At 42.5% G+C, this 71,276-nt stretch overlaps 8 protein-coding genes across 8 annotated transcripts; 5 read left to right on the top strand and 3 right to left on the bottom strand.

Moving 5' to 3' along the window:
- Nucleotides 1-2,754: 2,754 nt before the first annotated feature.
- On the bottom strand, nucleotides 2,755-3,654 carry LOC115457214 (olfactory receptor 11L1-like). Its single transcript, XM_030186639.1, has one exon. It carries the CDS (start codon nucleotides 3,652-3,654, stop codon nucleotides 2,755-2,757), a length of 900 nt encoding a protein of 299 aa, XP_030042499.1.
- Nucleotides 3,655-7,509: 3,855 nt separating this feature from the next.
- On the bottom strand, nucleotides 7,510-8,460 carry LOC115457213 (olfactory receptor 6F1-like). The gene has a single exon (XM_030186638.1). The coding sequence runs from the start codon at nucleotides 8,458-8,460 to the stop codon at nucleotides 7,510-7,512; it is 951 nt and encodes a 316-aa protein (XP_030042498.1).
- Nucleotides 8,461-18,515: 10,055 nt separating this feature from the next.
- On the bottom strand, nucleotides 18,516-19,442 carry LOC115457211 (olfactory receptor 11L1-like). The gene has a single exon (XM_030186637.1). It carries the CDS (start codon nucleotides 19,440-19,442, stop codon nucleotides 18,516-18,518), a length of 927 nt encoding a protein of 308 aa, XP_030042497.1.
- A 6,415-nt stretch (nucleotides 19,443-25,857) lies between these two features.
- LOC115457210 (olfactory receptor 6Y1-like) lies at nucleotides 25,858-26,802 on the top strand. Its single transcript, XM_030186636.1, has one exon. It carries the CDS (start codon nucleotides 25,858-25,860, stop codon nucleotides 26,800-26,802), a length of 945 nt encoding a protein of 314 aa, XP_030042496.1.
- A 6,877-nt stretch (nucleotides 26,803-33,679) lies between these two features.
- LOC115457209 (olfactory receptor 11H4-like) lies at nucleotides 33,680-34,639 on the top strand. The gene has a single exon (XM_030186635.1). The coding sequence runs from the start codon at nucleotides 33,680-33,682 to the stop codon at nucleotides 34,637-34,639; it is 960 nt and encodes a 319-aa protein (XP_030042495.1).
- A 10,527-nt stretch (nucleotides 34,640-45,166) lies between these two features.
- Nucleotides 45,167-46,120, top strand: LOC115457208 (olfactory receptor 6M1-like). The gene has a single exon (XM_030186634.1). The coding sequence runs from the start codon at nucleotides 45,167-45,169 to the stop codon at nucleotides 46,118-46,120; it is 954 nt and encodes a 317-aa protein (XP_030042494.1).
- Nucleotides 46,121-55,572: 9,452 nt separating this feature from the next.
- On the top strand, nucleotides 55,573-57,029 carry LOC115457831 (olfactory receptor 6B1-like). Its single transcript, XM_030187469.1, has 2 exons — nucleotides 55,573-56,482; nucleotides 56,998-57,029. Exons 1-2 carry the CDS (start codon nucleotides 55,573-55,575, stop codon nucleotides 57,027-57,029), a joined length of 942 nt encoding a protein of 313 aa, XP_030043329.1.
- Nucleotides 57,030-65,377: 8,348 nt separating this feature from the next.
- On the top strand, nucleotides 65,378-66,313 carry LOC115457207 (olfactory receptor 6-like). Its single transcript, XM_030186632.1, has one exon. It carries the CDS (start codon nucleotides 65,378-65,380, stop codon nucleotides 66,311-66,313), a length of 936 nt encoding a protein of 311 aa, XP_030042492.1.
- Nucleotides 66,314-71,276: the final 4,963 nt, after the last annotated feature.

The raw sequence follows: 71,276 nt of genomic DNA, 5'->3' as shown, positions 1-71,276 counted from the left end.
GGATGCTGGGCTCGATGGACCTTTGGTCTTTTCCCAGTGTGGCATTACTTATGTACTTATGTACTTATATTCTGGAAGGAGTGAGTTTGGATTTTCACATCTGTGAAGGCAGCTACCAGAGCCAGTCATGTTTTTCTGATTGTGTATTTTTATTTACATTACCTTTTCATTTCCATTTCCATTTTTTTGTCTTTCAACTATCTTCAGGTCTTCCATTCTTTGGTCTAGTTAGTGTTGGGCTTGCTGCATTAGTGTTCAGAGTTAGGGTAAGGAAGCAATGGTGACATTTATAGGTCTTTTACTACGGCACGCCTAAAGGTGGCCTGTGCTCTTGAAGGCAGGGGCGTAGCCAGACTTCGGCGGGAGGGGGGTCCAGAGCCTGAGGTGAGGGGGCACATTTTAGCCCCCCCTGGTGCTGCCGACCCCCCCAGCCATTATTGACCCGCCGCTGCCGAACCCCGCCGCTGACCCTCTCAACCCCCCTCCCGCTGCCAACCCTCCCCCGCCATCGCTTACCTTTGCTGGCGGGGGACCCCTAGTTGCAAGGCTTCGTTCTGTTTCTGTGAGTCTGACGTCCTGCACGTATAACGTGTAGGACGCCAGAAACAGAATGACACCTTCGGGGGAAGAAGAGGACCTCCTGGGCTGGCGGGGATTGGGGACCCCCGCCAGCAAAGGTAGCTCACGGCGGGGGAGGGTTGGTGGCGGGAGGGGGGTCAAGAGGGTCGTCGGCAAGGGGGTCCAAGGCCAAATCTATGGGGGCCCCCTGGCCCCACGTAGCTACACCACTGGTTGTAGGCGTGTGTTTTGGATGCGTGCAAGGCCATTTGCTCATCGTGCTTGGAAAGAAGGCATTTTCTTTGTGCCAGAAAATGGACATGCAGCAAAATTAAAACCAGCGCGCATTCATTTGCGGGCTAAGACCTTACTGCCACCCATTGACTTAGCAGTAAGGTCTCTCACACTAACCAGGTGGTATGCACTCAGCATGTGTAAACTGACAATTACCACCGGGTAAGCGCCACGTGGTAGAAAATAGAAAATATTTTCTACCGCATGTTTTGGGCGCACGTCCAAAATGGAATTACCACCCAGGGCAAGCAGTAGCTGGGTGGTAGTGCCAGTTTGACACACATTGGACACATGTAGGTGCCTAGCAGGCTTATTTTTGAAAGAGATGGATATCCAAAAAGTGACATAAATTGGCACTTGGACGTCCATCTCACAGAGACGACCAAATTGGTATAATCCTAACCCGATTTTGGACATCTTTCTCAGAAGTCCGTCACAAGGACATCCAAATTTCAAGGGGGTGTATCGGAGGTGTGGTCGAGGAGGGAGTTGGGTGTTCCTAAGACTTGGACGTCTTTGAGCCATAATGGGAAAAAGCAAAGCCGTCCAGTACTAAAACTCGGACGTTTTCACCCAGACCAGTGTTTATTATGAATAAGGCACAAAAAGGTGCCCAAGATGACCTGATGACCACTGGAGGGAATCGGGGATGACCTCCCGTTACTCCCCCAGTGGTCACTAACCCCCTCCAACCCTCAAAAAGCATGATTAAAAATATTACTTGCCAGCCTCTATGCCAGCCTGAGATGTCATACTCAGGTCCATGACAGAGCATGCAGGTCCCTGGAGTAGTTCAGGAGTAGGTGCAGTGCACTTCAGACAGGTGGACCCAGGCCCACACTCCCCCACCTGCTACATCTGTGGAGGAAACAGCCAGCTCCCCAAAACCCACCAGAAACCCTCTGTACCCACATATAGGTGCCCCCTTCACCCATAAGGGCTAAGATAGTGGTGTACAGTTGAGGGTAGTGGGTTTTGGGGGGTCTGGGGGGGCTCAACACACAAGGTAAGGGAGCTGTGTATCTGGGAGAAGTTTATGAAGTCCACTGCAGTGCCCCCTAGGGTGCCCGATTGCTGTCCTAGCATGCCAGTGGGACCAGTGTACTAAAACTCCTGGCTCCCCCCACGCCGAAACGGCTTGAATTTGGACGTTTTAGACTTGAACGTCTTTGGTTTCAAATACGGCCAAAAATCAAAGAAGTCCAAATCCAAGGACGTCCAAGGTATTTTTGAACACAAAGATGGACGTCCACCTTTTTTTTGAAAATGACCTTTTCCACGCCTCTGAATTTGGACGTTCTACAAAGACGTCCAAATTCCAACTTAGACGTTTCTTTCGAAAGTGCCCCTCTATGTTCCTTTGTAAAAGGGCCACAGTGAGCAGATTAAAGATCTGGAAGGTGCTCTGATGCCTGACCCCCCAACCAAGGACTAACAGAGCAATGAAGATGCATTCTATGTATATTGTTGATTCATAAGCAATTAGTATTTGGGCTGAAACATTTTTGATTGATTTGCAACAGAAGGGTGGTGTATTAAATATTATAAAATACTAAGATACTTAGGTGAGAACCAATTGTCATTTAGCTGCAGATGAAGCCTCACATAACTGGCCTGATTAGGAGTCCTTGATTGCGGGGTTTTGGAAGGAGCTCTGATGTGTGTTCCCCAGCAATGAAGATGAGTTAGGAACATAGCTCTGGGATTCCAATCCTGGTTTTGATTGACTTGGAAAATCATAGAAGCTTCCAAAACTGTATGGTAAAATGCTTATCTCATTAGAAAAAGCAGTTTGAAATAATTCTGTATTTACCATACTAATACAACATTATTCCAATAATAAATGAGAGATTTATTTCACTATTATTCTTTCAAGTCCTTTCAGTTTAATCACTGTCCTTTTCATTGAGCTCTCATCTCCTGGTTCCTCAGACTGTAGATGATGGGGTTCAGCAGTGGGGTAACCACAACGTAAAAAACAGACACTACTTTGTTCATATAAAGTGACTCACGGACTGTAGGACAGACATATATGAAAATCACAGTCCCGTAATAAATGAAGACCACTGTGAGATGTGAGGCGCAGGTGGTGAAGGCATTGTGTCTCCCCGAGGTAGAGGGCATCTTCATAATGGTCGAAATGATAAAAATGTAAGACACCATAATCATTACGAAGCAACCCATAATTATAAAACGAGCTATAAAACTGAAGGAGATTTCACTGACGGAGTTTCTTGTGCAAGATAGCTCCATCACTGGAGAAAAGTCACAGAAGACGTGATCTATTTCGCGAGGTCCACAAAAGGACAGCTGAGACAAGGACACTGCAGGCAGCAGTGGGGCAAGGAAACTCATAAACCAGGCACCACCAACCAGCTGAGTGCACACTCTGTCATTCATAACAACCGGATAGCGCAGGGGGTAGCAGATGGCAATGAATCTGTCGAGGGACATCACGGCCAGCAGATAGTTCTCCATGGCACCAAAGAAGCAGAAAAAATAGAACTGGAGGATGCATGCTTTGTGAGAAATGGATCTTTTCTTGCTCAGAAAGTCAGCCAGCATTTTAGGGACAGTGACAGAAGTATACCAGATTTCTAAGAAGGAGAAGTTGCTGAGGAAGAAGTACATGGGCTTGTGAAGGCGTCTATTCACTCTCACCAGAGTGATAATCAGGATATTTGATGAGATGGTTAAGAAGTAGAAGGTGAAGAAGATGATGAAGACTACGACCCCCTGTTCCCAAGTCATGTTGAACCCTATTAACAAAAATTCAGGTTCAGTGGTGTCATTATCAGCCATCAATGTTCGGCTTTAAGTCTGTTGGACAAAAATAGAGAATTAACAGCTTAATTGAAACTTCTTATTTCATTAAGGAACTCGAAGGTCAACAAAGATGTTGTACGTATACTCTTTGTGTTCAGTTAACAAGACATTTGTGAGTTGAGACTGAATGAACAGTGGATGATGGTGATGCATGAATATATAACTAATTACAGGTAGCATTAAACTAGTGGTATGCTGTATTTATTTTTGAAGGTTGCATTTATAGATTTACAGAGGTGAAGAATGCTGAGGGAGCGAAAGAGCTAAAGTTACTAAAATGCTCTACCATGTTAGTGTGCATTATTAATGCATAAGCCTTCATTGAATAAAATCAGGTCAGTGGTAAATAATGGACATTAATGCACGTTAATATGTAGTTCTACATACGAACATAAGAATAGCCATACTAGTCAGACCAATGGCTCATCCAGCCCAGTATCTTTTCAACAGTAGCCAATTCAGGTCACAAGAACCTGGCAGAAACCCAAAGAGTATCAACATTCCAGAACCTCAAAGAGTAACAAGATTCCGGAATCCCAAAGAATAGCAAGATTTCATGCAGAACCTTAAAGAGTAGCAACACTGTACCTGGCAGAAACCAAAATAGTAACAGCATTCCATGCTATTGATCGTAGGAGTGCATTGGAAAGTGTGGGGGTTTCACATGGGTTTGAAAATCAACAAAATATCAGCAAAAAAGTTGCTTCTATAGTGACTAGCCGTTAAGCCCGTAACAACGGGCTAGTTTTTTGTTTTCCTATGGCCTCCCCCCCGTCCACCAACCCTGCTCTCTCCCCTGCCCTCCCCCCAGCGTCTGTTTCCCTCCGTTCCGCCCCCTCCTTCCCTTCCTGCTCCCTCCTCCTCTGATTTCCACGCCCATGTCCAAGCCCTCCTCCCTATTGGGCTGTACTGCTGGTGGAGGCGGGGCTTGGCCTTCTACACTCTCAGCGTTCTGACTCTACTGTGCATTTGCAGGTGAGTCGGTCACTTGCCGTTTATATGTTTGATTATCTTCTTGTGAAAACCACAGCTTAGCAATGGACTTTCCAATGGACTCCTCATGAAGACGACAGTGCTAAAACACAGCCCCTTCTAATTACTTTATCGTGTGGTAATTTATTTTTGGTCCCAATAAAGGACTTCATAAATACAATCACCCAGGTCTGTCTGTTTGGTCATTCCCAGCATTATTTCTGCAATGTGTAAGGATGGTCACCTTTGGTGGATCACTGTCATTCCTGAGTGGGGTTTCCATCTCGTAACCTGTTGGTGGTGTTTCTGGGTAGCTGAATAGTTTTGCATGAAATCTGTTCTACTTGTGAGTTTGTAGTACTTGGCTGTGGTCATCTCATCTTGCCTTTCTCATGTTGCGCTGTCTGAGGGTCAGCACGAAGTAGCAAGTGGTGATGGCTGAAAGGAGGCATGAGAAAGTTCAGAGTAGAATTTTGGAATCCTCTTTTGAGTCACTGAAAACTGTATTAGATATAGTTTATAGTTTATTTTAATTTGCTATACCGCCTTTGCTAACTTGCAGATCAAGGTGGTTTATGATCTAAAATCTTTAGATAAAAGGAAAAGAACTGCAAAATTTGAAAAAGAGAGATCATTTCATTTACGCAGTCAATAAGGCGTCATACGAGAGAAAGATCTTAAGAAGGAGTAGGTGCAGTACAGTGTAAGTAGGGGGATAAGGTTGGGGATGCGAAAAAGTTAAGGGGAAAGAGGAAGAGAACGAAAAAGAAAGAAGAAGACACAGTGCCAAGAAACTGAAACAAGCCTAAGTGGAATCATAAGCTTGGTGGAAAAGGCAAATTTTTAAGGTGGACTTAAATTTTTTAAGGGATAATTCGGCTCATATGGGAAGGAGCAAATAGTCCCACAAGAAAGGTGCAGTGAAAAAGAAAGCATGATGTCTGGTTGATTCTAGTTAGGCGTGCTTAGGACCAGGTATGTCTAAATGATGGACGTTAATAGATCGAAGTGAGTGGACTGGGGAGTATGGGATCTTGAAAGCTGATGAAGTAACTTGAAGGTAAGTGTGAGAATTTTGAAGACTATACATCAACCGGGAGCCAGTGATGCCTTTGAAGCAAAGGAGAAACATAATCATATCGTTGGGCATGGCAAAGAAGTCTAATGGCTGTATTCTGGAGAGACTGTAATTTTATTTAGATGACTATGAGAATAACCCAGATAGACTATGTTGCAATAATCTAACCTGGTGATCAATAGGAAGAGAACCAGGGAGTGGACGTTATCATGTTCGAAGTACCGCCAGACTGAGTACAATTGTCAGAGAATAAAGAAACTGGTCTTACATAAATTAGAGATTTGTGTGGAGAATGTAAGTCGGGACTCAAGTATGACTCCTTGATTACAGATCAACCAATGATATCAGGAGACACAGGACTATAAAATGTGTTATTTTATTACAGGGCACCTAAGTGAAAAATCCGAAAAGTCTATTTTATAAAGATGCTTTATTAAAGATAGAAAGAGACATGCGTTCCTGAATATAGTGGAAAGAGTGGTACTGAATGGGGGTAGTTCCCTTGATACAGCTTGAATGGTGAAAACAAATTCATGCCAGGTTCCTGTTTCTTGCCGAAATTAAATATTTTGAATGCAGTTAGAATAATGAGAATGGCTACAGCCTGTTTGCTTCTTGTAAACTGAAAATGGCTACAATTTCTGGGGTAAAAAGGGACCTCCGCACATGTCAAAAACACGCACCAATGCCAGCGCAGCTTCGTAAAAGGACCCCTTAATCAGGCTAAATGTTTGCAGGGGTTTCTACAACGCCTGAACCTTTAGCCTTCTTCAGAAGGTTGCATTCCCAGACTTGTGTTTAGCTCAAGGGAATAAATATGTTTCCCAAATCTAAATGAATCATTTTCCATCAAAAAACTGAATTGCAGGAAAAGCAGCTGCAAAAGTCGGCAAGTGCTTTGCATTTTAAACTGATGAAAGACCATGGGTGAAAAGCAGCTTGGGGAATTTGATAATTTTCCCAGTGCAGACAGCACTCAGCACAGGAAACACGGTTCATTGAAAGCTAAATGGAATGCAGAAAGACTACTGTTCAATTTAAAGACAGCAAAATTATTTAATAAGAAATATCCCAATTTACAGCTTAACCATAGACAATTTGTTTTGCTTTTAGGAGTCCTGCAGCACGTAGGAACCTAAGCACATTCTGTCAGAGACACAAAAATGTATCTTGAATTAACTTTTTATTATAATCTGGCAGCAAGACACTATCAGAAGACTGAAATCCTATGAGATACCATTTGAACACTTACAGGTCTCACAAAGTTGTTGATGCTTCTAGATATTTTCATGCTGAAAAGGAGACCACACTCTCAAAATCATCTTCTCTTGTTGACCCTACATGTGACTTTATCCTCTCTTTCCTTTAGCCCTCCTCCCTGTCTCTTTCGTCTTCTCTGTCCCTCATTGCTCTTCAGCAGAGTTGAAAGTGCTTCCTGTGCCCCAAAATATGTCTTCCTTGGAGTCACATGTTTCCTGAAGCTTTCATAGAGGCCTTTAAGGGATACGATTATAAGGCAGTTATATTTATGCTTATGATAAACTCCTTCAGGGCATTCAGCCAGTCATTAGCCTAAAATCCCTCCCTTCCCACATTAAGTGGGCAGATAGATGATTCTTCCCTGGGTAATTTTCCTTCTGAACTCAAGTTCTTGGCCGTGCATAAACTTTTTCTGCAATAGAATTAGATTTTTTCTTCCATCTCATTTGAAAAAAGCAGTTTGAAACAATTCTGTATTTTACCAAACTAATACAACATTATTCCAATAATAAACGAGAGATTTAATTCACTATTATTCTTTGAAGTCCTTTCAGTTTAATCGCTGTCCTTTTCATTGCTGCTCTCACCTCCTGGTTCCTCAGACTGTAGATGATGGGGTTCAGCAGTGGGGTAACCACAGCATAAAAAACAGACACCACTTTGTTCCTATAAAGTGACTCACGGATTGATGGGAGCACATATATAAAAATCACAGTCCCATAATAAATGAAGACCACTGTGAGGTGTGAGGCGCAGGTGGTGAAGGCATTGTGTCTCCCCGAGGTAGAGGGCATCTTCACAATGGTCGAAATGATAAAAATGTAAGACACCATAATCATTATGAAGCAACCCATAATGATAAAACGAGCTATAAAACTGAAGGAGATTTCACTGACGGAGTTTCTTGTACAAGATAGCTCCATCAGTGGAGAAAAGTCACAGAAGAAGTGATCTATTATGCGTGGTCCACAAAAGGACAGCTGAGACAAGGACACTGTAGGCAGCAGTGAGGCAAGGAAACTAATAAACCAGGCACCACCAGCCAGCTGAGCGCACACTCTGTCATTCATAACAACCGGATAGCGCAGGGGGTAGCAGATGGCAATGAATCTGTCGAGGGACATCACGGCCAGCAGATTGTTCTCCATGGCACCAAAGAAGAAGAAAAAATAGAACTGGAGGACGCATGCTTTGTGAGAAATGGATCTTTTCTTGCTCAGAATGTCAGCCAGCATTTTAGGGACAGTGACAGTAGTATAACAGATTTCTAAGAAGGAGAAGTTGCTGAGGAAGAAGTACATGGGCTTGTGCAGGAGTCTATTCACTCTCACCAGAGTGATAATCAGGATATTTGATGAGATGGTTAAGAAGTAGAAGGTGAAGAAGATGATGAAGACTACGACCCCCAGCTCCCAAGTCATGTTGAACCCTATTAACAAAAATTCAGGTTCAGCGGTGTCATTATCAGCCATCAATGTTTCGGCTTTAAGTCTGTTGGACAAAAATAGAGAATTAACGGCTTAATTCAAACCTCTTATTTCATCAAGGAACTCGAAGGTCAACAAAGATGTTGTACGTATACTCTTTGTGTTCAGTTAACAAGACATTTGTGAGTTGAGACTGAATGAACAGTGGATGATGGTGATGCATGAATATATAACTAATTACAGGTAGCGTTAAAATGGTGGTGTGCTGTGTCTGTTTTTGAAGGTTGACCTTATAGATTTACAGAGGTGAAGAATGCTGAGGGAGAGAAATAGTAGAGCATTCTAGTAACTGTAGCTCATAGTTATCTGGTATCTATAAATTTTGCTATGTTAGTGTGCATTATTAATGCATAAGCATCCATTGAATAAAATCAGTCAAAGGTAAATAATGGACATTAATGCACGTTAATATGTAGCTCTACATATGAACATAAGAATAGCCATACTAGTCAGACCAATGGCTCATCCAGCCCAGTATCTTTTCAACAGTGGCCAATTCAGGTCACAAGTACCTGGCAGAAACCCAAAGAGTATCAACATTCCAGAACCTCAAAGGGGGGGCAGTATGCAGGTCCCTGGGGGGGGGGGGGGGGAGGTATGTTTGTGTCAGCGGAGGCATAACGAAGGTGTGGACGTCCTTCTTTCAAATATTTTGGACGTCCTGAACTGCCCCCCACAGGAATGGCCAAATTTCAAGGGATTAGAGTAGAGTGGAGGAGTGGCAGAGTGGCCTAGTGGTTAGAGCACTGGTCTTGCAATCTAGAGGTGGCTGGTTCAAATCCAACTGCAGGAAATCGTGTGCAAATGAGCTAACAGCGAGCAGCTCATTTGCATGCAATTTCCTTCATGCATGCTCGTTCCTTTCCGGATGGGTAAGGGAAGGGCTTTTTCCATTCAGTTAGTGGGACCAGTGCACTACGAATGCTGGCTCCTCCCACAACCAAATGGCTTGGATTTGGTCATTTCTGAGATGGGCGTCCTCACTTTCCATTATCGCTGAAAACCGGGGACAACCGTCTCTAAGGTCCACCTAAATTTCATGATTTGGGCATCCCCGACCGTATTATCGAAACGAAAGATGGGCACCCCCGTTCAATTATTCCCCTCCACGTGAAAAGTCCAAAAAACCTATTTTATAATTTTATTTATTTATTAGGATTTATTTACCGCCTTTTTTAAAGGAATTCGCTGAGTGTGTCTTTTACTAAGGCGCGCTCACGTTTTTAGCACACTCTCAAATTGTGGGCATGCTAAACGTTGGAGATGCCAATAGGAATGCATTGGCATGTCTAACGTTTAGCGTGCCGATAATTTTAGCGCGCGCCCAAAACGTGAGCGTGCCTTAGTAAAAGACCCTCTGAGCACTGTAAGAATAGGTCAAACATGAGCAATAGACAATTACAGCAGTACAAAATACTCAAAAAACAATACAAAGTATGGCATGGTGTACTACTTACAATGTCAACAAAGATGCTTTATTAAAGATTGCATTCCTGAATAAAGTGGAAAGAGTGGAACTGAACGGGGCAATTCCCTTGATACAACCTGAACAGTGAAACACGAATTCATGTCAGCTTCCTGGTTCTTGCCAAAATTACATATTTTGAATGCAGTTGGACTAATGATGATGGCTACGGCCTCTTTGCTTCTTGCAAAATGAACGTGGCTACAATTTCTGATGGTCCGATATAAATAATTAAGAATGTTTGGCTGAGAGCAATTTTTTGATGTAGATATGTATCAGCTAATTTGGTGGTCTATGCTCATACAACAACCCCAGTAGTATGCAAATAGACAAGCATAAACACAGAAGATGACAGCAGGTGAAGACCATACGTTTTTCAGTCTACCCATCCATACCAGCTGTTAATCTCTACATTTCCTTCCTTTCCCTCAGTGACCTTTTGCCATTGTCCCATGCTTTCTTGGATTCAGAAACACTTCTCATCTCCATATCCTCCACAGGGATGCTGTTCCACATATGCTCTGCCCTTTCTGTAAAGAAGCATTTGCTTATATTACTCCTAAGTCTGTCCCTTTTCACCCTCATCTTGTGCCTCCTCATTCCAGAGCTTTTATGTCATGGATGTATTTAAATGCTTCTGTCATGTCTCCAGTCCTTCTTACAAAGTATACATAATATTCAGATTTATTTTTTCATCTTCATGATGTAGACCACTGACCATTTTAGAAACTGCCCTCTGAACCTACTCAATCCTATGTATGTATTTTTGAAAGTGTCGTTTCCAGGATTTTACACGGTACAGCAAATGAAGTATCAACAAAGACTTCTTAGGGACTCTATCACCTCCTTTTTTCTGCTGGCTATTCCTCTCCCGAAGCGCTCAAGCATCTTTCTGGCTTCACCATCACCTTTTCTACCCCAGCTCTTCCCAAACCACACACCAAGGAATGCCTATGAATGGCATGAATATAAGTACACACGATCTTGTTGAGATACGTACTGATACCTCGTATATTCGTTTGTACAATTTTGTAAAAGCCATTTTCCACCTGAAAATATGCTTTGCATGCTGAAAATACTTTAAGGCACCCCTGAAAGAAAGCAGGGTTCAAAAGCTATTTGCTGTATAAGGTAAAATGGCTGCTTTAGCATCATTCACATGGGTCCTTTTACAAAACAGAGGTCAGCCCAATGTGGGCTCGCTAAAAGGGAAGTACCAGTGGGCTACCACAACAGCCCAGATGTAGTTCCAACCCGCAGCATGCGTCATATCCAGTGCTACAAAAATTATTTATTTTTGTAGCGCCGGTGTGCAGGCGTTGGTAATCGGGCAGTGCGTGCGCTGCCCGGTTACCATCGGGTTAGCGCGAGAGCCCTTACCACCACCTGAAAAAAACAAAGACCTGCCTTTTACCCGCTGTGGTAAAAGGTGGCCTCAACACACGTTAAAAACTTGCTCCGAAGCCAGCGCAGACCCCCTTTTTTCCGCAGCTTCGTAAACGGACCCCTTAATCAGGTTAAATGTATGCAGGGGTTTCTATAACACGGGCACCTTTAGCCTTCTTCAGAAGGATACATTCCCAGGCATGTGTTCGGCTCAAGGGACTAAATATGTTTCCCGAATCTAAATGGATCATTTTCTACCAAGAAAGGAAATGCAGGAAAAGCAGCTGCAGAAGTCGGCAGGTGCTTTGCATTTTAAACTGATGAAAGACCGTGGGTGAAAAGCAGCTTGTGGAATTTGATAATTGTCCCTGTGAAGACAGCAGTCAGCACAGGAAACACGGTACACTGAAAGCTAAGTGGGATGCAGAAAGACTACTGTTCAATTTGAAGACAGCAAAATCATTTAATAAGAAAGATCCCAATTTACAGCTTAAGAATAGACAATTCTTTTTGCTTTTAGGGGTCCTGCAGCACGTAGGAACCTGTGTATATTCTGTCAGAGACACAAAAATGTATCTTTAACTAACTTTTTATTATAATCTGGCAGCAAGATGCTATCAGAATACTGAAATCCTATGAGATACTAAATGAACACTTACAGGTCTCACAAAGTTGTTGATGCTTCTAGATCTTTTCATGCTGAAAAGGAGACCACACTCTCAAAATCATCTTTTCTCATTGACCCTACATGTGACTTTATCCTCTCTTTCCTTTAGCCCTCCTCCCTGTCTCTTTCGTCTTCTCTGTCCCTCATTGCCCTTCAGCAGAGTCGGAAGTGCTTCCTGTGCCCCAAAATATATCTTCCTTGGAGTCACATGTTTCCTGAACCTTTCATAGAGGCCTTTAAGGGATACAATTATAAAGCAGTTATATTTATGTTTATGATAAACTCCTTCAGGGCATTCAGCCAGTCATTAGCTGAAAATCCTTCCCTTCCCTCATTAAGTGGGCAGATAGATGATTCCTCCCTGGGTAATTTTCCTTCTGAACTTAAGTTCTTGGGCGTGCATAAACCTTTTCTATAATAGAATTTGGGGGCTATTTTACTAAGTCACGTAAGCATCTATGCATGCCCAACATGCGCCAAAATGGAGTTACCAAGCTTCTACTGCATGGCTCTTGCGGTAATTTCATTTTTGGCATGCATCCACCACACGCGCCCAAAAATATATTTTATTTTCTGGCGTACGTCAGCTACGCATGCCAAGTAGCATTTGGCGCGTGAAGGTCATTACTGCCCGGATACTGCGTGAGTCTTTACCGCTAGGTCAATGGCTGTCGGTAAAGTCTCAGACCCAAAATGGATGCGCGGCAATTTTGATTTTGCCGCACGTCCATTTTTGGCAAAAATTTAAAAAAGGTCTTTTTACAGGCACGCTTGAAAATGGATTGGCGTGCGCCCAAAACCTGCGCCTACACTACTGCAAGCCATTTTTCAGCGTACCTTAGTAAAAGGACCCCTTGATTTTTTTCTTCTATCTCTTTATATTGGGCCACAGCCTCTGGAGTTCTGCATAAGACCCGTGTAGAAGCAAAACTCAGAGAGTATGAAGATGAGCAGCTCAAAGGTAACTGCTTGCCCTGGAATTTGTAGTATGGAATGTTGCTACTCTTTGAGATTCTGCTTGGAATCTTGCCACTCTTCAGGATTCCAGAATCTTGCTATTCTTTGGGGTTCTACATGGAATGTTGCAACTCTTTGAGATTCTGCATGGAATCTTGTCACTCTTTAGGATTCCAGAATCTTGCTATTCTTTGGGGTTCTACATGGAATGTTGCTACTCTTTGAGATTCTGCTTGGAATCTTGTCACTCTTTAGGATTCCAGAATCTTGATATTCTTTGGGGTTCTACATGGAATGTTGCTGCTCTTTGAGATTCTACATGGAATCTTATCACTCTTTACAATTCCAGAATCTTGCTATTCTTTGGGGTTCTACATGGAATGTTGACATGATTTGGGTTTCTGCCAAGTACTTGTGATCTGGCTTGGCCACTGTTTGGAAAACAGGATACTGAGCTAGATGGACCATTGGTCTGACCCAGTATGGCTACTCTTATGTTCTAAGGTAGAAAACTCTTTTCTTCCACAAGAAAAACAAAAGCGCTTCTGCAGTATAGTTCCAAATTGTTGTATTTGTCATCAGTTTTTCCCAATATATATTTTTTATCACAGTCCATAGCTGCAGTTTACTCCTGATGAAGGCTGAAAAAGCTGAAACATGACCTGCGTTGAGTGTACAAATGCATCTGGGACTGTTTTCATCACTTTGGATCATCTTGGTACTCTATTTCTACCACTTCTCTGAGGTTTGTTTTCACATTCGAGTGGAAGTATTGGTTTTCTTTCTGACGTTAAGACCCATGTAGAAGAATCTCTGCGAGATACACGCTGGAGGATATACGACAGCAGCCTTTGCAGGAAGACTTTCCATCTGCCCTGAGGTTTGAGCTCCTATCTCATTCTTAATCCTATCTGTCAGGTGGATCCAGCACAATAAAGATGCCAAACTGAGATATGATTAAGAATGAGACAGTGGAATATATTATAAGAAATATGCACATTTATTCCCTTAAAAAACACCAGGAAAATAGGACCCCATTGAGTTTGAAAAATCAAGATAAGTGTGGAGTTTTTTCACTTTGAATACCATTGTACATATATACGTTATCACTGATCAACTTTCGGAAATCACTGAAGACTTATCTCTTCAATAGAACATACCACGATGACCCATTACCTGAACTTTAGTGCATTACAACTTTAACTGTCATTTTATTATTGATCCTGTTATAACTAATGCTTTATCTCATTTGTTACATATATTCTTCCGTAATTATTAATTGTATCTTCACTCTGCTATGGCAATAACCAGAGCGGAACATTGTAAGCCACATTGAGCCTGCAAATAGGTGGGAAAATGTGGGATACAAATGCTATAAATAAATCACTTATATGAAAATTCAGAAAAATGTATAAAAGTATAAAACGTTGGAGGTTTTGGCCAATGATGAGCTGCAACCAAAGTGGATGCCTTGTGCAGAAGAAAAAGTGACACCACTGGCTTTCTTGACGTCTTTTTCCTCCATTGTTATTTTTGAGATAATTATTTTTTGTGACGAACACTTATTAACAATTTGATATTATCCACTATTTGTTTTGAGATTCTTTCTTTAGGAATGACAATACTATAGGGTGCCAAAGTTTGCTTGTGTCGTTTGTGTGATCGTAAAAGGCACACCACGACCTGGGGAAAAAAAATAAAACAAAACAGAAGTGGAGTCCTTGCCTGCACCCTTCTCCTCCACTGCTAACTCCAGACTCCGTTCCTTTTATCTTGCTGCACCATATGCCTGGAATAGACTTCCTAAGCCGGTCCGTCAAGCTCCATCTCTGGCTGTCTTCAAATCTAACCTAAAAGCCCACCTTTTTGATGCTGCTTTTAACGCCAAAGCCTTATTCACTTGTTCAGAACCCTTATTTCATCATCCTCACTTTAATATTCCCTTATCTCTTGTTTGTCCTGTTTGTCTGTCCTAATTAGATTGTAAGCTCTGTCGAGCAGGGGCTGTCTCTTCATGTTCAAGTGTACAGCGCTGTGTACGTCCAGTAGCGCTTTAGAAATGATAAGTAGTAGTAGTAAGTAGTTACTAAGGTGTGCTGAAAAGTGGCCTGCGCTGGTGTAGATGCGTGTATATTGGACGTGCGCAGATTCATTTTTCAGTGCACCTGCAAAAAAGGCCTTTTTTGCAGGCTGAAAATGGACGTGTGGCAAAATGAAAATTGGCACATGTCCATTGTGGGCCTGAGACATTACCGCCACCCGCTGACTTAGCGGTAAGGTCTCACACATTAACTGGGCGGTAATCGTCTGCACATGTACACCACCGATTACTGTCTGGGTAGAGTCATGTAGTAGAAAAATATTTTTGTATGTGTGTATCGGATGCTTGTAAAAAAATGGAATCACCGCCCGGGGCTCACGGTAGCTGGGCATTAGTTCCCAATTGACGTGTATTGGATGCACGTAGGTACCTACGTGCCTTAGTAAAAAGACCCCAAAGAGAATGAAATGTGGGTGAAAATCCAATGCACTGACACCACAGTGCATCCAGAGGCACTATGAAGTAGCATTTTGAAACCAAAAAGAAGTCAAAGGACAAGAAATGAGAAAGTTTGCGGGATGGAGACTAACCTGCTTATTTTTGAAGGAGATGGCCGGCGATCTTCCGACACAAATCGGGAGATGGCCGGCGATCCCCTAAACCCGGCTAAATTGGTATAATCGAAAGACGACTTTGGCCGGCTCCAACTGCTTTCCGTCGCAGGGCCGGCCAAAGTTAAAGGGGGCGTTTCAGAAGGGCACGGAAGGTGGGATGGGGGCGTTGTTACGAGAAGGCCGGCTTCGGCCGATAATGGAAAAAAGAAGGCCGTCTCTGATGAGCACTTCGCCGGCTTCACTTGGTCCATTTATTTTTAGGACCAACCCTCAAAAAAGGGGCCTAATTGACCAGATGACCACCGGAGGGAATCGGGGTTCACCTCCCCTTACTCCCCCAGTGGTCACCAACCCCCTCCCATAAAAAAAAACAAATTTAAAAACATTTTTTGCCAGCCTCTATGCCAGCCTCAAATGTCATACCCAGCTCCCTGACAGCAGTATGCAGGTCCCTGGAGCAGTTTTTTGTCGGTGCAGTGCACTTCAGGCAGGTGGGCCCAGGCCCATCCCCCCTACCTGTTACACTTGTGGTGGTAAATGGGAGCCCTCTAAACCCCCCCAAAACCCACTGTACCCACATGTAGGTGCCCCCCTTCATCTCTTAGGGCTATGGTAGTGGTGTACAGTTGTGGAGAGTGGGTTTTGGGGGGGATTTGGGGGGCTCAGCACCCAAGGTAAGGGAGCTATGCACCTGGGAGCAATTTTTGAAGTCCACTGCAGTGCCCCCTAGGGTGCCCAGTTGGTATCCTGGCATCTGAGGGGGACCAGTGCACTACAAATGCTGGCCCCTCCCATGACCAAATGCCTTGGATTTGGCCGGGTTTGAGATCGACGGCATTAGTTTCCATTATCGCTGGAAACCAATGCCGGCCATCTAAAAAGCCGGCCCAAATGCTGAGATTTGGCCGGCTCCAACCGTATTATCGAATCGAAAGATAGCCGGCTATCTTATTACGATAATACGGTTGGGCTGCCGCTTGGCCGGCGCCGTTCGATTATGCCCCGCCAAGAGGCAGTTCTAGGAAATAGAGGCTGATTCTGGCCTGGCAAGATCTATTGGAAATAAAGCATAAAGACACAAGCTAAGATCAACAGAGAAAACAATAGCCAGGAAACAGAGATTTTTGCTATTCAATTCCATTGTTTTAAGAGTCCATATTTCTAATGAAAATGTTAAAATCTTATTTGCATGTTATTAATTTAAAAAGACTTTGAAATATACAACAGCCATAACTTATTCAAACATGCGTGGGATAAACATAAAGGAATCCTGTTCAGAAGGACTGGATCCTCAGGAGCTTAGCCGAGATTGGGTGGCAGAGCTGGTGGCGGGAGGCGGGGATAGTGCTGGGCAGACTTATACGGTCTGTGCCAGAGCCGGTGGTGGGAGGCGGGGCTGGTGTTTGGGAGGCGGGGATAGTGCTGGGCAGACTTATACGGTCTGTGCCAGAGCCGGTGGTGGGAGACGGGGCTGGTGGTTGGGAGGCGGGGATAGTGCTGGGCAGACTTATACGGTCTGTGCCCTGAAGAGGACAGGTACAAATCAAGGTAGGGTATACACAAAAAGTAGCACATATGAGTTTATCTTGTTGGGCAGACTGGATGGACCGTGCAGGTCTTCTTCTGCCGTCTTCTACTATGTTACTATGTTATAACCTTTTGTATTAAACAGAACGCAATGTGAAGCCGTGAGATGGAATTATGCTGTTTTAGGGTTCTCGTATTATGTGTTAGTTATTTTCTGATGAGTTTTTGTTCTCAATGATCCTTCCATTGTGGAGATGTTGCTATTCCTGTCTCAAGCTGTAACCAGATGAAAAGTTCTATATGTTAAATAAAACCCTGTTGATTTTTTTTTAAATATTTTTATTAGTTTTCAATACAGTACAAACAACTGTGCAAGAAAGATTATACACGGTGCATAAGGCAATAGAAGAAAAAAAGTAAGGGAGAGGAAAAGGAAAAAAAAAATCCATGCACATGCCAAATCCAGTAAAAGAACAGCAGCTAGTGATATAAAGCACAGCGTGGTACATTTTGAAAATAAGAAACAAGGGGAGACCATTTTTCCACATTCAAGGTTATCAATAGAAATCAAACAAATTAAAACATGGAAAAGAAAATAAGATGATACCTTTTTTATTGGACATAACTTAATACATTTCTTGATGTCCAATAAAAAAGGTATCATCTTATTTTCTTTTCCATGTTTTTGTTTGATTTCTATTGATAACCTTAAGAGTGGACTAACACGGCTACCACACTCCTCCACATTCAAGGCAAACTTAAGTGATTTTTTTTTGCAAGATATGTTTCAGACTTATAAGTTTGGGACAACAAATTCCACCATTCCTGATATGTGACCTGGTTCCGAGATTTCCAATGTAAACAAAAAATAAAAATAAAACCCTGTTGAAGACTCTGGCTACATTCTTTTCTTGAATACATTGGAACAAGCTCACAGACTTAGTAACAAAATGCTCAGGGACCCTTTTAATAAGTTGTGTAGGCGCCTACATGAATCGATTTTGAACTACGGTCCGGCTACCGTGTAGCCCGGGAGGTAATTTCATTTTTTACGTGCGTCCACTATGAGCGCCGGAAACTGTATTTTATTTTCCGGCGTGCGGGCAGTAATTGACATTGGATGTGTGTTGACAATTACTGCCCGGTTATCGAGCAAGACCTTACCACTAGGTGAATGGGTGGTGGTAAGGTCTCAGACCCAAAATGGATGCGCGCCAATTTTCATTTTGCCACACGTCCATTTTTGGCCCCCCCCCCCAGGCATTTTTTACAGATGAGTTGAAAAATGGATCTGGGTGCATTCAAAACACCCGCCTACACTAATGCAGACCATTTTTCAGTGCACCTTAGTAAAAGGACCCCTCAATTGCTCTCTCTTCAAAGTCATTTGAGTTTAATAATCATCCTCCTCAAGGCTGTCTTTACTTCTTTGTTTCGGAGACTGTAGATGATGGGGTTCAGAAGTGGGGTCACTGCACAATAGAAAACCGACACTACTTTGTCCAGATTGTAAGATTCATGAGCTGATGGCCGGACATACATGAAAATCACTGTCCCGTAATAAATGAAAACCACCAGCAGGTGTGATGCGCAGGTGGTGAAGGCATGTTTCCTTCCTGCAGCGGAGGGCATCTTAATGACGGTTAGGATGATGAAACTGTAAGACACCATGATCGAGGTGAAGCAGCCTAGAATCACAGCCCAGGCAATGAGGAGAAAAGACATTTCACTGATAGAGTTTCTCTTGCAAGATAGCTTTAGCAAAGGTGAAAAGTCACAGAAGATGTGATCAATCACAAAAGGTCTACAAAAAGGTAACTGTGACAAAGGAATGGCAGGCATCAAGATGACGAGAAAGCTTATAATCCAGGAAGCAAGAGCCAAATTTGAGCACATTTTATCATTCATGACGGCTGGATAGCGCAAGGGATAACAGATGGCTACAAACCTGTCCAGGGACATCACAGCCAGCAGGAAGTTCTCAGTGGCACCTAGGAAGAAAAGGAAATAGAACTGTGTAATGCATCCATTCCGAGAAATGGATCTGCTCTTGCTCAGGAAGTCGGCCAACATTCTGGGGACGGTGACGGAGGTGTACCAGATTTCCAAGAAGGAGAAGTTGCTGAGGAAGAAATACATGGGCTTGTGGAGGTGTCGGTCCGTCCTCACTACAGTGATTATGAGGATATTGGTCGAGGTGCTTAAAATGTAAATCAATAGGAAGAAAAGGAAGAGTATGGATCCCTGAGTCTGAGTCAGCTGAAACCCCACTATTTCAAAGTTGGTCCCTGTGATATTGCCTTCTGTCATCGGTGTATTTTGCCTGAGGTCTTCTAAACAGGAAGTGGGAAGAAAATCCCAAGAATAATTCAGAACTTCTATTATGGAAAGAAGGTTACAATAGTATTAATGAAAATTCAAAGTTTGGGTGCTATAAAGATTTTTGCATGACTGACGTTTTTATACTGTGGCATCTGAGAGAAAGCAACACCTGCTGAGCTTGCCCATCGCTAGATGACACAAGAATGGTGAAAGATTTCACAGAGTATAGTGAAGAAACTCAAGTGTACATGGTATAGAGACCCAAGAAGAAGAAGGAAACTTTGAACTATGTGAATCATATCTATCTATCTATCTATCTATCTATCTATCTATCTATCTATCTATCTATCTATCTATCAAGAGGTATAGACATCTATCTGTCAACATATCTATCTATCTATCTATCTATCTATCTATCTATCTATCTATCTATCTATCTATCTATCTATACACACCGGCCAATATTCTGCTTGTGTTTATCAGCGTCTTTTTGGCTGCTGCTAGCTTTATTCCTGGATATTCAAGGCTGGGCAACTGCTCTAATAATAATAATAATCATAATAATAAAACTTTATTTCTAACCGCTATATCTCAAGCAATAACAAAAGACATCCATCATAAAATTCAACTCGACAAACAATAAATAATAATAAAACAACAACATCATACATGATTACAATTACTAACGAATACAAACTTATCCAGCACTATAACACAAAACAGTATTCATATGATAGTCCATGTGCTCAAGTAAACAAATAGGTCTTTAGGTCTTTCTTAAATCGAAGGCATGTATAAATACAGAGGGCAGTAATGGAAATATTTCCATGGGTAAAACCCCTTTTTAATTTTCCAGAATAGGGCTTCTGGATAATTGACTAGTCTCTACATTGGAAAAAATGTTGACATATATTCTAATCCGTGCATGTGTATCTATTTTCTCTCTTAAGTTATTTCTATTACAGGGTTTTTTTTTCCTGTTTTTGAACTTGTGAGTCCGATGTGCTTTTTATAGAACTATTCAATTAAAAAATAATATATTTTTTCCCTATACAAGCATTCACTGTTGACATGTCCCGTTGCACATTGTATTCAATCACTTATATTAATTGTACAAAGGCAAATATTTTTCTTTTTTATTTGTTGGTAAAATGTTCCAGCAGTGTGCAGTCTGGCAAAGACGAGATAAAAGGTTTATAACCCAACAGCAAGTGGATCGCTTGGAGGTGGAAACTCTTTAGTATATGATAATACTTACATTTCTTTCTAGGCTCTTCTGGGTTTTCGTATTATAAAAACGGAGGCACTCATTTTATTACCATGAAAAGTGTTTTAGCCATATGCAGTGTTTTTCTTCCACTGACTCTGTGTGACAATGAAAAAAGTACGTAAGTAAAAAAAAAATCACCTTCTCTCTCTGTGGTTGTGTCTGTTTATATTCCTCGACACGATCGCAGCAAACAGAACACCCTATGATATTTTTACCTGCTATGCGCCATGTAATCCCCCTTTGGGCATTCCTATTTCTGGCAGATTGTCTAGAGACTCTAGAGAGCTAATCTCCAACGTGGCAATCAGAAATTTCTTCTTTCAGTAGCTGGGTTTTTTTGAGTCTAGTTTTGCACATCAGGACCTGATCCCTGCAGACAGGCAGGGGAATTTCTCTCCCTGGGATGTTTCCTTTTCTAATTGAAATTACCTGTAGTGCTCTGCTTAGCAACCACTTATGTCATACACACACAAAAAAAATTTGGACTTCTTAAAGTACAGGGTCTGGAAATCCATGCGGGCACCCACCCTGCATAATTTTCAGCTACCCTACAGAGGTAATTTGGGAGGCACAGGTCCCATACACAAACTCCCGGATTCTGTATAGGGCTACTTGAGCTGTGCGTGCAAATCCGGTCATATTCTGATTTGTGCGCACAATTTAATTAGCTTAACAAGCCAATCAGCACCAATAATTGAACTTAACAAGCAATTATTTATTTATTTGTTGCATTTATATCCCACATTTTCCCACCTATTTGCAGGCTCAATGTGGCTTACAAGGTTCCATCATGACATTCGTCATTAAAGTAAAAGGTACAATTGGTATTACATAAAGAACATGGATAACATAATAGAATGAAGCAATCAGGTACAGAGGGGAAACATTCAGAATATTAGGTAAGTGGTGATGCGTTGCAGTTCCTATTATGGATCGTTGTGGTATGCCTTGTTGAAGAGATAAGTCTTCAGCGATTTGCGAAAGTTGATTAGGTCGTAAATTGTTTTCAGATCAACTGGCAATGCATTCCACAGCTGCGTGCTCATGTAGGAAAAGCTGGACGCATGTGTTAATCTGTATTTTAGTCCTTTACAGCTGGGGAAGTGAAGATTTAGGAATGTGTGTGCTGATCTTTTAGCATTCCTGGGTGGCAAGTCAATAAGGTCTAGCATGTAGGCCGGGGCATCTCCATGAATGATTTCATGAACCAGAGTGCAGACCTTGAATGCAATACGTTCTTTAAGTGGGAGCCAGTGTAGCTTTTCTCTTAGGGGTTTGGCACTTTCGTATTTTGTTTTTCCAAATATGAGTCTGGCTGCAGTGTTTTGGGCTGTTTGAAGTTTCTTGATGATTTGCCCTTTACAGCCAACATAAAGTGCATTACAGTAGTCTAGATGACTTAGCGCCATTGATTGTGCCAGGTTGCGAAAAATATCCCTTGGGAAGAAAGGCTTCATTCTTTTGAGTTTCCACATTGAATGGAACATCTTCCTTGTTGTATTATTGATGCTAATTGGCATTAATTAGAATTTACACCCACAAATGTCTAAGCAGATTCTATAAGGTGATGCGCGTAAATTCTAAGACGCCAATCTAAAAAGGGGGCCTGGCCATTGGTAAGTGATTGGCAGCTCATGCTAGAATTTACACACACTGTTATAGAATATGCCCGTTTCATGCGTAATTTAGCAGCGGCTTTTGCACCAGGTTTTCATTGGTGTAAATGGCCGTGACTAAACATAGCCACAGAAAATGAGTGTTGGGTGTATTCTATAAACTACGCCTAGATTTAAGCATATTCTATAAACCGTACCTAAATTTAGGCAGGTTTTATAGAATACGCAAAGGTGTATTTTTGTTTTGCAGTGCTGATACAAAATGAGTAAAAATGAAACGTAAAATGTATAGAAAAATAAAGTCACCAAAAACATAAGGTGGGATTTGTTGGTGTTAGAATTATTGATATGAGTGACTGGACATGAATTTTCTTTATCACAAGGGTAAGTTAGTATCCTAGCTCAGAGGGGGTAATTCTACAAGGGGGGGGGCACCAACATTTAGGGACCAAGAATGCACATAAATGACCTGAACATTGGCTTATTTATTCATTGCATTTGTACCCCACATTTTCCCACCTATTTGCAGGCTCAATGTGGCTTACATAGTACCGTCAAGGCGTTTGCCCAGTCGGTTGATAACAGATACAAGGTTGTATAGTGATCGTATGAGTTATAAGTGGAGGGTCGCAAGGGATGAAGATTACGTGTTGTCCAGTACAATTATAGTCATGCTGTGTTGCTGGGTGAAGAGGTTTACATGGGGTCGTTGGGGTAGGCCGTTTTGAAGAGGTTGGTTTTTAGTGATTTCCTGAAGTTCAGGTGGTCGTGCATTGTTTTCACAGCTTTTGGGAGGCCATTCCATAGTTTTGCGCTTATGTAGGAGAAGCCGGATGCGTAAGTTGTTTTGCATTTCAGTCCTTTGCAATTTGGGTAGTGTAGGTTTAGGTAGGATCTTGACGATTTGACTTTGTTTCTTATTGGCAGATCTATAAGGTCTGTCATGTAACCTGGGACTATGCCATATATGATTATACTCCCTGAGATGGCTTCGTACTATGACATGGTGTCTAAATGCAATGGTAGTTTGAGGGTGGGCTTACCCAGGGGTGGAGTCTTGATAGATTGTGGGTGGGGTGAACAATCATAAGTATAAATTATGAAATACTGTCATTTAAGAGTGTGCTTGAACCATCTCAACACAAGCAATTTTATCAGCTCTATGGCTCAATGTGCTGTCGTTGACTGCCATACTTGAGTGGGCTTCGGAATTCTTCAGTAGTGGGACTTAGAGATCCCCTCCAGGTCAGATAATTTATATTTTCATTTTGGTGTTGGGGTGGGGAGAGGAAAGAGGAGAAAGGCATAGAAATTGGAGTGCGTAGTGCCCACCTATGCTGACCATTCTCCCTCACAAATCTTGGTTTTGGCTAAACTAATGACACAAGTCAGAGTCGTAGGGAGAAAAAAAAATAAACAATGTTTTCAGTCTGATTTCATTCAAGTTGGCCTTGAGTTGTGAATCATGTTATAGAGTGCAAACGTGATTGACCTGGAGAATAAAACTTCAGAGACAATGATCAGTCTTTGCAAATGATAAGTACCCAAGGAAGAAATGCTCTGATGTGCTGAAGGTAGAAAGAATACATGATCTTTGCATTCTGCCACAGTGCAGAAAGAGCAGGAGCAAGGGAGAGATAGAGAATGAGAGAGAGAGCCAGGCATTGAAAGTAATTTAGCCAAGATCGTCCCCAGGATCAGTGGGAGAACAGGGATTTGAATGTGACGCAGGATTACTGGGCAACATGCAAAAAGGTCACACAAGAGATTTGGTGGCAAAGGAAAAGCTTGCAGTAATGTTCTTTGTCTGGACCAAATATTTAATATTTAAAGAGATGGAAGGATTAGCAGATTTCTAAGACGTAAATATTCAAATAATCTGTATTAGATTTTATTGATTTGATTAGTATTGAAGACTGATATAATTGTATAGCCAATTAATCTCTCTTGATTCACAATCTTTGAAGAATCAATTTTTTAATGAAAAATCCTCAGTGAATCTTGTATTTTTTGGTTTATATGGACTTAATAGAACAATCAGAAAATGCTTTGCAAATAAACAGAAAAATGCATGAATGCAATAACAACAACTCTAAATTAAAAAAAAACCTCACGAAGAGGAGAAAAGGACCTGAGATATAAAACCTGATTGAAAACCGACCAATAGGCACGCGACTATCGTTCATCAGTCCGAAACACTCCTCCAGAGTTTTAATGTTTCATAATATCTCACAATGCAAAAACAATATGCTTCAAATCATTTACAGCAAATAAAGCAGCAATAAAACCAAACGGAGTCAGCAGAGGTTCCAGAGGACTGGAAAAGGGTGGATGTGGTCCCTCTCCACAGAAGTGGAAGCAAAGAAGAGGTTGAGAAGTACAAGCTGGCTATTCTGACTGATGTGGTAAGTAAATTGATGGAAGTGTTGGAAAACAGAGGATAGCGCAATTTCTGGAATCGAATGGCCTGCAGGATCCAAAGCAGCATGGTTTAACTAGAGGTAGGTCTGGTAAAGTTTGTCTTTTTACAGTTAATAACATAATTTGCAATGGAGTTGATGCCCTGGAAGAGGTGAATAACAGGAAAGGGATTTGGCAGGGAAGGATAGTTTAGAATGTGGCAGCTAAGGTTTATTGCTAAAAAATGCAGGGTTGTGGATTTGGGATGCAAAAAAATCAAGGGAGCTGTACAGTATAGGGGGGCGAAGTACTTCCGTATGTGAAAGATAAATGGACCTAGGGATGATCGTATCTGATGATCTCAAGGTGGCCAAGCAATTAGAAAAGGTGATGGTGAAAGCCAAAAGGATGCTTGGCTGCATAGAGAGATGACTGTACCTCTAATAAGTCTTTGCTGAGACCTCATTTGGAGTACACGTGGAATTCTGGACACTGCACCTTCAAAAATATGCAGACAGGATGGAGTTGGTCCAGAAGTTGTCTACTAAAATGGTCAGCGGTTTTCATCATAAAGCTTATGGGGACAGACCACTGCAACCTAGTTACTTTGGTGACAATACTCAAAATAAATTGGTTGAATGGCTCCCTCAATCAACTTCCCCTCTTAAGGCAGAAGTCCAGCACCTATATTCTTTCTATTGGGGTTAATACATCAATACCACAGTTTCAGTCACAAGGGGCTGGCAGGTCGTTTGTGAATCTGAGATATTGCTGCACAACCCCTGATGGTAGGAACATGGGTGCTGGACTCCTGTGCCCCTTAGAGGGAGCATTTGTCTTGATCACTCTGCAGGCAGAAGCAACTGCCATCGGTGACTAGAAAGCATTCAATTTTTTTTCCTTGGAGTAGTCTGGCATAGTTCTGTCTGCAAAGAGTGATTTAGAAGAACTAACAATCACCCCAAATAATGGATAAATGAAACCCTAATTTATCGGGAAGGGTTACACAGTTATGTTTTGCAATTTCATAATAAATCTAGCTTCCTGGTTGCAATGCAATGAATATCTGAAGTGTTTGTTTCTTTCCTTTTTTAGTTGCTTTTAAGTGGAATTAATAATGGCAGAGAATGACACGACTGGGGCTGATTTTCTGCTGGTTGGGTTCCTCATGTCTCAAAAGCAAGGGGTCATAGCCTTCACCATCTTCCTATTTATTTACACTGTTACTATAATGGCCAATATTCTGATAATCGTGCTGGTAAGGATGGATCAAAGTCTTCACAAGCCCATGTACTTCTTCCTCAGTAACTTTTCCTTCTTGGAAATCTGGTATATCACTACAATAGTCCCCAAAATGCTGGCTGATATTCTAAGCAAGAGAAGATTAATCTCTCACAATGGATGTATCACCCAGTTGTACTTCTTCTTTGTCTTTGGTGCCATGGAGAACCTTCTACTGGGCGTGATGGCCCTTGACAGATTCTTGGCCATCTGCTACCCACTACATTATCCAATTTTCATGAATGATAGAACATTTGTCCAATTGACCGGTGGCTGTTGGGTGTTCAGCTGTGTGTCTCTGTTACTGCCTGCAGTTTCCATGTATCAATTGTCCTTCTGTGGACCTCTTGTAATAGATCATGTCTTTTGTGATTTTTCTCCTTTGATGAAATTGTCTTGCAAGAGAAATTCCTTAAGTGAAGTCTCTTTTACTATCATATCTTGGATTGTGATTCTGTGCTGCTTTTTCCTGATAATGATGTCTTATATTTTCATTATTGTGACCATCCTGAGGATGTCGTCTACTGCAAGAAGACAGAATGCCTTCGCCACCTGTGCTTCTCACTTGATGGTAGTTCTCATTTATTATGGGTCTGCAATGTTCATATACATCCGACCACCAGGTCATGAATCATTTCCTTTTGATAAAGTGTTGTTTGTTTTCTGCGTTGTGGCAACCCCACTGATGAACCCTATTATCTACAGCCTGAGGAACCAGGAGGTGAAGACAGCCATGAAGAGGATGATAGCCAGGCTCAAAGTATTGAGAAGCCCAGTTTAGATAGGTTGAAGATATTGGAACTGAGACGTCCAGGTGGGGTTATGTGCCATACCCTTTGAATTTTACAAAAGGCTCGGCTGAACATGGAACCTTTTGTAAAATATGTATCAGGACCTGCATAAGTGTATGTGTATTAGGCCCAAAAGAGAGGCAAAAGAAATTTGGGCTTGGATGCTAGATTTGCACACAAGAAACAATTATTGACATTAATTGGCACTAATTAAGACTTATGCTTTGATTTTCCAATACACTATCCTATAAAATTGTGCACCAAAGGGGGCCTGGCCAAGGGAAGGGCATGGGTGGGTCAGGAGCCTTCCCAAAATTTAGGCGCAGTGTTATAGAATCATTTAGGCGCCCGACTGCCATTGGTTGCACACCAGCGTTTACACCAGTTTTTAGAAGGTGTAAGTCCTTACCCAAGGTGACAAAGAGCTACAGTGGGATTTGAACCATCTTGTCCCTAGTTCTCAGCCTGCTGCTCCAATCATTAAGTGACATCTTCACTGCTTTCTAAAGGACTTCTCTAGTGACCTGGAAATTTTAAAGTAAGGCACTTATATGGATGGCACTCACTGCTGATTGTAGAAATGTTGTTGAATATTGAACCCAAGGACTACATGGGGAGGAGGTGGAGAGGGTGGAAGGAAAGATACTTTCCTTCTATGTGTTGTGGACATGTCTATCTGCATGTAAGATTTACATACAGATAGACACATCCACAACAATGATTCTTCAAGGCCTATCACCTGAATACCTCACAACACTAATAGATCTTCCCCTGAGGAACACCATAGTAGACACTCGCAACTTTCTGACTCTCCATCACCTATATCACAAAGGAATTTGATACACATCTATATACTCCTCCTGTTTTTCATATATTTCAACCAAAATCTGGAATACCCTACCATCTAAGGTCAGAAATATCACCTACTTCCTAATCTTTCAGAAAATGCTAACAGAGAATCTGTTCAGTCAATTTCATCAATGACTCAGAAAAATAATATCAAAATTCACAACTGTTTCCCTTTCTGAACCTCCTCCCCACCCTACCGGACTTCAGATTCCCACATCGCTTCTCTAAGTTCACTCTTGTCACCCATCATTCCTCTTACTGGATGACACATGTGAAATTCAACCTAATGCCCCAGAATTGTCCCTTACCCTCCTCCATTTACCATCCCCCTCTAAAGTTTTTCAACTGTTACTCTTACCCCTATCTGCGGAATGTTGTAAAACGTTTACAAGTATGTGCAAAGTTGCAAGGTTCGATTTTCATGTCTTCTAGATGATAATTTGTAAAATATCAGCCAATGTTATGTGTACGTTTACACACACTGTTTATCGGTTATATGTAAGCAACTATTTACTCTTGTTCTGTGTAAGCCACATTGAACCAAACATGCTTTGGGATAATGCGGGATATAAAAATAAATAAATGAAATGAAAATTTACCACAGCAAAGCACAGTTGGGGAAGATGGATTTTTATTTCATCTAGCCACTTGATTGATGGAATACCTTTCTTGGACTTTACAATAAACATAATCATAATTACTTTGTTGATTAGATAGTAAGAGTCCTTGAGGAAATTGTAGGAATGATAAATACCCAAGGAAGAGATACTCTGGTGTATAGGAGTTAAGAAAAAGAACTGCATGTCCTTCTAAACCTTGTTATAACACAGGAAGACAAAGAGAGAGAGAGAGAGAGAAATATGAAAGTGACTTATCCATGGTCACTCGAAGAGTGGCAGAGTCATGCATTTCAGGTGGCACGCAGGGAACTAGACCTTATATACTAGGTATTGTTCTCATGGACAAGAATTAGAAGAATCTTCACTCTATAGGCCCCCCCGAAGTAACTTGTATAAGGTTACACAAAACAAAACCTTAATAACTGAGAAATCACTCTTTGCCTACTAGAGAAATTCTCTTCTTTACGTTGAATGTTTAAGGCCCTGGAAGAATGAAGAAGTTTCTATGAAATGTAAGTATTCGAATCTATTTATTTTGCTTTCCTCCTTTTAGGTGTGATGATTGTCATTGGGGATTATGGATGCCTATTGAATTAGATTTTCACTTCTTCAGCAGATTACTCATTTTGAACATCTTTGCTGGACATTGCTTCACTGCAAAATTAAAAAGACGCATTACTAAGTCCTGTCCTCCACCGTCCTCCATGAATCTCCAAGTCTTCATTTAGTAAATGGTTATTTGGTTTGCAAGCTGAATATTGGTGCTGATTCTCAGGGTTCTCCTCTTCTTTGAGCATTCTGGGTATCCACTATTGGTTTTAATCATTTGAATGCCTTGAATTTTGAATATGAATTTCTTGGCATTATTATCAATTAAACTGTTTTAAATGTTATCTCTAGAACGTTCTATCCCTATTTTTTTTGTACTTCTATTCTGCCACTCTAAAGAGCTTGATCTTGGAGGAGTACATGCATATACTATTTATCAAAACATTCAGTAACTGACATTCATATAAAATGGTATAAAATAAATAAAAAATATATAAAATCATCATACCATGACATATTTAAAATGGTGTGTCTAGCTTCTTATTGCTTAATGAAATAGTAAAATATAAACAGCACAAATAGCCATCACATAAAAAAATGTTAATTTTGCGAAGACGGCAAAAAGGAGAGTTAGATATTTTCTCCAGGGGTGGTCACCTACACTTGAATTCATTTCAGAGCTTCATTTCATTTGAAAGAGACTTGCCTCCTGTGCATTCAGATTATGGGGGTATTTAAATGTCTCTATCCTGTCTCCACTCTCCCACCTTTCTTCCAAAGTAGACTTTGAGATCTTTACATCTGCCCCAATGTGTTTTAAGATGAAAATCTCTGACCATTTTAGTAGCCATCCTTTGGAAGGACTCCATCCTTTTTAAAGGTACAGTCTCCAAAATTTACACAGTACTCTAAATGGGGTCTCACCACAGACTTATGCAGAGACAGTATCACCTCCTTTTTCCTGCTGGCTATTCCATTCTCCACTGATGGTTCCAGTGTAAGGAGTGATGCACTTCTGTGCTCAAACCAAGAGTAAGACTTGGAGATAATCATGTCTGATAATCTTAAGGTGGCCAACCAAGTATTAAAGATGATGGCAAAAGCAAGCAAGATGCTTAGGTGCATAGGAAGAGAAATAGCCAGCAGGCAAAAGGAGGTGATAACGCCTCCATATGAATCTCTTGTGAGACCTCTGACTGTAAAACCTTAATTGTAGAATCCAGTAAACCAACTGCATGGCATTATAGTAATTCAAGGCCGACAAACAAGTACAGTAAAACCTCGGTTTTCGTTGACTTCGGTTATTGTCGATTTTTTTCCGCAGAAAATTTGTCTCAGTTTTCGTCGGTTGCGTTGGATTTCGACGGCGGGCCCACGTGAACTTGCTGCTAAGTTTGCGAAAACAAAGGGCGATCCATGCGTTCTCCTGCTCAGTGCTAATACTACAATTACATGTACGTGATTACTGCGTATACAGTATTCGGTGTAATGTGTTTATTTGGCGTTTTTCAGTTTCAAATCTCATTGCCTCAGTTTTCGTCGGTTTCGGATTTTGCCGATTGTTTTCGGACAGATTATCGACAAAAACCGAGATATCACTGTACTTGTATCGTTGCTTGAAAATTGGCTTTCTTAGCTTATGTAATGTTTTTAATTTGAAAAACAAAAAAGCCTGTAAATTAATTTCTTAACCTGTGGCTTTATCATCAATTGTGCGTAGAGTATTGCACCAGGGAACATACCTACATCTTGACCAGAACAGAACAATCATTATTCACAACAGAAGAAGGAACTGAAGCCACCAAGTCCTTACAACTGTTAGTGGCTCTTTAAAAATTCAGCGCAAGCCGATTAGCAGTACCAGGACTGCGCTTAAAAAACAGCTGGAAAAAAAAGTCAATTTCATCTGCTAAGGGTAATTCATCATTTATAAAAATTACAAAATCATTCCCAGAAAGAGGATAACTGACCTGAAAAGTTTTAAAATTGCACATAGTGGATACAACTAAATATCAAATAATTCTGGTGAAAGAGAAGATCCCTATGGAATGAAAACGTTAAGCACCTCCATCCTAAGTTTGCAAGTTTATTATTACTACTACTTATCATTTCTATAGCGCTACTAGACGTACACAGCGCTGTACACTTGAACATGAAGAGACAGTCCCTGCTTGACAGAGCTTACAATCTAATTAGGACAGACAAACAGGATAATAAGGAATAAGGACAAAGAGTAGCAAGATTCTGGAATCCCAAAGAGTAGCAACATTCCGGAATCCCAAAGATTAGCAAGATTCTGGAACTCCAAAGTAAAGAATCCGGAACCCCAAAAAGTAGCAAGATTCCGTGCAGAATCCCAAAGAGTAGCAAGATTCTGGAATTCCAAAGACTACTACTGCTACTACTTATCATTTCTATAGCGCTACTAGACATACGCAGCGCTGTACACTTGAACATGAAGAGAGAGTCCCTGCTCGACAGAGCTTACAATATAATCAGGACAGACAAACAGGACAAATAAGGGATAAGGGAAAAATGTTGATATACTATTCAAGGAAAGTCTAGACAGGGGAGCAAAGAAGCACAGCAAACATATACATACACAATATACAATATAAAGCATACACAATATACAAAATAGATCCCAGAAGTTCCTAAGGAGTCACTCCCGGGCAAGGGAGGCAAAACAGGCCCTTAGGTCAAGAACCAAAAGCAGCTGTAAACAAAATAGAGTTTTCAGTTGTTTCTTAAAAGAACACAGAGTCAACTTTTGCCAAACGTTTGCAGGTAAGGCATTCCAAAGCACAGGTCCACAAACCATAAGCAGCCAGTTATGAACAGTTTGTAGGGCTCTCCCTCAAGGGAGCGGGACAACCAGAAGGTTCTGAGAAGAGGACCTAATGCTTGGATGCTGACAATGGTTAGTGAGAAAAAATGAAGACCAAGTTAGAACTGCCTGACCAACCTCAATTTCTTGTAGCCTTTTCCATGATATAGGTTGAGCAATAATATCAAAAGCTACTGATATATTTAAAAATGCCATCTATCTAAAAATAGACTGTTAGGTCTATTGAAAACATACTGAAAGAATCAAACATTTCACGCAAGCAAAATGGCTGCTCTGTGATTCTTTCGAAAACTATACTGATGGAGATCTAGGGGCCCTTTTACTAAGCCACGTAGGCACTACCATGAGGCCTGGGCTGTAATTTTGTTTTTTACGTGCGTCCACTACGCGTGCAGGAAAATAATTTTTATTTTCCTGCGCACAGTGGAAACTGTGCTATAATTATCATTCTACGCGCATAGATGATGTCATGTCCCCTACCTCAACGCAAGCGGCGTCCTCGGGCTGCGCAGGGACACGTCGACACACACACTTGACTGGCACAGCCTTGAGCCATGTGTGTGTGGTTCTTTTCTGGCTGCAGGTTCCTTGATTGCTTTGCTTCCATGCACCTGGCTCTGCTCTCTCTCTCTCTCTGCCTGGCTTCCAGGCTCCTTGATTGCTTTGCTTCCACCCACCTGGCTCTGCTCTTCCTCTGCCTGGCTTTCCTTGCTTCTCTCCTATTGGTCTTCCGGTTCCTCCTTCCCCTGCTCTTGTCCTATGGCTGTGCCCCTTCTCCCTGCTAATGTCAGACGCCAGCACTTTATCAGCTGAGCTCTCCATAGACTCCTTGCTTCGGCTTCTACTTTGGTAGGTGTTACTTGCTCAGTAGTGTGCTTCTCCTCTACTTTGTTCTTCATTACTGACTCTGCCTGTAGCTGGATTACTCTCGTGTCTGCTGCCTGCCTACTGGCTCTGCCTGTACCTGGATTACTCTTGTATCTGCTGCCTGCCTACTGACGCTGCCTGTACCTGGATAACTCTCTTGCCTGCTGCCTGTCTGGCCGTCATGTTCATCCCCCGCTTCTTGCTCCACCTCGTAAGCCCTGCAGGTCACCCGCACCTAGGGGCTCAACCTCTGGGGAACGGCAGTCAGCGCAGGTGAAACCTGGGCTTGGCAGCGCTCTACTTGGTACAAGAATTCACAGGTCTGACGGATGATTACCACATGGTTACCATATGAGACCTTACTGCTAAGTCAATGGTTGGTGGTAAATGGACACGTGCCAATTTTTATTTTGCCGCACGTCCATGTTCGGAAAAAATAAAAAAAGGCCTTTTTTTACACGCATCTACACTAGCGCAGCCCATTTTTCGGCGCACCTTATTAAAAGGACCCCCTAATGCATTAATAGAATCAGAAAATCCTGTAGTTGACTTATTACAGTTGCTCAAGAACCTTGGCCAAAGAAAGTAAATTAGAAATTAGTCTATAATCATTGAGATCAGAAATATTTCTAGTGAGATCTCTCATGATGGGACTGCCCAAGGCACATTTCTCTGAATTGGGAATGTCCCCTTGAGTTAATGAACAAATAAACATTTCATGTAACGATAAACTTATAGTATCACCTAGATGAAGTTAGCTGGATTTTCATGGATTATCACTTCTATCTGGCTAACTCTTTGACATGCTCCTGGACAGAATTTTGTCCCTTCTTCATTTATTCAGATAACATTTGACTAGATGTCAAGATGACCAATCAAATGTAAATCATCGAGTGGGCCACAAATTTAAAAGCAAATGCTTTACTTGATTAATTCCCCAAATTAACTAGATGAGTTGACTCTTTAAGACTTTGAAAGCATTTGACTTTCTGATTTTGCTAATACGTACTCAAATTATACTTCTGTCATACTGGATCACATGTCAGAGTTATAGCAATTTGAAAATGTTGAAATAATTTTCAGTAATAACTTTGAAATAATATTTGTTTAGCAAATGTACTCTAGGGTTTACTGATGGAAGAGAATGACACCACGGGGACAGATTTCCTGCTTGCCGGGTTCCCCATGACTTGGGAACAAGAGGTCATTGCTTTCTTCGTCTTTCTATTCATCTATGTTTTAACTGTCCTGTCCAACATCCTTATCATTGCGCTGGTGAGAGTAGACCGATGCCTCCACAAACCCATGTACTTCTTCCTAAGTAATTTCTCTTTCTTGGAAATATGGTACATTTCTTGCACCATCCCCAAAATGTTGTCTGACTTTCTGAGCAAGAAAAAATCAGTTTCTAAAAACGGATGCATTGTGCAGTTCTACTTCCTCTTTTTCTGTGGGGCCATGGAGAATCTTCTTCTGTCTGTGATGGCCTTTGACAGGTTTATTGCTATTTGCTATCCCCTGCGCTATCCAGCTGTTATGAACGATACCACGTGTTCCCGGTTGGCTGGTGGCTGCTGGATTACTAGCTTTTTGATCATGCTGTTGCCTGCAGTTCCTATGTCTCAGCTGCCATTTTGTGGACCTTTTATAATTGACCATGTCTTCTGTGACTTTGCACCTCTTCTGAAACTGTCATGCATAAGAAACTCCTTGAGTGAAATTTCCTTCCTCTTTCTCGCTTGGGTTGTTCTTCTAGGCTCTTTCGTTTTGATCATGATATCTTATGTTTTCATTATCTCGACTATTGTGAAAACGTCCTCTGGCTCAGGGAAACAGAATGCCTTTACCACCTGTTCCTCCCATCTCCTCGTGGTTTTCCTTTATTACGGGACGGTGCTTTTCATTTATGTCCGGCCATCAGCCCAAGCTACATTTGATGTGGACAAAGTGGTATCTGTTTTCTATTGTATGGTCACCCCACTGTTGAACCCTCTGATCTACAGCCTGAGGAACCAAGACGTGAGGTCAGCCCTGAAAAGGATGATCATTAAACTAAGAGGGCTGAAGAGGAAAGAGAGTATGTCCTCTTTGTGAGTCTTTTCCAGTGTTCAGGAACGTTGTTCTAATAAAATGTTGAAAATAAAGGGGTTTCAAACATCTAATTAAAAGTAAAACATTTTGCATTTCTGGAGTTTGCATTTTTAATCAATATTACAAATATTCTTTCCTTAAATTTGCAGTATTAAAAGATATTTCTCTATTTCCTTGGTAATTAAAAAAAACATTTATGGTGGTATATCTTATTTGGCTACATTTTATTTTTAAATATATCATGTGGGCAGATCTAAAAGTGGGCACCTCGATTTCGGTGCCCCCAATGCTGTGCAGTGAGAGCCTGGGCACACAGGTTTGTTATCAAATACTAGTGTAACCCAATATCTCGGGCACGAGTTATATGTAGAATCCAGGGGTTCATGTGTAAATGAGAGGGGGTGTACACAGGGGTCGAGCATAGGTGTGGCACCCAACTCAAGCCTAACATATGGAACACTGTCAGTTACATTTATGCGACCCAAATTATGCCATGTCTTTAGCTGGTGTAACTCTGACTGTGTAAATGTAAGGAATGCCAATGCCCAGTTATACGAGTATTTACTACTACTACTTATCATTTCTATAGCGCTACTAGACGTACGCAGTGCTGTACACTTGAACATGAAGAGACAGTCCCTGCTCGACAGAGCTTACAATCTAATTAGGACAGACAAACAGAACAAATAAGGGATAAGGACAAAGAGTAGCAAGATTCTGTGCGGAATCCCAAAGAGTACGAAGATTCCGGAATCCCAAAGAGTACGAAGATTCCAGAATCCCAAAGACTATTACTACTTATCATTTCTATAGCGTTACTAGATGTACGCAGCGCTGTACACCTGAACATGAAGAGACAGTCCCTGCTCAACAGAGCTTACAATCTAATTAGGACAGACAAACAGGACAAATAAGGGATAAGGACAAAGAGTAGCAAGATTCTATGTGGAATCCCAAAGAGTAGCAAGATTCCGGAATCCCAAAGACTATTACTACTTATCATTTCTATAGCGTTACTAGATGTACGCAGCGCTGTACACCTGAACATGAAGAGACAGTCCCTGCTCGACAGAGCTTACAATCTAATTAGGACAGACAAACAGGACAAACAAGAGATAAGGGAATATTAAAGTGAGGATGATAAAATAAGGGTTCTGAACAAGTGAATAAGGGTTAGGAGTTAAAAGCAGCATCAAAAAGGTGGGCTTTTAGCTTAGATTTGAAGACGGCCAGAGATGGAGCTTGACGTACCGGCTCAAGAAGTCTATTCCAGGCATAATAATGGAATCTAGCTCACATCACATGGCATCAGGGGAGCCTAAATGGAAGATCCCACTTGTAAAATTGCTCTTTGTGCATGAATTTGCATGCACTGTCATACCAGCGAGGGAACGGATGCCTCAGCTTTTGCATTAACCCCCTAATTCTGTAAAAGATGTCAAAAATTGTTCATGTAAAATTTGGGCATGTGCCTAATTTGCACACACAATTTCATTAATAATAGTTGGCTTTTTAACAAGCAGTTATTGGCACTAATTCAATTTAATTGAACTTTACACACGTAAATTTAAGTGTGGGATCTGCACCTAAATTTTATGAGCAATTTGAAAAAGGGGGCACGGAAAAGGGAAGGCTCATGGGTGGAATGGGGGTGTTCCTAAAATTCATGTGTGTTGTTATAGAATAATGGGGATATGCACCTAATGTAGCCATGGAGTGGAGGAGTGGCCTAGTGGTTAGAGCACCGGTCTTGATATCCAGAGGTGGTTGGTTCAAATCCCGCTGCTGCTCCTTGTGATCTTGGGCAAGTCACTTAACCCTCCATTGCCTCAGGTACAAACTTAGATTGTGAGCCCTCCTGGGACAGAGAAATAGCCAGAGCGCCTGAATGTAACTCATCTTGAGCTACTACTGTAAAAGGTGTGAGCTAAATATAAATAAATAATGTTATATGTGCTCTATGTTTCAGTGGGTGTAAATGGCCATGTCTCAAGTAAGGCTCAATTCCTAGGCATAAGTGCTATTCTGTAAACCACACCTAACTTTAAGCGTGATATAGAAGTGAATCAATTTTTTACTCATTCCAAAAGTACAAAGGCTAGGGGACACTTGATGAAGTTACATGGAAATACTTTGAAAGCAAATAGGAGGAAATACTTTTTCACTCAACGAATAGTTAAGCTCTGGAACTCTTTGCCGGAGGATGTGGTAACAGTGGTTATCCTAGTGAATATGCATGAGGCTGGGCACTCCTGAATTAATCCCTGAATGCTTAGCACGCTTTATTGAAAGGGCCTCTAAGTTAACAATATTTATACATTGTCAGCTAGCACCCCTCCGTGCTGTCCGCTCTTGCTTCGACACCTCTCTGTGCTGTCCGCGCTCCGCTCAACACCTCTCTGTGTGGACTGCGCACCTCTGAGCACCTCTCCGAGCTGTCCTTCTTCGCCCACACAATTGGGGCTAATCCATCTCCTCAACGGACCTGTTCCGGCTCACTTGCACAAAAGCAATTCACAGTACTGTTTATTCTGCAGAGCACTTTTATTTCAGAGCCCCACCAGCAGGCGCATAGAGTATGCGCTGTATTCCAGCTGCTGGTCTCTGTACAACTTACTTCCCTTCTTCTTCCCCTCTCCCAACAAGCCCCAACAGTTCCCAAAAGTTCAGTCTTGCAACTCCAAACCCACTTGCAATAGACCTTTGAGTCAGTCAGTTCCTCTACTCACTTTCTCCTACTGCCTAGGAGATAGAGGCATTTTCTCCTCCCTCACTTGTCAGACACCAACACTCTGACAACCTCCCACTGAAAATGTCCAGACTGACCTTCTTCATGTAATTACCCTCTGTCCTGAGCAGAAGAACTCCATTTGCTCTTGTTCAGCTTCTTTCATGGCATTTTCACAGTTCTCCTCTAGCTCAATCTCCTCCCACTCCATGGAGTCTTCCCCCCCCCTCTCTCCCAGGTGCTGCTCCTCCACTTGATTGTCCTCCATCTCCCAATCACCTGCTGGCCTTTCTGCCTGCTGGGAGTTGGAGTGCTGTCCCTCCTGTTCCCTCCTCCCTTGCAAGTGCTGCTGGGTTCTGTAGTTCACTTCCTTTCTTGCAAGTCTCCTACCCCCTTTCCCCGGCAGAGAGTGATCTTCCTTTCTAGGCCTACTGCCCCTGTCAGCTCTTCTCTGCCTTCCCTCTACCTCCTCCTTACAACATATAAATACTAAAATGGAAGGGTTTTGGTATTGTGTTTTAGGTGATTGCCTTGTGAGCATGAAGAATTTGGATAACCCCTGTACATAAACAAGATTTATTTGGTTGGGACCAGGGCTGTGACTGGAATCCACCAGGAGGCCATAAGCAGCTTCAGTCTCTCTACACACTTCCCGCTCTCTCAATAAACCAGTCCACTCCGAAGACTGTTGCTCTGAGCCAAATGTTTTCTAAGTCAAGCCTTTCGTTCAGGCAAAACAAATAGAACATGGCAGAGGCGGATATATGGAAAGAGGCTACAAATGGCAACTGAATCACTTACAATGCCTCTGGTGCATCGTACACCTATCTAGCCATGTCGGGTCGTTTTTAAGCTGTTTTTATTAAAGACTTCCTGAGTGGAGTGGAGGAGTGGCCTAGTGGTTAGGGTGGTGGACTTTGGTCCTGGGGAACTAAGGAACTGAGTTTGATTCCCGGCACAGGCAGCTCCTTGTGACTCTGGGCAAGTCACTCAACCCTCCATTGCCTGCCGCATTGAGCCCGCCATGAGTGGGAACGCGCGGGGTACAAATGTAATAAAAATAAATAAATAAATATCCTCTTCGAGGTGTCCTCACTTCCTTGTCCATTTCTTTCAATCAGCTTCATCTGAGATATTGTGGGATCCTTAGAAACTCTGTGGACTAGGATGGTAAACTCGATTCAGCCCAGTTGATGTTCTTGGGAAATTGTCCAGGTTGCTCTGCTGGAGAACACACATATAGCCTGTCTTTCTGTTCTCCTTGGTTTCTCAGGAGGGATGTAGAGGGTTCCCTGTTCACTCAAGCGTCCAACAAGGTGGATGCTTGAACAACCTTTGCACTTGTATACTCTTGGATCAATCCTAGCCCGTAACATTCCTGCTAAAAGGATGTAAACCTCTGGGACTATATGTTAGAGCTTTAGGCTAGGAGGATTTTCCCCTGGGATATATGATTAGAGGCCAGGAAGGCAGTTGAGCCAAGGAAAGTTTTCAACAATAACTTTGATTGAGGAAAAATAAAAAATCCAATATTTAAGGAAGGAGAAGGTTTTTCAGACCTGTGAAGATATACTCCACTGAGTATAAAGCCTATCTAAGTCGGAATGTTGGTGGTCACATCCTAGATTTAGTTGTTACCCGTTCAACCTCAACGGAAACGGATGGAAATGGCCCAGCATTGACTATCCGGTTTTAGCGCCAACTGCGAGAGTTAGCTGGTCTAAGGTCCCATGGTCTGAATATCGGCCTCCCGTTTTCTAAGAGTATATTATTATATTGAAATTTGTGGGTTTGATCCTAGCACAATTGGGCTGACCTGTCATTCAAATTCAGGAGCGGGAAAACCCCCAGTATTTAAAAGGCTGCCTTGCCTTGCTGATTTATGCCGTTTTTAGATGCTGTCACTGAAAACAGGTAAAAAGTATTCTTTTAAAATAATATGTAGCATTTGTCAGTGTACTATAGCTTTTTTTTTTTTTTTTTTAATACTCCCCCCCCTAATTGGGGCCCCCTAAGCCTTCAGCAACAGTCCCCTGAACTCCCCAGTCCAACCCCCCAAGCCCCCCTACCACAGAAACCTAGCCCTATTCCCTCTTCTCTTCCCACCCCTGTGCCCTACCCAGGAGTCTGCAGAGGTACCAGATCATCCACGGTGGCAGCGGTCCCCCCCCCCGCCGCCAACCAGATTGTCACTTTCTTCAAAATAGTGGCCGTCTCACGATACCACCACTAGGGATGGCGGTACCGCAAGACTACCGCTAGGAGGTCAGGCAACTTTTTGGAGGAGACACTGACCCTGGTGGCAACGGAGAGGGACCGCCGCCATGGACGACCCACTTCCTCTGAGGTACCCCGAATAGGGCACTGGGGGAAGGGAATTCAGATATTCAAACTGGCACCCAGTTATTTTCTGGTTCAGTGGCCATACCCAGATATTCAACGCCAAGAGCTGCACATGCCCTGGTGGGTTAGGTCAGCCAGCAGCTGGAAGCAGCTTAGAAGCCATTTTTACACATGCTGAGAAATATTAAGGATAGCCCAAATGCATCATAGAACCTTGAAACCCTGCTGCTACGTGTTCCAACCCTTGAGCTGCCTGAAGAAACCAGTTCCTTGGTGGTAATAATTCTTTATATTTAAATCTGTTTATTAATTTTACAAAGTGAACATAGAAGTGAACATTTTGCAATACATAAAGAATCTGCAGCAAACTCTTCAATGCAAATCAAAACAATACAGTGCAAGGGCAAAGGGCCTTGTCTCTGATAGCCCCGTACCTATATCCCCGCCTTCTATAAAAGCCCACTATATAAGCACTCCATGCTGCTGATCTTTACTGCTACGCTCAAGCGATGTACTATAGCTTTTTAAGGTAATGCTAGTACACGTTGGTTATGAAAGATCTTTTTTGGTTTGGCAGCTGTTTAAGGGAGTTCCTCATACAGAGGAGATATGGTGGAATTAGAAAAGGTACAGAGAAGGGCGACGAAAATGATAAAGGGGATGGGACAAATTCCCTATGAGGAAAGGCTGAAGTGTCTAGGGCTCTTCACCTTGGAGAACAGATGGCTGAGGGGAGATATGATAGAGATCTATAAAATAATGAGTGGAGTGGAACGGGTAGACGTGAATCGTTTGTTTACTCTTTCCAAAAAATACTAGGACTAGGGGACATGCGATGAAGCTACAAAGTAATACATTTAATACGAATCGGAAATTTTTTTTTCTTCACTCAATGTGTAATTAAGCTCTGGAATTCATTGCCAGAGAATGTGGTAAAGGCGGTTAGCTTAGCGGGGCTTAAAAAGGGTCTGGACGGCTTCCTAAAGGAAAAGTCCATAGACCATTATTAAATTGACTTGGGAAAATCCACTGCTTATTTCTGGGATAAGCAGCATAAAATGTATTGAGTTGTTCTGGGATCTTGCCAGGTATTTGTGACCTGGATTGGCCACTGTTGGACACAGGATGCTGGGCTTGATGGACCTTTGGTCTGTCCCAGTGTGGCAATACTAATGTACATTTCTATATTTTATTTTATGTAGTTAATTGTTCTAACATCCTACATTATCCAAAATAAATTTTAGTTCAATGTGGCTTACAATTAAACAATGAGTAACAGTTTACATATAATTTGAATGAGCTTTTAACATTAATGATTACATAAAGAAATATTTTTTGGACAGGCTTTTAAAGCTTTTCAGAACAGAAGGTAGGAGCTTATGCTTCGGATTTCTTGTGGAATGAGATTCCACCATTTAGATCTTAATCAGTGTATGTCGAAGGAATACTTCAGAGCATTGGGTCTCAAGGGTCCTCTTGAATTGAGGACAAGAAAAAAAAGTTTCTCCAAGGTCCCCAAATCCTCAGATGATAATGTAAGAGGAATGATTTTTAAATAAAGATGGGGAGGGGAGGAGGCTGTATTCTCATGTATTTCAGTGCTCAGAGGTTCATTTGGATGCATAGCACAGCAGCTGTTTCTGCATGGTGAGATAACAAGAAACCCTTCCACTTCACTGCTGTAGCACAAATAAACATCCGTTTACTCATTTTCAAAGGGAGTTATGCACCTAAATCAGCACCTTTGAAAACTGGCTACGGGCAAGAATGTACAGGAAATATACATCTACATTTTGCTATTTAGAAATGCAGCTGTACGGGGTGGGATTAGGATGGAAGAAAAGAGTTAGACCTTGAGCCTAAAGTGGGGTTAAAAATAACAGAGATAAAGGTTATAAAAGTTTGGAGAGGTAAATTTGGGCAACTTTCATTTTTGAACGTTTTGTGTACTATAGCGTCAGTAGAAAGAGCTATGCAATTTTGATGTTTTTCTTGGTCTACAACCTAAAAAATGCAAGATTGCTTTTTTTTTTTCAATTGTGTTTTTCTTGTGAACTTCTCATTGTTGTACTTGTGTTTTCAAGTACTTCTTGTGCACTTGCTTTTTCAATTGTGTACTTCTTATTTTTTTTTGAAGGTGTAACTAGTCCATAGCTGAAGCTGAAATTTCGCAGGTTTATTCGGTTGATATCCCTCTTATCTTGTGGTATAAATAAGTCACGTACTCCGCTTTTGGTATCTTTTTGCTCAGTGGGTCACCATGGGTTGCTGAAGATGTTCAAGTAGGTCATACTTTATGAATACGTTTTCTAAGTATAAACAAATATTTTATTCCTGATATTCAAAAGCACTTTTCCAGGTAACAGCACCTGCTTTCTGGATAGGTGCTACTGGCTGGCTCTTTCCAATAATTTTTAGCAGAATTATAGTCCCATGTATGATAAGACAGATTGGGATAGGCAGGAGAAGGCTTCAACAGCAACTCCAGTAGTTGGGACATAAAGACAGTGCCTGGCGGGCCTCTATGGTCTATGACCCAAAAGCGGCAAAGAAAGACCAGGGTCAATTATTTGTATACCACATTCATTGTTGGTTTAATCATGAATCAAAAATGAGCATGACTGTTTGGCGGACTGGATGGACAGTTCAAGTTTTTTTTTAATCTGCCCTCATCTACTATGCTTCTATGTTACTATGGATAGAAAGTAATTTGGGGGAGAATCAGTTGGAGCTGTGGTAGAATTTGAAAAGGAGATCAATTTCGCAAGCTCTGTGTGGGTTGGTAATTTAAACCTTGAGAAGCTACTGTAGCCACCAAGACCATCGGTGGAGTCCAAGGACGTTTCGGGAGAACTAAAGGGTGGTGTAGTGGCCAACACATCTGCTACTCTCTTTGTAAAGGCCGATGCAAGGTTAGGGGGGAAAGTCTGATTTACCTAGAAACGATAGCATGACACAAAGTCCAGTAAATGCAAAGTAGTAGAATTTGAATTTGGGGAAAGGCAGTCTAGAAGAAATGGAAGCACCTGGTGAGTCTTACCCCTAGGTTGACCCTATTGATCCATGTCAAAAAAGACATTGCAAGCTTGGAGATTTCAGGAAATCTGAATTATGACAATACATAGCACAGGTTAAAATGAGGATGCTATCAAAGTTTTAGTTTTGACAGGAAATCTCATGGTCCTAATCAATCCACCCCCCCCTCCAAAAGGCACAATCGCAGCATCACAGTATGAAGTGAATATTTGCTTCCTGTTCAATATATTTGAAGTGGTTCAGGATTAACGCAAGAAGGGTAGGCGAGTTCTGTAAATACATTCCATGAGAATAACTCCCCTCCTCCTTGCAGTAACAGGCATGCTTTGAAATTCCCAGACCTGCCCACACTTCAGATCCTTTAGAATCAACAACTTCTTATAGCTAGACAAGAGGCAGGAAAGCGATGATTGAAGAAGCCTGAAGCATTGACCAAATCTACAATGGTAAGGTTTAAAGAAAACCTCTGTGTTTGAAAATTAAGGGACATGTTACACTAAGAATGTGTTGTCCTTCTAAAGCATTACACTCCGCAGGTAAAGTTTATTGGATATACCCTTCTTTCAGTGGACTAGACTCAAGGAATACCATTTTTTTACATGGCAGTAATTCTATACCAGCTGAATTACAAGATTGAGAAATTGACCTTTTAAGAAAGCACTTAAAGGTCGACTTGTTCAAGCAAACATTTCCATAAGTAGCAACAACTGATCCCAGACTACTGGTTATACTGATTTCTTGGTTATGGATGGACAGGAACTGAGTGAATTGTATAGCTGATACACATGGACTTGTTCCATTTGTTACAATTCTATGTTATATGAAGTATGTTAATTGTTTATTTTATTGTTAACCACCAAGAATTATAGATTGTACAGACTAGAAATTATTTTATTTATTTATTTGCAGCATTTATATCCCACATTTTCCCACACACTAGCAGGCTCAATGTGGCTTACAATAACCGTATTGGTGAACGCCAAGTACGGTAGGGTTAAACAAATACAATTAAAAAATAGGGTCAGGTAAGGTAGAGGTAAGTGGGTAGAATAAGTGACAAAGAAGAAATAAAATTGTCCTTTGAATCATTGTAGAGACTTCTAAGTAGAATCAGCAGGGTAGGCCTTGCAAAACAAATAGGTCTTTAAAGATCGCCTGAATTCTTGATGGTCACGTATCGTTTTCACTCTCTTTGGTAATGCATTCCACATCTGCGTACCTAAGTATGAGAAATTGGAAGTGTAGGTGGTTTTTTATTTAAGACCAATGCAACTAGGATAGTGAAGGTTAATATAAGTATGAGATGAACTGATTCTATTCCTGTCCGGAAGATTAATTAGATCAATCATATAACCTGGGGCATCACCGTAGATTATCTTGTGGACCAGAGTACAAATCTTATAAATCTTAGTAACTAATTAATTAAGGGAGGCAGTGTTGGTTGACCAGCGTTGACTGGAACAAGGCCTGAGGTGTATTTATTTATTTGGATTTTACTCACACCTTTTTCAGTAGTAGCACTAGCTCAAGGTGAGTTACATTCAGGTACACTGGGTATTTCCCTCTCTGGCTCATAGTCTAATTTTTTATCTGAGGCAATGGAGGGTTAAGGTGCCCTTTTACTAAGCCGTGTAAGTGTCTAGGTGTGCCCAACATGTGCCAAAATGGAGTTACCGCCTGGTTCTTGCAGAAATTTCATTTTTGGCGCCCATCTGAAAAATAATTTTTATTTTCGGATGTGCGTATAGGCCGCTCACCAAGTGGCATTTGATGTGCGTAGGTCATTACTGCCCAGTTACCACGTGAGACTTTACCGCTAGGTCAATGGCTGGCAGTATGGTCTCAGACCCAAAATGGAGTCGTGGCAATTTTCATTTTGCAGCATGTCCATTTTCGGCAAAAATAAAAAAAAAAAAGGCATTTTTTTACAGGTGTGCTGAAAAATGATTCTGTGTGCGCCGAAAACACGTGTCTACACTACCACAGGGCATTTCCAGCGCCCCTTTATAAAACAGCCCCTAAGCGACATGCACAAGATCACGAGAAGCAGCAGCAATATTTAACCCAGCCACCCCTGGATGTTAAGACCAGTGCTCTAACCACTAGGCCACTCCTGCATATGGCAATATGATTTAATGAGCAGCAGAGGAATCGCTAGTGCTAGGAAAATGGGGAAGGCTTGTGAGAGTGTGTGTGTGAATTTTGGGGTAGGGTGAGGTAAAAGGGTTTAGGGATCATGTTTATGGGAGTGAGGCAGCGTTTGTGTATCAGTGAACAATGTCTGTGCTATTAATGGTCTGCAATGTTTCTTGCTCTATCCACGTAGCAGTCTGATATAAGGGTGAGAAAACAAATGTTTCCTGATTTCTTATTATTTCTTAAGAGTCTCATTCCTTCTACAGACTCAACTGTAAAGACAAGTAATGAGGAACCGCAGTGCTCAGATCAGTTTCCAGCTCCTGGGTTTCTCCATCATCCCTCAGCTCCAGGTCATGTTGTTCTTCATCTTTCTCGCCATCTACATTCTGACAGTGTTGGCCAACATCACCATTATCATGCTGGTGAGAGTAGATCACCGCCTGCACTCGCCCATGTACCTACTACTTGGCCACCTGTCCTTCCTTGAGATCTGGTACACATCCACCATTGTTCCTAAACTGCTCGCTAACCTGATGCAGAATAAAACCATTTCGTTGCCCGGGTGTCTTACACAGATCTATTTTTACTTCTCCCTAGGTTCTACTGAGTTTTTTCTCCTAGGGCTCATGGCTGTTGACCGCTACTTAGCCATTTGCAATCCCCTACATTATGCAATCATTATTAATGGAAGGGTCTGTCTTCAGGCCACAACAGCCTGCTGGTCAGTGGCCTTTGTGGCTGTTTTCTTCTTGGTGATCTTGATCTCCCAGCTACCCTTTTGTGGCACTGAAGTCAATCACTTCTTCTGTGACATTCCACCTCTGCTGAGATTATGCTGTCTGGACACTCAGGTGGTGGAAAAAGTTGTGTTTCTCTTTGCTTGCTTTATCATTCTCAGCTCCTTCCTGGTCACTATTATTTCTTATGTCTTCATCATCTCCACCATCTTGAAAATTTCTTCCACCAAAGGTAGACATAAAACTTTCTCCACTTGTGCTTCCCATTTTACGGTGGTGGTCATACTGTATGGCACAGTCATCTTTATCTATGTGAGGCCTAGTGTAGCCTATGCCCTGGACATCAACAAAGTCGTTGGGTTGTTGAACACTGTAGTGACACCACTGTTGAATCCTATCATCTACTGTCTGAGGAATAAAGAGGTGAAAGAAGCTCAGAAGAAACTGCTGAAAAAGCTCGCACATCTCTCCTGGAAGGGGACAACCCACCCCATAACATGAGGCAATTGGTGGTAAAATGCAGGAAGTAGATGTTTAACTAATCCGTTGGAAGATACTAATTTTCCTTTTCTGCGGTTCTAGCCCTTTAAATTCATGGACTTTTTCGTAAACTAACCTCATGATGGACGTACAATTTTTAGTTTAGTTTATAGACAGATGAATCCAACTGGAGTGACACAATAACGTTGGCCAGGGAACACGTATGATGCATTTCATTTGTTCATTATACAAAGAAGCAGTGAATTTTATTTGTAATCAAAATTGACTTTAATGATTAGGGGCAACATTGTGAGTTTATCATTGAACTATCAACATTTTCCTTTGGGTGTAACCACAGTCAGCAACATCATTGCATGTTGGACATCATAAAGGGGCCAAGTTCAGATACAAAAGAAACACCTAAATGTTTTATACAATTTCATATGGTTTTTTTTTGGAAAATGTAATGAAGTGTTAATAAAATGTGTCTATTTGTATCATTTTCTTATCAGACAGGAGGGGTTTTGCATGTATCACGTAGCAACCAGATAAGCCAAAGCGGTTTATCTCCTGGAAGTTTGGAATATTTGAAATAAATAAATAAAAAAAACCCAAGACAGCTCTGAGGATTTGGGAATAGTACAGCTGATAATCAGTCATACAGAGCTAATTCACTCTAAAATCTCATTTTTCATTCATCATTTAGGATTTGTTTGAACTCTACCATTCTCAGAGACAGATGCAGTATTTAAGCAATTAATTGGATAGTGGCCAGCTTCACCTCTGGCTCCCCACGAGACTCTGATCAAAGACTCCCAGAGGTCTTGTGCCATATTTCCTCTTTCCTTTGAATATTTACTGTTATGTAAATTGTCAGATATGCCTCAGAAATGTCATGTTTGTTTTTCTTTTGTTCGGATGCCAATAAAAGTGTTTGAATTGTCAATATCCGAAAGTCCAGTTGCTTTATAAGACGTTTGAGCACCAACACTCGGATTCTATATAGACTAGCCATTAAGCCCGTTAAAACAGGCGAGATTTGTAATTCTCACCTCCATGTCCAGCAAACCTCCTCTCTCCCCTGCCCTCCCCGCCCCGATCCATGTCCAGCAACCCTGCTCTCTCCCCTGCCCTCCCCCCCATGTCCAGCAGCCCTCCTGTATCCCCTGGCCTCCCCCCGTCCACCAACCATCCTCTCTCCCCTGCCCTCCCCTCATATCCAGCAACCCTCCTCTTTCCCTTGGCCCCCCTCCCCCGTCCACCAACCCTGCTCTCTCCTCTGCCCTCCCCCCATGTTCAGCAACCCTCCTGTCTCCCCTGTCCCCGATACGGAGGGGGGAGGGAGCGGCGGCGGCGACGACGTCGGGGATGGGGGGGAGTGTGGAGGTTGGTGCATGGCGATGTTCCTTTCCTTCGTCTCCAGCAGCAGTGGCAGGCTGGCAGCGTCCGTTTCCCTCTCTGTTCCGCCCTCTGACGTCATCACATCTTGACGTAAGGGCGGGACAGAGAGGGAAGTCTCTACTGCGCATTTGCAGGTGAGTCGGTCACTTGTGTTTTATATGTTTGATTGCCCGAAGCTGGGTGTTCAAATTTGGGCACCGATCTCAGATGGAGGTGCAAACTAATTCGTCAGTTAGATGCTAACAATCAATTATTGGGTACTACCGCAAGCTGCTGCGAGAGGTCGCGGCAGCCATTTTAGACTGGCTGGAGGGGGGGGGGGGTCTTGATGCAGGCTGGGAATATACCTAAGCAGTTCATAGAATACAATTAGGGGGAGATTCTATATACGGCACCTAAAAAAATCGGCACTGAAACAGTGACGATTAAGCATATTCCATAATCGGCACCTAGATTTAGGCATCAATTATAGAATACGCTTAGCTGATAATTCAGCACCTAAATCTATGCGCATCCATTTACGCCAATCAAAAATGTGGCGTAAATCCTGGTGCATAGATTTGGGTGCACGGGACCATATTCTATAAGTAGGGGTGTAAATTTCAGAACACCCACAAAACGACCATTTCCCCGCCCACAACCAAGCCCCTTTCTGCCTGCATGCGTTACAAGCTTGGCGCACTTCGTTACAGAATACACTTAGCGAGTTGTGCACCTAAATTCTAATCACTGCCAATTAGTGCTTGTTAAGTGCTGCTATCAGTGCTCATTAGCTTGTTAAGTTACGTGCATTGTTATAGGATCTGCTTGGATTTCGGCATGGATCTCTAGGCACGCTATATAGAATCCTCAGGTATATTTGTATATAAAAAGCATCCATTCCCACGTGGAGGGACATTTTCGAATGGGGACACCCATCTCTAAGGGCGCCTATCTGAAAAACGACCAAATGCAAGCCCTTTGGTTGTGGGAGGAGCCAGCATTCAATTTACGAAATGTATGAGATGGAATAGCCAGAACTGAAGGAATATTCAGTAAGTGCTGTTGATTGGAACGCAGAGCCTGTACACGGACGTAAGATAATAAGTATGGTGAAAAACATTTGGGGGAACCCGAATGGAAAATTTTAAACACCAGTAGCAATGCTTTGTAGGTTATACAATATTCTCCCAGTAACCAGTGTTCATCTCTCATCGAGGGAGTCACATGGTCATATGACCAGCCTAATTGTCTTAAAAAAAACCCAAAAAGAAGCACCAAGAGCCTTCAAAATTGGGACATAATTCCTTTAATGGTTGAACTTGAGAAACAGTCTTCCAATGATGACCCAACACGGGCCGTGTTTCGGTGCACAGCGCCTGTGTCAGGGGTCAATTACGATGTGTCATCTAATGGAGACGATGTGCAGTGATGGAACTTATTCCTATGCACATTACTCGGTTGATCATCAGTGCGTTTGGAGCTACCACTGTCCCTCTCGTTCAGTCGTCTTGTCAGTTGGAAATGCAAAGCCAACATCAAGAGAATACTTATTATTGCATCTACCTAGTTGTAAAAATGTTAAATACAATTCTGTTCATATAGCTGGATTTAGTTATCTAGGGGGGGGGGGGGGTCTTTTAATAAAGCTTAGCTTGAGTTATCTGCAACAGGGCCCGTTTTATTCCTATAGGCCCTGCTGCAGAAAACTTGAGCTTAGCTTTAGTAAAAGTCCCCCTAGGCTCCAAATGGTGGAATCTCATTCCAAAAAAAATTAGACGCGTAAGTTCATATCATGCATGCCATAAAGCTTTGAAAGCTTACCTATTTAAAAATATTTCTCTATGTAATCATTAATTTTATAAAAGTATTATTCCAATACATATATACTGCTACACTCACTGTTTTTATTGTAAGCCATATTGAACCGAATTTTATTTTTTGGATAATGTGGGATATAAGATTAAATAAATAAATATTTCTTAGAACTAAAAAGCAGCTTCACAGCAACATTCTGCAACAGTTGCTATTGTTTGATATAGGCGGGACTGGGGCGTGCTTAACACATGGGCGTCTTCGGCCGATAAGGGAAAAAAGAAAGGCATCCCTGACGAACACTTGGGCAACTTTACCTGGTCCTTTTTTTTACTACCAAGCCACAAAATGACCAGATGACCACCGGAGGGAATCGGAGATGACCTCCCCTTACTCCCCCAGTGGTCACCAACCCCCTCCCATCCACCCCAAAAAATTTAAAAACATTTTATGCCAGCCTGAAATGTCATACCCAGCTCCCTGACAGCAATATGCAGGTCCCTGGAGCAGTTTTTAGCGGGTGCAGTGCACTTCAGGCAGGCGGACCCAGGCCCATCCCTCCCTACACTTGTGGTGGTAAATGGGAGCCCTCCAAAACCCACCCGAAACCCACTGTACCCACATGTAGGTGCCCCCCTTCACCCATAAGAGCTATGGTAATGTTGTACAGTTGTGGGGAGTGGGTTTAGAGTTTTTTTTGGGGGGGGCTCAGCACACAAGGGAAGGGAGCTATGCACCTGGGAGCTTTTTCTGAAGTCCACTGCAGTGCCCCCTAGGGTGCCCGGTTGGTGTCCTACCAGTGCACTACGAATGCTGGCTCCTCCCATGACCAAATGGTTTGGATTTGGTCGTTTCTGAGATGGTGTCCTCGGTTTCCATTATTGCCGAAAACCGGGGACGACCACCTCTAAGGACAACCATCTCTAAGGTCGACCTTAATGTTGAGATTTGGGCGTCCCTGACCATATTATGGAAACGAAAGATGGCCGCCCATCTTGTTTCGATAATACTTTGTTTCCCCGCCCCTTTGCAGGGACGTCTTGCGAGGACGTCCTCAGGAAAACTTGTGCGCCCCGTTCAATTATGCCCCATCCACATGAACTTGTTCTCATACCACCATAGCTATAGTTTGCTTACTCAGGACTGGGAGGACAATGGGTAAGGCAGCCATATTGGTAGTGGGGGGGGGGAGGGGCAATTCAGAATTAGCACCTGCAACATTTCTAGAAGGCACTGCCCACCCGAACCATGCCTATGGACGCCATTTTAGAAACACAATTTCAGACATTCCTAATTTTACATAATTTACAAGATCCTGTTCTATAATGCTTTGTTCTGGCAATTCAGCCAATGAAAACCATTTGTGCTTGAGATTTCATCTGCACAAGGGAGTATAAAATAGAAGGAAACACAGCCTCTCCTTACAGTGTCCTGGAGGTGCATGAAAGACCTGGAGGGCAGTCTGAAAATAAATACTGTAAGTTATAATTTTTATTATGATCCTGAATCACATGTATCCTTTATTGGTCACCCTTTTGATGCCCTTTATTAGACATTTGTCCTCTAGTTAACAACAGTTATGAAATTGTATCTCTCGGAGCATAGTAACACAGTAAATGATGGGAGATCGAGACCAGTTTGGCTGATCCCGTCAGCCCAAATACTTCTCTCCACCCTGCTAAAGTTGCTTCCCAGCTGCAGGCACCAGAAACTTGACTTCATATAGAATATGCACAACATTGCTAATGATTGATCCAGTGGACGTTAAGCCTCTTCCTAATGAAACGTGTCTACAGTCTATAGACAGTACTAAGCTTTTCACACCTTATGATCACATTTGATAGATGAATTTGGGAAGTAGGGAACAATTGGAATTCTCTTTCCATGGGAACATCAAAGTAAGATTTTGCAAACCTGCTCTGGTGAGCCCACAGTCAGTCAGGTTTTCAACCCAACCTCATTACAAAGAATGAATTGGTCTTGCCCCCTAATTCTCAGTCCCCCCCCCCCCCCCCCAGTTCTTTCAAGCATCATGATAATCAATTTTAAGTTTAGTGTTGCAGCACTGATCAATTTGTAATTTCATTCTTGACAATATGTCAGTGTCTGAAGCTTTTGAAAGGTCCTCGTTCTTCTGCTGATTTACTGACCTGACTGCAGTACCTGGGGAATATTAGTAGCCTTATTGGTTTTGCAGAAGCAGAAGTATTAGGGGGGGCATTAACAGATATGAGTACATTTCACTGGTTTTAAAATCTTTGCATTGGCTGCCCTTTGAATATCATATCACTGAAGACCATCTTGTTCCAAAGGGCATACCCTACTGACCCAACTTAAATGCCTGAATCCAGCAACACAACGGAACCAAAGCCCGTAACGAACACTATATAACTCTTCTTCTCTACGATTCTAACGTCTCTATAACACATGAACCTTTTTGATAATAACATCACTTTGTATCTGTTTTTTTCATTGAAGACGACTAACGTCTCACGGTACTATGTAAGCCACATTGAGCCTGCAAATAGGTGGGAAAATGTGGGGTACAAATGTAACAAATAAATAAAATAAATAAATATTAAATTTAAAATGTTGCTCTTAGTGCTTAAAATCTTGATTGCATGTGTATCAATCCTTGAGATCCTTAAGATCTGCTCAGCAGCTTTATCTAGATGTACCCTCAAATCGGGTTGTAAGATTGAATGAGTGTAGGGCTACTGTGTTTAATGTAGCAGGTCCTGCTATATGGAATAGCCTACAGTTAGAGCTCAAAAAATACAGGAAGTAAAATAGTTTAAACAAAAGCTGACAACTCATCTTTTTATACAGGTGCCCGGAGTGGCAGAAGATCAAACTTCAGTCGGCAGATTTAATGAGATTTTTATTTGATTTTTTGTTTGAAATGTACGTTTGTATGTAGTTATTTTTTTATGTACGTGGAATTTGTCAACCGCTGAGATCTTATGGATTGTGCGGTATAGAAATGATCAAACAAATAAATAAAGACCAGAATTTTTGTAGGCTCCGAGACATTTCGATGGACTAGCAGAAGAATGTATCTCAAGATATTGCTTGGGCTTGAGGTTTTGAGGTCTTTACAACATCTTTGTACTTCAGAACTGGACCCGAACGGACCTACGTGATCTTGAAAGATTGTATAGCAAGAGTCTCTGGATAATACACTTGATCCCATAAAGACCTGACAACCTGTAGAGAATTCAGAAAGGCAGGTATGGTACATCCATCTCTGATTTCTTATAATTTGCTAAAGAGGAGCAAAGCTGTTTGGGGGATCTAACTTTCTTTACGTATGCTTTCTATGCAGAAGGGGTGCTGCCACTGTCTGGATAGTACCAGGTACCAACATTGAATATCTGGACATAAGGCGCGTGCTGGAAGTTACTCGATTACCACAAATATTAAATAGCGGTATTCAGATAGCTACTTGGTTAACCTAGGGCAGGCAGCCTTTTTGCTGTCCAGAGTTCACCAGATAGTTATCTGGGCACTGCAGTTGAATATCAGTGGTGCTCTGGTATTTCCCAGCTCTAGCCAGAGTCCACCCCTGGCACTAATTGGATAGGGTTTAGAAAAGGTTTAGATGAGTTCCTGGAGGAAAAGTACATAGTCTGCTATTGAGACAGACATGGTGAAAGTCAGTGCTTGTCCTGGGATTGGTAGCATGGAATGTTGCTTTTATTTGGGTTTCTGCCAGGAACAATGTTGCTACTTTGAGATTCTGCCTGGAATCCTGCTATTTGTTGAGATTCTGGAACCTTGTTACTCTTTGAGGTTCTGGAATGTTGCTACTATTTGGGTTTCTGCCAGGTACAATGTTGCTACTTTCAGATTCTGCCTGGAATTCTGCTGTTCGTTGAGATTCTGGAACCTTGTTACTCTCTGAGGTTCTGGAATGTTGCTGCTATTTGGATTTCTGCCAGGTAGCTGTAACCTGGATTGGCCACTGTTGGAAACAGTATGGCTGATCTTATGATCCTATGTGCTACAGCAGTTTGTCCAGATTTTTAATGGCATTGTGTGCCACTGAAAATCTATGAATAACCTGGACAGCAATAACTGGGTAGAAGCCTTCCTCTACCTCTATTGGACACTTAATTTGCAACTGGACCGGAACAGGTAAGAGAAAAACTGACCAGCCAATATTCAGAGTGAGTTAACTGGCTGGAAATGGCCTGCTGTCCAGTTAACTTGCTTGGTTGCAACCATCCGGTCATTTTCAGAGGCACTTAACCAATCATCCTTACTAAAAACGACCCATTAGCGCCGATCTTAAAACCAGCTATATCGCGGGTATTCCAGAAGTGTAGTGGGAGTGGAGTCCGGTTAGGTCCCAATAGTCAAACCTAACTAGCCAGGTTTAGCGCATAAAGATTACTGCATAAATTGTTATCCTATCTTTATGCGCTAACCCATGGCTGGTTAAATCTGAATATTAACGTAATCAGTCATGTACTGGGCAGCATTAAAAATACCAGAAATTCAATGCCGAAGCCTGCAAATTGAATTTCTGGTTTTAGTGCTGTCTGTCGCTGTATTTTTAGAAAATAAGGGTCAATAACCAAGTTGCAGATAAAGCATTTTGTTAAAAAATTTCAAATGAACATCCATCTCTAGGTCATTCTCATCCCATTTAGCAGAACCAGGCATTACATTGGAATGTGAGTCAACTTAGAGGTTCCTTGGATTTTGGTCATGCACCCCTTCCCCATCGCCCTGCTTCTAGGGGTGGAGGGGGCAGCAGAGTTTCATTCTAGATCAGTTCTCATGTCACACCCTTTCTTTATAGACTATGTTTTGGTTAATGTAAGTTTTTCCTTTTTGATTCTAACATAGCCAAACCAATAAACATAATATAACAGTGAAATACGTATATTCTACTACAAATCAACAAAGGGCTCTGTGTGGATCACAATAAAAGAAGGCTAGCCATTTCCAATGTGTTCATATAATGCATTCGTACTGCACTGGTCCCCCTGACATGCCAGGACACCAACTGGGCACCCTAGGGGGCACTGCAGTGAACTTCCTAAATTGCTTCCAAGTCCACAGCTCCCTTCCCTTGTGTGCTTAGCCCCCCCAAAACTGCCAAACCCACTCCCCACAACTGTACACCACTACCATAGCGCTTATGGGTGAAGGGGGACACCTACATGTGGGTTTCAGGTGGGTTTTGGAGGGCTCACATGTACCACCACAAGTGTAACAGGTAGGGGGGGATGGGCCTGGGTCCACCTGCCTGAAGTGCACTGCACCCACTAAAAACTGCTCCAGGGACCTGCATACTGCTGTCAGGGAGCTGGGTATCACATTTGAGGCTTGCATAGAGGCTGGCAAAAACTGATAAAAAATTTTTTTTTTGGGTGGGAGGGGGTTGGTGACTACTGTGATAGTAAGGGGAGGTGATCCCTGATTCCCTCCGGTGGTCATCTGGTCAGTTTGGGCACCTTTTCGAGGCTTGGTCGTGAAACAAAAGGGACCAAGTAAAGTCGGCCAAATGCTCGTCAGGGACGCCCTTCTTTTTTCCATTCTTGGCTGAGGACATCCATCTGTTAAGCACGCCCCTGTCCCGCCTTCGGTACAGTGCCGACACGCCCCTGGGAACTTTGGTCATCCCCGCGACATAAAGCAGTTGAGGATGACCAAAATCAGCTTTCGATTATGCTGATTTGGGCAACCCTGAGAGAAGGACGCCCATCTCCTGATCTGACACAAATTTGTGTCAGAAGATGGACGCCCTTCTCTATCGAAAATGCCCCTGAAAGTGATGTGCATGGTCATACCAAGAATCAGTGGCAGATCTATGCCCCCAGCTTTCTCACAATATTCCCTCTCAATTTTGAGGGAGTTCTCTACCCGTTTTCCTACCAGGGGGTGTGATGCAAAAATATCATGGCTTCAATTGCCAGGGATAAGCAGGTCCCCATGAAATCCAGCAGAACTCGCCTTACTCTCATGATTGAAACTGTGATATTGTTGCACCACCCTTGATGGTAAGAATGTGAATGGAAGACTGTTTTTCTCCTTAGAGGGAACATTACTTTTTCCTGTCTCATAGTTGAATGTTTTCCCACACAATCACATTAATTGCCTTTTCACCATACTGTAATTTTGTGATACGTTAAATTGGTCATAATCCATTTGTCATTATTTCTTTAGATCTCAGCTTATAACTGAATGGTTTCTTTGTTACTCCAGAAAGCATGATCCCTAACCACTGTTTTAATTTCAGATTAGTGAAAACTCCATATCCCTTACTCATGGAGAACGGAAATCAGACCAAGGTGACTGAATTCATTCTCTTGGGGTTCCCAACTGTCCCTGAGCTTCAGGTGTTCTTCTTCATACTCTTCCTTATTGGTTACCTACTGACACTTCTGGAAAATATTGTTATCATTGTCATCATTAAGGTGAACTACCAGCTCCACAAACCCATGTACTTTTTTCTGGGGAACTTATCTTTCTTGGAAATGTGGTATATGACTGTTACAGTCCCCAAGCTACTGGCCATCTTAATGTCAGAAAAGGAAACCATTTCTATCACTGCTTGCATGACACAGCTGTACTTTTTTATTGCCTTGGTCTGCACAGAATGCGTTCTCCTAGCAGTCATGGCCTTTGATCGTTATGTTGCGATTTGCAATCCACTACGGTATACCACTGTGATGAGCCAACGACTCTGTCTCCAGCTGGCTACCAGCTCATGGCTCAGCGGCTTCTTGATCTCCTTGGTCAAAGTTTACTACATATCGAGGTTGGCCTTCTGTCAAAAAAACATAATCAACCACTTCTATTGTGACATCTCACCTCTCTTGAACTTGGCCTGCAGTGATAGGACTCTTGCAGAACTGGTGGACTTTATCTTGGCACTCGTCATCCTGTTGATCCCTCTATTTGCCACCATCGCATCCTACGCATGCATACTCATGACTATCTTAAAAATCCCAACTGCTAAGGGGCGGAAAAAGGCTTTCTCCACCTGTGCTTCTCATTTTGCTGTGGTGGCTATGTTCTACTCAGCTACAATTTTCATGTATGCGAGGCCCAGGCGGATAAGCTCTTTCAATTCCAATAAAATGGTCTCAGTTGTTTATACGATCATAACACCATTCTTAAATCCTATAATCTACTGCCTGAGAAATAAGGAAGTGAAGGAGGCCTTGAAGAGATTAGTGGCAAAGGTCAATGTCTTTCCAGAGAAGGGCAGCAGTACTCATTAAATTCTGCCCAACTGGTGTCAAAAAGTCATTACTTGAGAACGTAAAGTCCTGTGAAATTCACCGGGAGCTGAACTCTTTCAATACTAAGATTATATCATCTTATGGATGAACTGTGCTCATTTTCCTTCTTTGGTATGGACATTTGCCCATGTTTATGACAATATTTGTTACGAGAATTTCTATTGGAGGAGTACATTATTGAACATTACAGATTATTATAGGCTATAGGAAACTACTGTACATAAGAAATGAAGTTACATGGTGCCCAATAATCAAAGCGATTTAACCAGCTGTACTGCTATGAATTTACAGCCTCTCTCACTGACACAGACTACTCAATAATTACTGTGGATTCTTTTGGATTCGTATTAGATAAATGTAACCTTTATTAGAGGAACTAAAATCTACAAAGATTAAGATATATACAATGGTTAACTATATACACACAATCATTACATCACTGGCCTCTACATCTAAGCAATGCTAAGAGTTCTTAGACCAGGAAAAGAAGCAAACAATCATTACACTATGCATACAACATCACTGGTCCTTACATCATCCAGGCTCTTAACATCAGCTGGGGGGGGGGCCCGGTTCACAGCGAGAGCCAGGAGCTTCTTTGACCAGGAACAGATCCTCTGCACATTGCGTCCACTCACAGATAAGCCCCCCTTTCACTGAAAGAAACTCCCCGTTTTTTAAGGCTTAGAATTCATAATCAGAGCTAAGGAAAATTACAGAATGCTTCTCTGTTTAGGTAAACAAGCCATACTGTGGGAACGTGGTCACATGCTCTCCAACTCCAGGTGGCCAGGCTGGACCTGGAAAGCAAGCGCCATCCTCCCCTTCACATACCAAATTAATTAGAGCTGTGTCTTATCTTCTGCATTCCAACTTATTTTCACACACTCAAAGTTAAACAATCATTTTTAAACAGAGTTACTTCTAATCAACAATACAGACCCCGAGTGCACTGGTCGGTCAAGACAGAGTTGAAAAACAATCTTTAAAATTCACTTGTATTACACCAGTTGGCAATGGCCGCTGACCAGTTAAATCGCACATAATTGGCTATCTGTGAATATTCAATGGGAGAAAACTGGTTAGCGTGTAACCTGGAGCTGGCTATCTTGAGAGGGTTCTGGGCAGGAGTATTGCATAAATAGGACTTCATAAATAGCTGTTCTACCTTTATACGCTAGCCAATGGCTGGTTAGCGCTGAATACCAACGTAACTGGTTATTGGCTGGCAGCCAAAAATGAAACTGGATAACTCAACGGCGCTCGCTGGAAATGGTCCAGCATCAGTTGGCAGGCTTTAACCGTGCTGCTCACCACTGGCAGAAAATCAGTATCTTTCAGCCACATTTTCTTGGTGTCTGGCTGCTTTTCTGGGTATTTGAGGATTTTTTTCCCCTCTTCACACAATTCATATTTCTGTTATATGAATGTTTTACTGTGCTGTTTTAATGTGTGCTTTACTGACAGCGTACCATATTATAATTGCTATAAATTAATTTGCCCATCTGCAGATTTATCTCATTGTTCTAATTGTGTATCATGCTGACATTTGGTTAGTTTACTGTTGTTATAATAATGTAAATAGTCTCACGTCAAACTATTGCCTTGGGTGAATTTCTTCATAAATATAATTAAATATAAAAATGAATGAATAAATAAATACATACATAAACATACATAATCTAGAGGAGAAGAAAGATGAACACGCTATGAAGATATTCGAAATACTCAAATGCATATCCAATATACAGCAAACAAGCATTTTTGAGGGGGAAAAAAGTTCTAGATCATATGAGGGCTCAAGAGAGTACAGTCCAATGCAATCTCAAAAAATATGTCTTTGCCATGGGATAGTCTTCCAGAGAAAACAGATGGAAGCGAAATAAGAGCGTTCAAGATATATTGGAAAAGAGTTCAGAAGACCTGTAGCAAGCCAGGGATGAAATGGTCGCTATAACATTATACCAGGAATTTAATTGGATAGACTTGGTAGGCTGTACATTCCTTATCTACTGTCAAATTCTATCAGGTCAATGTTCAACCAGAGTGGTCAGTGTTTTATCCCGCTATCCAGATTGCTAACTAGATAAAGTTAGATATTTATCTGGTTAGCAAAATGAACACTGCTGCAAACTAGTGAACTCTGGAGACTGCCTCTGCCACTGAAAATCATTACAGACTGCCCCAGTGCTCTCCAGATTGCACTGTTTCCTGAAAATGCTGCTGAAAATCACTTGCTGGCACTGGCCAGCAGCCTACACCTGGGTAGAGATGCTGCTACTGATGATGGAGTCCTCAGTTTCACAAGAAAGTCCCGACCAATATTTTGTGTGCCTATACGTTGTCATAATCAAACCATCATGAATTCAATTGCCAAGCACTCTGAACCCGTTACCGTGAAGTCTTGTCCAGCTCCCAGAGTGTGAAGAAATAAAGTGGTATTGTTCATTCTTGGTGAGGCTTGGGCTAGGAGCTTTCTGAGTCATCAGACCAGCTGTGATGGAGCAGTGTTGCCCTCATCTTCAGCCTGCCCTGGTACCCTTGCTTTCCTCAGCTTGCTTTTGTCTGGCATCGCCGAGGATGCTGTGCACGTGATTGAAAATATAGTCGATGGTGACGGCAGATAAAGACCTGTTACGGCCCATCTAGCCCGCCCAACAAGATAAACACAGTATAAGATATGATGTGATATAAATGCCTGATTTGCAGTGCCTGCCATCGGTGAGCTCCACTCCATTCGATCAGAGAGGCTTCTTACAGTATTCAGCCATGTGTGCATGGCACTGACAATGGAGAGAGAGAGAGACTGTTACTACTAATTGCTTGGCAGAAGAGAAGACCTCACTGCTTTTCTGCCACAAGTTTGGCCTTTCTGCTATCCTGTTCCCACAGGCCTCTGCCCAAGAGTCCAAGACAGATTCTGTACTGTTTCTAGGCAGAACACTATAGCATTCAGAAAATTTCCTGGACATCGTATTTCTTTGGCCTACTCCTCCACATATCTTCAGGTCAGCAAGAAATAGGGTTACCATATGTCCGGATTTACCCGGACATGTCCTCTTTTTGAGGACATGTCCGGGCAACTGGGCGGGTTTTTCCAATCTGCCCGTTTGTCCGGATTTCTGGACAAACGGGCAGGCTGGCGGGTGGGCCAGGATGGCCCGCCCGTTTGTCCAGAAATCTGGACAAACAGGCAGATTGCTAGCCTCCCCTCCCCTTACTTACTACTGCCCTGGTGGTCTAGTGACCTATTCTGCCTTCGGGGCAGGAAAGAGCCCCCCTCTTTCCTGCCCGGAGCGCTGCCCTGCATGCATCCTTCCTGTTCCTGATCTCGGCAGCGATTCAAAATGGCTGCCGAGAGTTGAAGTGACCTCGCGAGACTTCAACTCTCGGCGCCGAGATCAACAACAGGAAGGATGTATGCAGGGCCGCGCTCCGGGCAGGAAAGAGGGGGGCTCTTTCCTGCCCCGAAGGCAGAATAGGTCACTAGACCACCAGGGCAGTAGTAAGTAAGGGGAGGGGGAGTGATGGGGTGTGTGACAGGGGTATGGAAAAATGTGACAGGGGGTGGAGCGAGGGCGTGAAAGGGGGCGGGGTAGGGTGTGAAAGGGGGCAGGGCATGTGTCCTCCTTTTTGGGGGACAAAATACGGTAACCCTAGCTAGAACCAATGTAGGAGATAAAGGGGCCCTTTTATTAAGCTGCGGTAAAAAGTGGTCCGCGGTATTGTTGGCGCATGTATTGGGCGCTCGCTGGGCCAGTTTTTACCACATCTACAAAAAATGGCTTTTAAAAAAAGATGGGACGGGAAAAGGGCCTATGGTAAAATATGAAACCAGCATGTGCCCAAAACCGGCCTGAGCCCTTAACGCCACCCACTGATCTAGCGGTAAAGGCTCACGCGCTACACCTGCGTTGACCGGTTGGCACACGCCAAATGCTTGATTACCGGTGCATGTAGGAGGAAATAAATAAATAATTCATCCACGCCTTATGGGCGCCCACCAAATCTGAAATTACCGCCAAGAGGGCACGCTGGCCTGGCGGCAGTCTCGTTTGGGCACGTGCATGTAGAGCCTACCGTGGCTTAGTAAGGAAGAGCCCAAAGTACTTCTGTTACGATCAGCTGCCTTCCATATTGGAAGCTGGCATAAATCCCCACACCCAGGAACACAAGATAATCAATGATCGTACTGGACAATTTATTATCCTTGACCCCATGACGCCTCAAACACTTCTACCTGTGTCCATAACACAACCTTGTATTTGTTATTTGTTATCAGCCCTCCATTATGTCTCCACTCTCATCTCTCCCTACATTCCTCCCCGTGAACTCCGCTCACTGGACAAATCTCTCTTGTCGTCCCCCTTCTCCTCCACTGCTAACTCCAGGCTTCGCTCCTTTTCTCTCGCGGCACCTTATGCCTGGAATAGACTTCCTGGACCTATACGTCTAGCTCCGTCTCTACCTGTTTTCAAATCTATGCTGAAAACCCACCTTTTCACTGCTGCTTTTGGCTCCTAGCCACTACTCATTTGCCCTCCCCTTGTCCCTTCCTTCCTTCTCACCCATTACTCTTTATCACCTATCACTTCATTACCCATTAGTTTTCATCACCCATAACCGTCTTGTCTGTCTGTATTATTTAGATTGTAAGCTCTTTTGAGCAGGGACTGTCTCTTTGTGCCAGATGTTCAGCGCTGCGTGCGTCTGGTAGCGCTATACAAATGCTAATAACAATAATAATAATAATAAAGGCAATCACCTTTACGGTACTATCCTGCTTATAATCGAAATAGAAAAATGCCTATATTGTGACCCAAATCGGGAGACAGAAGTTTATCTCACAAAAACGAATAAAGCGGTATAATCGAAAGCCGAATTTGGACGTTTTCAACTGCACTCCGTCACGGATGCGGACAAAGTTGATGGGGGCGTGTCGAAGGCGTGGTGAAGGCAGAACTGGGGCGTGGTTATCGGCCGATCAGAGATGGGCGCCTTTCGCCGATAATTGAAAAAAAATATGCGTTTTTAGCGAGAATTTAGGGCACTTTTCCTGGACCCTGTTTTTCCACGAATAAGGCCCCAAAAAGTGCCCTAAATGACCAGATGACCACTGGAGGGAATCGGGGATGACCTCCCCTGACTCCCCCAGTGGTCACAAACCCCTCCCACCACAAAATATGCCATTTCACAACTTTTTATTTTCACCCTCAAATGTCATACCCACCTCCCTGGCAGCAGTATGCAGGTCCCTGGAGCAGTTGTTAGAGGGTGCAGTGGACTTCAGGCAGGTGGACCCAGGCCCATCCCCCCCTACCTGTTACAATTGTGCTGCTTAATGCTTATTAGTCGTCCAACCCCCCAAACCCACTGTACCCACATGTAGGTGCCCCCCTTCACCCCTTAGGGCTATAGTAATGGTGTAGACCTGTGGGCAGTGGGTTTTGAGGGGGATTTGGGGGGCTCAACACCCAAGGGAAGGGTGCTATGCACCTGGGAGCTCTTTTACCTTTTTTTTTTTTTTTGTAAAAGTGCCCCCTAGGGTGCCCGGTTGGTGTCCTGGCATGTGAGGGGGACCAGTGCACCTCGAATCCTGGCCCCTCCCACGAATAAATGCCTTGGAGTTATTCGTTTTTGAGCTGGGCGCTTTCGGTTTCCATTATCGCTGAAAAACAAAAACGCCCAGCTCAAAAAAAAGATAAACGTCCATGTTTTTCGAAAATACGCTTCGGTCCGCCCCTTCACGGACCCGTTCTCGGAGATAAACGCCCATGGAGATAGACGTTTCCGTTCGATTCTGCCCCTCTATGTAAGCCACATTGAGCCTGCAAATAGGTGGGAAAATGTGGGGTATAAATGTAACAAATAAATAAAGAAATAAATTTTGGCTACCACAAAAGTAGTAAGAGTTTTATTTATTTTTTAATTTCTTTTCTAGATTGGGGATAAATAAATGAATTTCCTTAGTTCTAAGAAATGTTAGCTAGGCTTTGCAATTCTTTGGTTGTTAGGGAATGTGTTAATTGTGTAAATGCAGGATTCCATAAGGAGACTGCTGTTAAGAAATAATGATATCTTTGCTTCTGTTATTCATCCTGCCACACAGCAATAAATGATTATTTTTACAGGATTTGATTATGTTCTCATATTATTTGTCAGCAGATTTGATAGTGAAGCTGAGGACAGGTGTGAATGTTACCCCAGACACACATACCTCTCCCTGCAGTACAGACCTCTGGCAATAACTCAGACCATTACAACTTGCAACCATGCACGAGGGACCTCAACTCTTGGAATAATATCAGACTTACAGTATGAACTTTCCTTATAACAAGGAGGGGGGAAAACAAAAAGATGCTAGTCGGATAGGGCTCTTCACAGTTTTCTTTCCCAGTTGCATTATTTGGTCATCTTCATTTTGAAGTCAACCTTGAAAATTCAGTGTCTGTGACCTGTAAAACGTACATGGTAGATCTTTTTGGATACCTTTTTTTTAGCATTCATTCAAGAACATGACTGCTGTCATAACGAGAAGTCAATATTTGGATCTGCCAACTGTACACAGGGTAAGGTGATGTGGAGTGGAAAACTTGACTTGAACATACAAGCAGGTAAATTACAAATCGGATATAATGAAGATGAACTTTATTGGTAGGGGTGATTAAACTTCAGGGTCGTCTGCCCAATGAGATGTGTGTTTGGATCTTAGAATTTTTCTCGAAGACATAGGGATATCAATAAATATTGTGGCATACTAACTGAATTATTTCATGGAAACCTGCAAAGAGAAGGGTTGCGAATGAATAAGGGGCTGTATTATAGCACTGAGAAATGGAGACCAATAGTAAAGAAACAAAAATTTGAGAAAAAAATCCACTGTAATAGACCAAAAGCCAAAACAACCAAAAGTGGAGAGAAAACCTTATTTCTCACTACAAAAGGTCAGATTGTATGTATGGGGAGCAGAAACCATATAAATCTTTAAAGGGGTCTTTTACTAAGGCATACTGGTGTTTTTAGCAAGCGTTGTATCGCTCCATGGTGTGACCGCACCTCGAGTATTGTGTCCAATTCTGGTCGCCACATCTCAAAAAAGATATAAAGGAATTAGAGAAGGTGCAGAGAAGGGCGATGAAAATGATTAAGGGAATGGAACGAATTCCCTATGAGGAAAGGCTAAGAAGGTTAGGGCTCTTCAGCTTGGAGAAAAGGCGGCTGAGGGGTGATATAATCAAGTTGTGATTTATGCTTCTTAAGGTTTTTGGTATGTGAAGCTTGATGAGTAAGTTGACATGTATCTTAGGGGTCCTTTTACTAAGGTGCGCTGAAAAAAATGGCTTGTGGTAATGTAGGCGTGGGTTTTGGGCGTGCGCCAATCCGTTTTTCAGTGTGCCCGTAGAAAAGGACTTTTAAACGTTTTTGCTGAACATGGACGTGCAGCGAAATCAAAATTGCCGCACGTCCATTTTGGGTCTGAGACCTTACCGCCAGCCATTGACCTAGCAGTAAAGTCTCACGCGGTAATAACCTATGCGCGCCAGGAAATAAAAAAAATATTTTTGGGGGCGCGTGTAGCGGATGTGCCCCAAAAATGAAATTACCGCAAGGGCCATGCAATAGCCATGTGGTAACTCCATTTTGACGCACATTGGGTACACGTAGATGCTTACACGGCTTAGCAAAAGGGTCCCTTAGTCCCTTGCAATCAGGGAAGCGTAGTGTGAGGTAATTTCTCGATTCCACGCTTATGTTTTGTATCGGTAAGGTTATTAGTTCTGCCGTTTAACTCGGCGCTAGATCGAATAGGATTTTCTATGCTAGTCAGGGCTTTTTTTGAGGGGGTACTTGGGGGCACTGAGTACCGGCACCTTTTCCATTGTTTGCTAAAATTGGCCCATGGACCCCAAGTTTTAATGAAAGAGCTCAGGCTCTACACACCAATTCTGCCTTGTCATTGATTATGTGACTGGTTGAAGGGAGCCTGACTGTTGTGGGGTGGGTCCCTCAGTGATCACCCCACCCCTGAAGGGTGGCCTAGCATTTGAGTACCGGCACCTTTTTTGCTAGAAAGAACGCACTGTTGCTAGTGTACATATTTGGAAGGATATTCTTGCTTTGACTGGGAGCCAGTGTAAGGCCATGAGTGGTGGAGTGGCTCCGTCGTAGCTGTGGTGTTTTATGCTGTTTGTAATTTTCTTAGGACTTGATCTTTACATCCTACATATATCCCGTTACAGTAAGTTAAGTGTGCTAAGGTTAGTGTTTGCACTAGCATACAGAAGACTGTTAAGACATTTTAATAAATACGGTTAAGAAATGTTTAATAAATTCATAAATAAATTAGCTTAGGATATCCCCCAGCTGTCAGTCAGACAAACCTGACTGTCTATACTGTTCTGTCTCAAATCATCACATATGTTTGCCCTTACCATTTCCTGCTCAGTATAGCTACCAGCTGTCAGCCATTTAAACTGGACAACTTGTAGGAGACAGATAAGCTTGTCCTTAGTTGGGATATGTAGCTATATCAGTTTGCCATCCATGTTAGTTATCTTGTTACCTCCGTCCATTTATACCTGTAGTACAAAAGCCCTACCTCTACCGGTTGACTTTGCCTCCTTTGGGAGTCGGAAGCAAAGGTATTACTACTCCATGCAAGTTGGTTTGCCATGTCTCCTTTCTGTGATGATTGCTGCTGTTCATAGCATCTTTTCAAATATATAACAATTCACTCCCTTTAAAGTTTGCTTCCCTCAGTCAACCAGTTAACATCAGTTTCTCATGTTTTCTTATGTTTCCTCAGAAATGAAATAAAGCGAAGATGGTTAGAAGAAATAGCACCACATTCAAAGAGTTCATCCTTCTTGGGTTTCCTGTATCTCCAGACATGCAAATCCTTCTCTTCGTGCTCTTTCTGATCAGCTACCTATTGACGCTGACATCAAATGCCATTATCATCTTATTAATTTGGTTAAACTCCCAACTTCACAAACCTATGTACTTCTTCCTAGGTAACCTGGCCTTCTTGGAGATGTGGTATGTCACAGTCATAGTGCCAAAGATGTTGGCCAACTTCTTAGCACATGATAAAACCATTTCCTTTGTTGCTTGTATGACCCAGTTATATTTTTTTCTTGGCCTGGCTTGCACTGAATGCGTCCTCCTGGCCGTGATGGCCTTCGACCGCTACGTGGCCATTTGCAACCCTCTGCGCTATCCGGTGATCATGACCAGCCATCTTTGTTTGCAAGCAGCCATTGCATCTTGGATCAGTGGCTTCACTATCGCTGTGTTTAAGGTGTACTTCATATCTGGGGTGGATGTGTGCCGTTCCAATGTCATTAATCATTATTTCTGTGATGTCTCTCCACTCTTAAACTTATCTTGTTCGGATAAAGGAAAAGCAGAACTGGTGGACTTTATCTTTGCAGTGATAATAACAATATTTCCTCTCATATTTATATTAACATCATATATCTGTATTATAAAATCTGTGCTGAGAATCCCAACCACTAATGGGAAGAAGAAGGCTTTCTCTACCTGTGGCTCTCATCTAACTGTCGTCATTATATTCTTTGGGACAACAATATTTATATATGCCAGACCAAAAGCCATCTACTCATTTGACTCCAACAAGTTGGTATCGCTGTCCTATACCAGTATCACTCCCCTCCTGAATCCCATTATTTACTGCCTTAGAAGTAATGAAATGAAAGAAGCCTGGAGACGAACCATGTGCAATGAAAGGAGAGCATAAAGGTCAGGTCAAGGGGGCAAACACATTTCTCCAAAATTTCTTAGGACTGATATTCAGTTGAGTATATCCAATTAAAGATATCTGGAAAATCTGGGTATCTTTAACCATATGTTCTTTGAAATATCCAGATATTTTGGTACCTCTAAATATAGCGGTTTTAAGATATCCAGATATTTGTATCTGAATCTTTTAGGCCTGATAGAAATAGAGATCCAGCTCGTGTGACTTCTATCCAGTTAATTTTAAACCCTGCTCCTGCAATACCCATAGTCTTCTTTCATGCTTATCCAGTTAAATTTTCATAGGACACATTTTCACCAGTAATAATTTGTCTAGATGAATCACATTTAGGGGGGTCTTCCACTAAGGCGCGCTCACGTTTTTGACGCATGCTAAAATTGTAGGTGCATAAAACGTTAGAGACGCCGATGTGTTCCTATGGGCGTCTCTAACGTTTAGCGTGCCCAGAATTGTAGGCGTGCACTAAAAACGTGAGCGCGCCTTAGTAAAAGATGCCCTGAATACTGGTGCCTTTGTTTGAGCTTTCTGCATTATGACCTATCTCCTGCTCTTCCTCCTCTCTGGAGCTCTGCCATTATGGCATTTTATCTGGATTGCCTTATAATATAAGAAGGTAATTTTATAATAGAGCACCACCTTCTATAGATGCTGGTTATGGTATTTTAAGAGTATTTTCTAAAGAACAGTAGGCATCTACTTTTCTTGACAGAATACTAGTGTAAGTGGCAGAGAACATGGGCGTATCCAAACATGGCCACTTGTTTATTTATCTGGGGACCCTTTTACCAAGCTACGGCAAAAATGGGCCTGCGCTGGCGAGGCGCATGTTTCTGACATGCGCTGAGGCCCCCTTTTTTGCCGGTCAAAAGGTAGGTTTTGCTTTTCTGCAGGAAATGGCCTCATGGCAAGTCAAGAACTTGAGGTGGAGGTAAGGGCTCCTACGCTAACCCTGCAGTAACCAGGCAATAATTTTGTAGCGCTGGATGTGATGGCGTACTGGGAGGGTGGGAAGTACCGCTGGGCTGCTGTGGTAGCCCATCGGTACTTCCTTTTCGGCGAGCGGTAAGTCTGCATTGGGTTTACTGCCGCTTTGTAAAAGTGGCCCCTAGTGATTCGGATTTTTTGGGTGTTCCGTATACTGGGCCAATAGTGAAGTGTATTGAAAGTGTTATTGAAGAAGGCTACTAAGTGCTTGTAAGCTGAGCCCCAGTGGTTATCCAGATAGGAATAATTAGGATGGATGACCCACAACTTGGATAGCTTTGTATTAAGTGAATTGAGCAGGACCCCTGATGCAGATGAAGATGCTGAAACATAGCCCATGTCTGGTCTCATAATAAAGATCCGCTTGCTATCCTAGTTCTGTTTTGCTTTACGTTTTGTACTGTGTGCTTTGGTTTCCCTCTCGTTGCTTGTTGAACACCTAGATAGATGCAGTACATGTAAACTATCAAACATATAAACGGCGAGTGACCGTACTCACTCGCAAATGCGCAGTAGAGACCTTCTCTGCCCCGCCCCCAAGTCAATACGTGATGACGGGGGGCGGAACACAGAGGGTCTGTACTGCGCATTGCTGAGGGAGGGACACTGCCGTCTAACGCTCCCCCCACCCGAGTCGCCGCCGCCACCCACCTTCTACTCGGTCGGGCCCTCGCTCCGCTATTGAAACAGCGAGGGTCCGGGAACGCAGCACTGAGCTCTGCTGAGCTGCTGACATCGCCCTTCCTTCTTCTTCTCTGCCTCTGTCCCGCCCTCGACGACGTTACGTCACACGAGGGCGGGATAGGCAGCTGCAGGCAGAGAAGAAGAACGAAGGAGGAAGGTGGGTGGTGACGGCTCGGGGGGGGGGGGTGCGAACTCGGAGGGGGAGGGGCAGCAGTGAACTCGGCGGTGGGGGCGGGCCTTTCAACCCCCCCCCCCCTTCCTATAATAGCCCGTTTTTACGGGCTCAAAGTCTAGTCAATAAATAAATGAGATAGGGATAATCATTGCTCGATAAACATTTCAAGTAAAATAAAAATATATCAATAAAGATAACAACATACAAAACCTTATCTTAACAAGTCCGTAAATTCTACCCACACTATTGGGGCTGGATGCCTATTTTATAAAGGCGCATAGGTATCTATGGGGACCTCTTACAAAGCTGTGCTAGCATTTTAGTTTGAGGTAAAAAATCAGCTGGCGGTAAACGCTGAGATCCCCATAGGAATATAATGGGTGCCTCAGCGTTTACTGCCAGCTAATTTTTACCATGAGCTAAAAATGCTAGTAGTATCTATAATTTACATGCGTACATTAGCTTTGCACTCAAGCTCCACCCTTGTACATGCCCAGCAGCAAAGTGTGCACCATCAAAGCAAGGCAGATCCTTTCCAATGGTTGGTACTTTAGACAGGGTGATTCTTACTCCTAAATACACACCTATGCACAAACATGTTTAGAATACCTTTTATGCACCTTTTTATGGTCTAAAACTGGACAGCTTCTTACAGAGTTACCCCTCAATAGATAAATACATGGTGGCAACAGTTGGTTGGTGAGGAGGGTTGGGGATACCAGTTCTATGGTGAAGACTAGTTGATTTTATGTGTTGTTTAAATATGTCTTTACTTTCTATGTTGCACATGTATTCAAACTAATTATCGTTTATTTATTTTCTATACCGTTTCTTATTGCATACACAAACCAGAACGGTTTACATCTTAAACAGTAAAAAAATCTAAATTTAAAATAACATATAAGAACTCCATTTGTTTGACAGGAAAGCACAGCAAGCTAAAAACATCCATTCTAAAAAATAAAAACATCAGTGGACAATCCATTCATAACAAGTTTATAAAAGCAAAACATATGATTGATTGCTGCATATTAATTCTGCTCATATTCCCCTTTTTCATCCCAGATTACTTTCAAATGTATTCTGAAATAGATGTGTTTTTAGAAGTTTGTGAAACTTAACATACGATTCTTCCAATCTAATAGTTTTAGGCAGACAATTCCAGAGAGAGGGAGCCAGAAAGAAAAAAGCCGAATTCCTAGTAGATTCCCATCTAGCCTTTTGTGGTGATGGAATTATTAGTCTGTTATTGGTAAATGATCGGAGAGTTCGTGTAGGTGAATATGGTAAAATAACATTGGCTAAATATTGAGGAGTCAGTAAATGTAGGGCTTTAAAAGCCAGTGTAAGAACTGTAGCTGGGTCACCCTTCCAGGACCCATCCAGGCTGAACCCTGCTTAGCTGCCTTCTTCTTCACACGGCTGCTGCCTCACTCCACAGCAATCTGGCTGCTTTGAGCCTCAGCTCCAGGCCCTTCCAGGACTCCTTCCTCCCTCCGTTCCTTTCACAGAGGCACATTCAAAGCACAACGTTTATAAGTAAGGGCTTTTATTTTCTTGCTTCAGGTCAACATAAACGCCCAGGCACACCTTAACTCTAGGTTGTTTAGGGCTTGCTACCAAAGCACGAGTCAGGTTCAAAACAGTCCATATAACTTCACTTCACTTGACCTAAGATTACTTCTCTTAGGGAACAGTACATTATCAGAAAGAAAACACAGTAGCTTGGTAGGTTGCAGCCCAGACCTTTTCAGTAGGAAACAGTTTACACAGTCTTTCTTGCACCTCCTTACAGCACAGTTACACAGCTTGGTTCCCACCTGGTTCAGGCTGGGGTTTCAATTGTGCCCAGCCCTCTTTCTCTCCCAGGGGCTGCACCTGTTCCCTCTTTAGTAGAGATCTTCCCCAGCGCCTCAGCCTCTCTCCTCCGGTCTTCCACCAGTCTCTCCAAGGCACAGCTAGCCACCCTCTTACAGCAGCTTTTCGTGTTTAAGCCAGCGCTCCAATCTCCATCTGTTCCTCCTCTAGCCCTTCAGTAATCTCCATTTTATCCTCCTCTTCAACTTCCCCCCCCCCCCTCCCAATCTTTCCAGTTGGCCCTCATCACCTTTCCTCAGAGACCATTTCCCAATCTTCTATCTCCTCCCCTAACTCTTGCACAACCGGGTGGGGAAGAGAAGGATTCTGGGACTGGTAGTTCCTCCCCTTCTTCCTTAACCCAGCCAACCTCTCTGCCTCCGGTAGCCCAGCTTTCTGAATGTGGGTGTTGTGCATATGAAATCTGCCCTGTTGGGATTCCCCGGCTCCCTGCACCCCCTTTCTTCGTGCCTTCCCGGATCCCCTTTCACCTGCACTCTCACAGAGTCTTAAAATTTTATTCTGGCTTCAACTGGGAGCCAGTGAAGATGGTATAAACGAGGTGTAATCCTATCATATTTTGACGCTCTACAAATAATATGAGCTGCAGTATTCTGTATCGTCTGTAGCCATTTAACATTAATTAAGAGTTCCTTCAAGTTGGAGATCTGGAGACAGGAAATTGAAAGAAATCATCCTAAGAATAGATCGACATGAACCGGTACACCTTCAATTTCACTGGATGTTCAAGGAAAACGATCATGAACTAAACATGTATACTCTGGAGGAAAGGAGAAACAGGGGTGATATGATACAGACGTTCAAATATTTGAAAGGTATTAATCTGCAAACGAACCTTTTCCGGAGATGGGAAGGCGGTAGAACGAGAGGACATGAAATGAGATTGAAGGGGGGGCAGACTCAGGAAAGATGTGTCCGGAGATGGGAACGAGAGGACATGAAATGAGATTGAAGGGGGGCAGACTCAAGAAAAATGTCAGGAAGTATTTTTTCTCGGAGAGAGTAGTGGATGCTTGGAATGCCCTCCCGCGGGAGGTGGTGGAGATGAAAACGGTAACGGAGTTCAAACATGCGTGGGATGTGCATAAAGGAATCCTGCTCAGAAGGAATGGATCCTCAGGAGCTTAGTCAAGATTGGGAGGCGGGGCTGGTGGTTGGGAGGCGGCGATAGGGCTGGGCAGACTTATACGGTCTGTGCCAGAGCCGGTGGTGGGAAGCGGG

This window comes from Microcaecilia unicolor, chromosome 14 (assembly GCF_901765095.1).
Source record: "Microcaecilia unicolor chromosome 14, aMicUni1.1, whole genome shotgun sequence".
Classification (NCBI taxonomy): domain Eukaryota; kingdom Metazoa; phylum Chordata; class Amphibia; order Gymnophiona; family Siphonopidae; genus Microcaecilia; species Microcaecilia unicolor.
Note: the sequence above shows the minus strand (reverse complement) of the source record. Positions and strands in the feature narration are given on the sequence as shown.

Excerpts from the sequence above, each read along its gene's own strand:
- LOC115457214 (XM_030186639.1), bottom strand. The coding sequence starts at position 3,654 with ATGGCTGATAATGACACCACTGAACCTGAATTTTTGTTAATAGGGTTC.
- LOC115457213 (XM_030186638.1), bottom strand. The coding sequence starts at position 8,460 with ATGGCTGATAATGACACCGCTGAACCTGAATTTTTGTTAATAGGGTTC.
- LOC115457211 (XM_030186637.1), bottom strand. The coding sequence starts at position 19,442 with ATGACAGAAGGCAATATCACAGGGACCAACTTTGAAATAGTGGGGTTT.
- LOC115457210 (XM_030186636.1), top strand. The coding sequence starts at position 25,858 with ATGGCAGAGAATGACACGACTGGGGCTGATTTTCTGCTGGTTGGGTTC.
- LOC115457209 (XM_030186635.1), top strand. The coding sequence starts at position 33,680 with ATGGAAGAGAATGACACCACGGGGACAGATTTCCTGCTTGCCGGGTTC.
- LOC115457208 (XM_030186634.1), top strand. The coding sequence starts at position 45,167 with ATGAGGAACCGCAGTGCTCAGATCAGTTTCCAGCTCCTGGGTTTCTCC.
- LOC115457831 (XM_030187469.1), top strand. The coding sequence starts at position 55,573 with ATGGAGAACGGAAATCAGACCAAGGTGACTGAATTCATTCTCTTGGGG. Across the intron at positions 56,483-56,997 it reads GAAGGAGGCCTTGAAGAGAT|CTCTACATCTAAGCAATGCT; the intron begins TAGTGGCAAAGG and ends TACATCACTGGC.
- LOC115457207 (XM_030186632.1), top strand. The coding sequence starts at position 65,378 with ATGGTTAGAAGAAATAGCACCACATTCAAAGAGTTCATCCTTCTTGGG.